General features: G+C 44.6%; 4 protein-coding genes and 1 long non-coding RNA gene across 7 annotated transcripts; 2 read left to right on the forward strand and 3 right to left on the reverse strand.

Moving 5' to 3' along the window:
• Positions 1-12,280: 12,280 nt before the first annotated feature.
• Positions 12,281-15,397, forward strand: LOC125512572 (Transducin/WD40 repeat-like superfamily protein). Its single transcript, XM_048677666.2, has 5 exons — positions 12,281-12,510; positions 13,065-13,316; positions 13,569-13,712; positions 13,823-14,548; positions 15,019-15,397. The coding sequence occupies exons 1-5, from the start codon at positions 12,397-12,399 to the stop codon at positions 15,247-15,249; spliced, it is 1,467 nt and encodes a 488-aa protein (XP_048533623.1). The 5' UTR covers positions 12,281-12,396; the 3' UTR covers positions 15,250-15,397.
• Positions 15,398-16,052: 655 nt separating this feature from the next.
• LOC125512580 (uncharacterized) lies at positions 16,053-21,118 on the reverse strand. Of its 2 annotated transcripts, XM_048677673.2 has the most exons (14): positions 20,823-21,117; positions 19,308-19,419; positions 19,093-19,205; positions 18,844-18,966; positions 18,566-18,771; positions 17,970-18,045; positions 17,678-17,764; positions 17,486-17,566; positions 17,353-17,385; positions 17,216-17,269; positions 17,077-17,118; positions 16,886-16,964; positions 16,661-16,731; positions 16,053-16,496 (listed from the first exon to the last, which is right to left on the reverse strand). In XM_048677673.2, the coding sequence occupies exons 1-14, from the start codon at positions 20,988-20,990 to the stop codon at positions 16,434-16,436; spliced, it is 1,308 nt and encodes a 435-aa protein (XP_048533630.1). In that variant the 5' UTR covers positions 20,991-21,117; the 3' UTR covers positions 16,053-16,433. The 2 variants fall into 2 exon arrangements, with proteins under 2 accessions (XP_048533630.1, XP_087377824.1); XM_087521698.1 differs by having other exon boundaries at positions 18,844-19,205; positions 20,823-21,118.
• Positions 21,119-22,340: 1,222 nt separating this feature from the next.
• On the reverse strand, positions 22,341-24,720 carry LOC125533684 (uncharacterized). Its single transcript, XM_048697055.2, has 2 exons — positions 23,373-24,720; positions 22,341-22,712 (listed from the first exon to the last, which is right to left on the reverse strand). The coding sequence occupies exons 1-2, from the start codon at positions 24,594-24,596 to the stop codon at positions 22,695-22,697; spliced, it is 1,242 nt and encodes a 413-aa protein (XP_048553012.1). The 5' UTR covers positions 24,597-24,720; the 3' UTR covers positions 22,341-22,694.
• Positions 24,721-24,908: 188 nt separating this feature from the next.
• On the forward strand, positions 24,909-37,727 carry LOC125533694 (uncharacterized). Of its 2 annotated transcripts, none has more exons than XR_007294337.2 (6): positions 24,909-25,560; positions 26,029-26,127; positions 27,036-27,203; positions 35,726-35,809; positions 36,140-36,314; positions 37,301-37,727. It is a non-coding gene; the product is annotated as an uncharacterized LOC125533694 (long non-coding RNA). The 2 variants fall into 2 exon arrangements; XR_007294336.2 differs by having other exon boundaries at positions 24,911-25,560; positions 26,990-27,203.
• Positions 37,728-43,554: 5,827 nt separating this feature from the next.
• On the reverse strand, positions 43,555-45,058 carry LOC125533703 (uncharacterized). The gene has a single exon (XM_048697073.2). The coding sequence runs from the start codon at positions 45,017-45,019 to the stop codon at positions 43,823-43,825; it is 1,197 nt and encodes a 398-aa protein (XP_048553030.1). The 5' UTR covers positions 45,020-45,058; the 3' UTR covers positions 43,555-43,822.
• Positions 45,059-71,738: the final 26,680 nt, after the last annotated feature.

Below are 71,738 nucleotides of genomic sequence, written 5' to 3' on the forward strand. Positions count from 1 at the left end.
GGATCTGGATACCCATGATGGCTCCCACATGTTCCACGATGATCTCATCGGATGAACCACGATGTCAAGGACTTAATCAATCCCGTATACAATTCCCTTTGTCTATCGGTATGTTACTTGCCCGAGATTCGATCGTCGGTATCCAATACCTAGTTCAATCTCGTTACCGGCAAGTCTCTTTACTCGTTCCGTAACACATCATCCCGTGATCAACTCCTTGGTCACATTGCGCATATGATGATGTCCTACCGAGTGGGCCCAGAGATACCTCTCCGTTTACACGGAGTGACAAATCCCAGTCTCGATTCGTGCCAACCCAACAGACACTTTCGGAGATACCTGTAATGCACCTTTATAGTCACCCAGTTACGTTGTGACGTTTGATACACCCAAAGTATTCCTACGGTATCCGGGAGTTGCACAATCTCATGGTCTAAGGAAATGATACTTGACATTAGAAAAGCTTTAGCATACGAACTACACGATCTTTGTGCTAGGCTTAGGATTGGGTCTTGTCCATCACATCATTCTCCTAATGATGTGATCCCGTTATCAACGACATCCAATGTCCATGGTTAGGAAACCGTAACCATCTATTGATCAACGAGCTAGTCAACTAGAGGCTTACTAGGGACATGGTGTTGTCTATGTATCCACACATGTATCTGAGTTTCCTATCAATACAATTATAGCATGGATAATAAACGATTATCATGAACAAGGAAATATAATAATAACTAATTTATTATTGCCTCTAGGGCATATTTCCAACAAACTTACCATCTACTCTCTTCTTCTGCTGCAAGATGGAGGTTACCAGAAGCGTAGTCTTCGAAAGGACTAGCTATCCCCCTCTTATTTCGGCATTCTGCAGTCCAGTCCACATATGATACGCGTATTCCATTTGATACCAATGCATACATATGTAGTGTAGCTCCTTGCTTGTGAGTACTTTGGATGAGTACTCATGGTTGCTTTACTCCCCCTTTTCCCCCTTCCTATACCCGATTGCCGCGACCAGACGTTGGAGCCCAGGAGCCAGACGCCACCGTCGATGACTACTACTACTACTCGGGAGGTGCCTACTACTATGTGCAGCCCACTGACGACGACCAGGAGTAGATTAGGAGGATCCCAGGCAGGAGGCCCGCGCCTCTTTCGATCTGTATCCTAGTTTGTGCTAGCCTTCTTAAGGCAAACTTGTTTAACTTATGTTTGTACTCAGATATTGTTGCTTCCGCTGTCTCGTCTATGATCGAGCTCTTGTATTCGAGCCCTCGAGGCCCCTGTCTTGTAATATGATGCTTGTATGACTTATTTTATTTGTAGAGTTGTGTTTTGATATCTTCCCGTGAGTTCCTGATCTTGATCGTACACATTTGCGTGTATGATTAGTGTACGGTCAAATCGGGGGCGTCACAAGTTGGTATCAGAGCCGACTGCCTGTAGGAATTCCCCCTTCCACACTCCTTGGCCGAAGTTGAGTCTAGTCGATGAAAATTGTTTTACTAACTTGGCTGTGCGGCCCCTGGGCCCACGTCGCCATTGGGTGGTATTAGGATCTTTTATTCCTCGACCTTTACTCTGGGATTCTGAACTCTCTTCTATTCGGGTTTAATGAGTTTACTAAAATCTAACTTTAGGTTCTCGAAAATACTTCCTCCCGGAGAGCCCCTTCAGGCCAGATGATCGCCTGTTGCACCAGAAGATTCTGAAGACACTCTCTGATGCTTTCCCGAGACCCTTGTGCCCTTCGTCGTTGCAATTCCATACCACCGATAATCCCTATGGAAAGCTACATACACTTGTCGTCCATAACTTCATTCCCAGTTGATCTTGTTATTACAAGATACCTCGGAAATTCTCTCTATTGTTTCGAGAATACTTTGTACCTACTGCCTTGCAGTTCATTATCCACATATACACCCCTACGGATAATTTCTCACACTTAACGAGTATCCGCCCATCCCTAGTTGTTCATGTGTTTCACTAAGTTCTTCAAAATAATATTCGATCTTCCGAAAATCCTTAGCAGCTTATTGCTTTTGAAATTCTTGCTTGCTTGCATTATGGTTAATCCCATAAGTATAGTAATCCTATTGGCATCCCTTGTCACCATCATTTTTCAGTCCATTGATTCAATAAGTTGTGAATGTTCACAATCATCAGTCGAATCCTAAGATTATCCTTTCGGCTCACACGTCATTTGGATATGAGCTGGATCTAGACCAATCAAATTGCCAGCGATTGAACCCCTAAGCCTACTCAACATATTCATCCTTAATCAGAGCGTTTGCTTCTGATCCCTTGAATTGGAAATCATAATTCCTTTACATTTGAGCTTTGAATAGTCAGTTGTTCCTATACCCCATTGCCTTTGCATTGCTTCTTCTTCTGATTGTGTGCCGATGCTCACATCAGCTACGTTGTGGACCGTCAGATCCTTTGTTGAATTATCAATCCAACAATGTCCTTTATATACAAAAACCTCGAGAAGTTATTTCCCTAATACATAATGCCATTGGTAAATTCTATTCTCTGATATGGCCAACGACGCTCTGCTTTCGAGCTTGAGTTATTTACTTATGAACTTTGTAGTATATGTTCCTAAGATACCCGATGGGTTGGACCAATGCCTTCCCTAATCTGTGCAAACCCGAGAGTTTTCACGGGTCATATTCTCCTGGTGATTTATCAGATAAAATTTCAACACCACATCTCCATCGAAAATGAGGAGTGAATGAAAGGTTATGCATTGAAGAAGTGGGAGTCGGCCTTGAGCCTTGTGTTCATGCCCATGGACACGATGTAGATCTTATCATTTATGCTTCTCTTAAATTAATTACTCCCTTGGTATAATTTCTTATATCTAGGATCTGGCCTTTTACAATCGTGGTTCCGACCATGTTCTCCTTTAAATACCATTTCTCGTGCAAGTTTAAGCACTTGTCTTCTGCAAAGCAATACCCTAGTCCAACCTCTACTTTGATCTGTCGTCGAGAATTACCCCGGGTATCTCGAGGATATCATGCCATTGCACTACATCTTATGAACTTTTGATGGAGTACTACCTTACCATGTCTTTGTCACTTCAAGGGTTCTGGGTTGTTTGTCAATCGAGAACACCGATAAGTGAATCAGTTTCGCACTTTGATTCAATAACTTTAAGTAATTATCGTTTCTTACGAGTTTAATAATCCTTCGAATCATTCCTAGCCTGATCGCCTACACCATTATCTTGCCAAATTTTAACTGGGCTACCTGGTTCTTCTTCCCGGGGCACATTTTTCGGTGATGGGCTAAGCTTACGTCGATCTTCCTCGTCATATCATTTCGCCTTGAACAACAAGCTTGATTTAAAGTTTGTGTCATACTCATGGTTCCGATAACCTTTCGCTTCATCATTTCTTTGACTTAATGTCATCGTCGATCGAGTACATCTTCATGAAATCTCTTGACAAATTGTCGTGATCATCATCAACATTTTGAGCTCTTCCAAGATATCAATCAAATTCATGATGGGAAATGCCATCCTTGCCCCTCGATGATTGTGTTATCATCAATAACATTCTTGCCTTCCCCCAACACAAACTTATACATGCTATGGATGCAACTTGCAATCCATCTCGTATTATGCTCTACCTTGAAGTATCACCATCTTTTATGTCAAGAATGTCGTGAGAATTTCACCACCTCTTAAGAATTCTTGATACATGTGTTACCTTTTGCCATATCCGTTCATTCCTTGGTCTCCGTGTTATTTCTAACCGGAAAACCGACAATCGAACTATGATGTGCGACTTCAAAACTTCTAGCAACCCTATTGCTTCGACGTTAATGGTCGATATTTCATTCTTAGACCATTGGTTATCGAACCACCATTCTAACAGCAATCATGCTACTTAAGCCCATATTTTGGGTGCACCTTTCAACCAATGTTTAACTGTGTATGTTTTCCTCGAGCATACATCATTATATCATTGATCTGACTAATGTTATCTCCTTGTTCACATAATTGTGGAAACCCATCTTTCGGAAGTCTCGATGAATTGTCGCTGAGTTCATCAGCTACCACCTTATCCCTTCATTGATTTAATGATGAGCTGTTATTTCGAAACTCGCTTCCATAGTAAATTTCCCGAGAATCTTACAATGTCGTCTCGTCAATTTGTTTTGCACCTTTTCTTCTCAGGCATCCTGAGTCTGAGGTATCCTAACACTGATCAGATCTGAATCTTGGTCAGATATGATGGTTGGAACATTTTCCCAAGAGTTATAGCATTGGTCTATATAAGACTCGATAAGATGATGTCATGCCTAGCACACATGGCCGGAGGACCTATTGTTATAGTTATAGTTTCCTTTTTGGCAAGGTTAGTCATTCTTCCGTGAGGAAATTGTAAGGCTTATTCTATAAGTTGTTCCTAATGGATCCTTTTTATTTCCAAAGTCCAATCTTCGCCCGTTGACCATGTCAATGCTATCTCGAAGCATGTCTATGGTACTCCAATTTTCAACAAGAACATTTGAAGCCCAATGTTAAATGTTTCCTGTTCAATTATCCAAATATCGTTGTATGGGTAATGTCCTTAAAATTCTCTCCCCTTACCTAAAGGGTTTTCTACATTATATCCTGTCATGGATATCGTGCTCTGCTTGTCCTTGGGAAGGATATACTCTTGAAATATGTGTTTAAACACATTTTCCTTTCCATTGTTCTGTTTAATCTGATAACCATATTTTCCTTTCTGTTGTTTGGTTTAACCTTTCTTGTGATCTATATGATCTAAGCAGTAATAATTCACTGCTTATGTAAACACCTCGGTGTACAACTCTGTCAGTAAGACCGTGTTACTATTGTTGATGACATTCTGGTAGCCATCGATGGACGAGAACTTTGCCTAACGGTCCGCCTCGTTCAATGAGCAGGAAAATGGTTCTCTTCGTCCCTCGCCCTTGGTACCAACGATGCAGTCAACATAACTGACCAGTTATTCTCTGACATGCCTTGCTATCATCACCGTGCCAGATGTCAACGCCCTTCCTACTTTTAATCCACATGGTGGGCCCATAACCCACAGTTCCACAGGATCAAAACCTGGCTCTCATGTACACCCCCTGTTCCCAAAGTTATTCCTCGCGCGTGGCCTCGTGTGTAATTCACGAGCCACCTTCCGATGAGATCATCAAATCTGGTATCAGACGCAATACTTATTCCCATTGCTCTGAACCCCTTTCACACTTCGTTTCAGACAACGAACGATCGCCTATGCGCTTGAAACTTCTATTTTGCACCTTCTTACTTTGCTCTCGATATTGTCTTAAATTTCAATTCGAGAGTTACTTTCCGCCACCTTCCTCGTTGTTGTCTACCAGATAGTCTACCCTGTAGAGGTCCATTCTTTCGGTATACCCCCTTATTCTTTCATTAGTATGATGAAGACTCCGGAGGAAGGATGGCCACTTCATCATGATGACCTGGAGCAGAGAAATGAAGACATCACCAAAAGGGATCAACTACTTCGGGAAGAGCAACCAAGACCGAGAAGACTCGATAGATTTTTGTAACCAGAACTTCCCCCTTACTTCACCTCTTAAATCTCGGGACGAGATTTCTTGTAGTAGAGGAGAATTGTGACGCCCTGATAATTAGGCTACAGTAATCCCTCGTTAATGATGCCACGTCGCCGCAGTTACTGTTGATAATCCCACGTTAGTTCAAAAACCAATTCAAATTCAAAATTGAATAAAAGGCAAACATCAAAATTTTCAAAACTTTAAAACTAAAATGTTCCAATGGTGTCAGGTAAATCATTGTTAATTGTGGTGGAGAAACCAAACTTTGATAAAGTGTTTAAAGGCTCTAAAATAAATGAAACACTAGCTTAAACAAATAAATAAATGCCTTTTATAATGTATAAAATATTAAACTATTTTAGTTAGGTGTGAACTTTTTGTGGCAGTGGTAAAACCAGTCACACTAATTTAGGTGCTTTTGTATATATTTTGTAAAACAAAATTAAATGATCATAAAGATAAAACAATAAAGCAAAATTAAAAAAAATAAAAAGGAAAAAAAGAAAACAACGTCACCCCCCCCCCCCGACTGGGCCTTGGCCCAGTTGGCCGTGTGGCCGAGTGGCCTGCCGGCCCACCCCCGCACCCCCTGGCCTACTAGCCCCCCACCAGTAACCGTAACCCCCTCTCGGTCCACTCCTCCCCCACCCGCATGATCTCCTCGCTCCTCCGCCCCCCCACGAACGGATCTGGATCGAGGGCAACCGTCGCCCGATCCCGTCGCCCCCGACCCGAGCCGCCATGACGCCGCCGGACTTCGCCGGATCGCTTCCCCGGCCTCAACCGCCCCGACCCCATCATCCCTGGTGCCCGCGCCTCGCCCTGCGCCCCGCCGCCGCCCTGGCTCCGCAGGGCGCCGTGCTCGAGCCCCGCACTGCCCGGCGACCCTGATGCGGTGGACGAGCCGCCCGCCGGTGACGACCCCCCTCCCTCGCGCCCGTGCCACGGCCTCCTTCTCACCGGACCTCGCCATCGCCCTTCGCCTCGTCCTCCTCGTCTCCTCCTCGCCGACGACGCATCCCCGTCCTCCTTCCCAAAGGCTTCACCGCGCCTTGACGCCCCCTTCCCTCCAACGGATGGTGAGGACCCCGGTCCTCCTTCCCCCGCCTAGTGCCTTACCGCGGCGGCCCTCGCCTCTGCCGCCCCTGTGCGTCGCCCGCCGCCCGCGTCGACTGCGCGCGTGACGGCGCTCCCGCCTTTGCTCGCCCCTCCTCGTGAATGCGCCCGCCACCCCCGCGCTCGGCTACGCCGCATGCTGACGGCCGCACCCTGCCATCCTCGCCGCACGCGCTGCGAGGCCGAGCCCCGACGCTGCTCCACTCGACGCCGACGCCTCTGCAGCCTACCTCCGACAACCCCACGGCCATCCTCCGGAGCGCCTCGTCGCATTGCGTCTGCCGAACCCACCCATAGATCCAGCCGTCGCCGAAGATGGCCGGCAGGCGAGCACCTCCGCTATCTGTTCGCATCGCCGGCGTTCGAGCCACCAGGTGTGGCACCGACGCGTGGGCCCATGCTGCGTATTAGTTTGGGCCTAAACTTGTTTAGTGCTAAATCATAACCTTAAGCACTCACCGACCTCTGGGCCTGCTAGTTAACAAATTTAACTAAAACTATTAAAAAACCTGTTAACATGTGTACCTATAACACATGGGTCCCACTGGCCCCTTTGACCAGTCAAACCGCTGACTGTGATAACCCAGTCAATGACTTGCGGGTCCCACAAACACTGTTCACTATTTGACCAAGTCAACAGTCAATGCTGAGTCAGCAGTTGACCAGGCCCACTGTCTGCCTCACTAGGACATCCCTGGGTACACTTCTCTATGTATCCATGGCAATTAAGTATTTATTATTTTTCGAATTAAATTAAATCCAGAAATTAGAAAATCATTCAAAATTTTGGAAATTAATATAAAATAATCCGTAGCTCGGTTGAAAATACCTTGTACATGAAAGTTGCTCAGAACAACGAGGCGAATCCGGATACGCAGTTCGTTCGTCCGCCACACTTCCCTAGCATAGCAAACATGCAACAATCCCCCTCCGTTTCATCTGTCCGAAAATGTCAAACACCGAGAATACTTTCCCGGATGTTTTTCCCACTTCACCAGTATCACCTATTACTGCGTTAGGTCACCTCTAGACCGCGCATTGCCATGTTACGCTTTGTGATGCTTTGATTGCTCTATTATTTATTGTGTTCCCCCTCCGTTACTTCTTTTCGATAGACCCTGAGACTGCCGGCGACCCCCAGTTCGACTACGGTGTTGACGACTCCTCTCTCTTGCCAGAGCAACCAGGCAAGCCCCCCCTTTGATCACCAGATATCGCCTATTCTTCTCTCTACTGCTTGTATTAGAGTAGTGTAGCATGTTACTGCTTTCCGTTATCCTATCCTGATGCATAGCCTGTCCTTGCTACTACTGTTGATACCTTTACCTGCAATCCTAAATACTTAGTATAGGATGCTAGTGTTCCATCAGTGGCCCTACACTCTTGTCTGTCTGCCATGCTATACTACTGGGCCGTGATCACTTCGGGAGGTGATCACGGGCATATACTATATACTTTACACTGTTACATTACCTGTGGTACTGTTCGGAGTTGGGGGCTGAAGGGGCAGGTGGCTCCATCCCGGTAGAGGTGGGCCTGGGTTCCCGACGGCCCCCGACTGTTACTTTGTGGCAGAGCGACAGGGCAGGTTGAGACCACCTAGGAGAGAGGTGGGCCTGGCCCTGGTCGGCGTTCGCGGATACTTAACACGTTTAACAAGATCTTGGTATTTGATCTGAGTCTGGCCACTGGCCTATACGCACTAACCATCTACGCGAGGACAGTTATGGGCACTCGACGTCATATGGTATCAGCCGAAGCCTTCGTGACATCAGTGACTGAGCGGCACGCGCTGGATTAGAACGTAAGCCTACTCTTGTATTAAGGGGGCTAGTTCTGCTTCCGGCCGCCCTTGCAACATGCAGGTGTGCAATGGGCGATGGGCCCAGACCCCTGCGCCATAGGATTTAGACCGGCGTGCTGACCTCTCTGTTGTGCCTAGGTAGGGCTGCGACATGTTGATCTTCCGAGGCCGTGCATGACCCAGGAAAGTGTGTCCGGCCAAATGGGATCGAGCATGTTGGGTTATGTGGTGCACCCCTGCAGGGAAGTTAATCTATTCGAATAGCCGTGATCTTCGGTAACATGACAACTTGGAGTTGTACCTTGACCTTATGACAACTAGAACCGGTTACGTAATAAAACACACCCTTCCAAGTGCCAGATACAACCCGGTGGTCGCTCTCTAACAGGGCGACGAGGAGAGGATCATCGGTTAGGATTATGCTATGTGATGTTACTTGGTGAACTTACCATCTACTCTCTTCTTCTGCTGCAAGATGGAGGTTACCAGAAGCGTAGTCTTCGAAAGGACTAGCTATCTCCCTCTTATTCCGGCATTCTGCAGTCCAATCCACATATGATACGCTTATTCCATTTGATAGCAATGCATACATATGTAGTGTAGCTCCTTGCGTGCGAGTACTTTGGATGAGTACTCACGGTTTCTTTACTCCCCCTTTTCCCCCCTTCCTATACCCGATTGCTGCGACCAGACGTTGGAGCCTAGGAGCCAGACGCCACCGTCGACGACGACGACTACTACTCGGGAGGTGCCTACTACTACGTGCAGCCCGCTGACGACGACCAGGAGTAGATTAGGAGGATCCCAGGAAGGAGGCCCGCGCCTCTTTCGATCTGTATCCTAGTTTGTGCTAGCCTTTTTAAGCCAAACTTGTTTAACTTATGTCTGTACTCAGATATTGTTGCTTCCGCTGTCTCGTCTATGATCGAGCTCTTGTATTCGAGCCCTCGAGGCCCCTGGCTTGTAATATGATGCTTGTATGACTTATTTTATTTGTAGAGTTGTGTTGTGATATCTTCCCGTGAGTCCCTGATCTTGATCGTGCACATTTGCGTGTATGATTAGTGTACAGTCGAATCGGTGGCGTCACACGGCCGACGCATCTACAAATCCGGGCGGACGCAGCCGCATTGCCCCCCCAATGGACAAAAAGCGAAAAAATGAACGTCCGTTTGGGGTCGTGCGTTGGAGTTGGCCTAACCATTGCAAACATGGTACTTCACAACAATTCCAAACAAGGCCACTTAACAGTGTACTTAAGTGGTCAACATTGTAAAACGATCCAAGCCTCTCACCGAGGAGCAAATTAAGGGGACCCAACCCTAGCTGTCGCCACCAGAACTTTCCTACTTGGCGCTACCTCGATCTCCCTTATATTTCTCGACCAGTGGCCTCACCGGTGACAAGAGGAGTGGGGAACCATCCATCTTGTTTTCTGTTTCTTAGGTTTTTGCTTCCCTGGCGACATCAGGTGGAGGCCGTGATGGAGTGCTGAAATAAGGTCTCTTCGGTCTCTCCCTGCCTCGACGATGTTCGACCCAACGTCAATGAAGGCCTGTGAGAGTTTGTGTCCCTAAATCTATTGGTTCCCTTCTGATCTTGGTAGATGGTGTGTCTTTCAAGGAGAGCTATTGACTGATTATTGGTGTGATGACTTTGACATCTTCTTCCATATTGTTCTATGGCATGGTCAGCTTTCTTCAACCTCTGATCTAGTGCTGATGGATAGCAAGCATGTTCTGCATGAGGTGATGCTCCAGCTCTGTTGCTTCAATGATTTATAGATTTTGTCTCAAGTGACGAGTGACTATTGCGTCTTCAAAGCCTGGTATGGAGAGAGCGTTTGCAGGTGTTACTTTTCTTTATTGTTGGTCAGTGCAATTTTTAATCTTCGAACGATGGCATGCAATCAAGGAAGAAGAAGACTTGTATGACTTAATTTTTGTTTTTCTTGATTTAAGATACCCTTTGGGTGTCTTTACTTTAAAAAATATAATGTACTTGAAAGACTTTCAAACACCTACTCCTCACCCCCTACTGATGATGGTATGTAGGAAGAGGACCAGTCCTGCATGTCCATGGTGGAGCCTGGCGATGATCTTGTCTCTATAGCGTAAATGTCAAAGAGATCTTTCCACCCATTTACAATGAGGTGTGCATCTTCTGGCGACGTCGAGTAGGCAGATGATATGTCCGTCTTGTCGTATACAATGCTCTCATGTCACCAACTACGTTTAGCTTGCATTTGCTCGGGGTACCACATGTCCTGAGAGCTGCAGTTGCAAAACATAATTGGTAATAACATATAAGTATATTTATAGTAAGCACTCTATTAAATGGCCAGTGCTAGCCGTAAGCCGGCTGATTCAATGCGGGGATCAGCCGCCTCGCCAGCCGCCCGATTGGCCTGCTCAGGACCGTTAGATACTTAAAGATGAAAATCCCAAGTCGTCCTTCTGTTTTCACACCTCACGGGTGCACGCACGCGTTCGCATCTTCATCCTCACAACGTCATGCTCACAGCTCACTATACCAATCTGACCACCTTCAGGGCTCGTCAAGAAGCCATCTCATGTTCATTGTGCCGCGCATCCCACGCAACTAGCTGCTATTGCAGGCTCGCAGCAACCTCACTTGGCCTCCCATGCCGCAATGCAACATAACCCGCATCGTCAGTCGTTGGAAGCACCGTCCTTGCATCAGGCCATGGTCACGTACCAGGTGCTTGCAGCGGACATCAGTGCAAGGCTACGATCAGTGTTGGTCTGACGGCGGCTTGACTACTTCAATGATGTTGTGACACCATGGTTCGACGGCCACGATAATCGGCGTGCTTCAATTGGTCGTGGTGTGCTTCAATGGTGACATTGATGGTGCAATGGCTGGCTGCTTCGATGATGCTGCAAACTCGTGCTTCGACAGCTGTGGAGACGACGTGCTTCGACGATCGCAGCGACACTGCGACGGAGGTCCGACTGTTTCAATGATGTTACGACGCCGTGCTTCGATGACCATGGCGACGCTGCGACGAAGGCTCGGCTGCTTCGATGATGCTGCCACGTCATGCTTCATGACCATGGCAACGCTGACATGGCGGCTTGGCTGCTTCGACGCTGCGATGGAGGCCCGGTTGCTTTAATGATGTTCTGGCGGCGTGCTTCACGGCCACGACAATGTTGCGACGACGACACGACTGCTTCGAGGACCATGGCGTGTGCCATGACGATGGGTTGTCTTCTTCAATGATGTTGCAATGACAAATGCTTCGATGGCCACGGCGTTGGCGTTGTCAAAGACGCTACTCCAAGCATTGCTATAGGGGGGTGTTTTGCACGTGTTGCATGGGAGAAGATGAGTGTGATGTGCTCGGAAGGGAAGGACAAGTGGCAGTGTCAGGTGCATTGAACCAGCAACGATAGTATGATGTACTCCTATGTAATTCAGCTTTCATCATGTGAAGCTTCACGCGAGCGGCTAACATCAGTACTACCATGGCTACGCAGTCTTTGACGACGCCACACGATTTGCTACGCGCCACACGATTCCGAGGATCGGACGACGCTGGACGCGACCGAATATGCCAAGAAATCATACGGATGTTTTAAAGTGTTTTCCTTATTAAATTTACAAATAATACATATGAACAATAAGACATTGGATACAACACATATAGTGCATTCGATGGCGCGTGGCCCACGCAGTATCTGACACGTGTGCCTGCGGCGCAAAGGATCCGCTCTCCGCGACACGTGTGCCTGTGTACAGCGGTTAACCTCTGGTAGCATCCACCAATCTGTTCGCCGTGTGTCTCTCCCCCTCTCTTCTCTCTTGCTCGCCCGCTCGCGTTCACCACGAAGCCCAATCGCAGCACTCTGCCTCGTCGCTCGGAGCACCGCGCCATGCGCCACCCGTGGAAGCACCCCACCGCGCGCCACGGCGCCGCCGAGCTCTGCTTCCGCGAGGTCGGCGACCTCCTCCCCCGCCGCTTCGCTCGCCGCGCCGCCGCCTCCGAGGTTCCCCTCCCTCCCCCATCCACTCTCCGCTTCCCTCCCCCCAATCGTGCTTCGATCGATCCATCAGGGGTGCGGATCAGCATAGGCACTAGCCAGCCATGTGCCATCGGCCAGCTGCGGATCGTGCTGCGCAGTGTTCGGGCCGTGGTCTTCTTGCCGTTTTAACTGAGATTTAGTGTTGGGTGAGATTGGACCACTGCTGATGTTAGCACACGCAAATTGGCTTCTCGAATTGGTGCTTGGGGATCACAGTCATGTAGGAGCATTATTTTGGCCATTGATTGCTCCTTACATTGGGCTATATGACATGGGTTGTGATGATCGGGGAATGAGTTAATAATGGTATTTTAATACTATGTGACAGAATCTTCTAAATGCAGAGCGGTATCTTGACCTCGTGATTTGGCAATCAAAAGGATCTGATTGAATAGCTTGATCTGAATCCTGAGCCGCTCATTAGCTTCTTCCTTATAAAGTACTAGCAAATAGACTGAATGTGTAATGTGTGCATTTATTTTATGCGGTTACTTGCTGATGTAAGTGCTGTCATACAGGATCTTGTAATGCGCCTCCAGATTCATAGGAAGCTCAACAAGCACACAGGATGCGTGAACACGGTGGGCTTCAATGCCGCTGGTGACACCCTCATATCTGGGTCAGATGATCAGAGGGTAATGCTGTGGGATTGGGACACTGGTGCAGTTAAAATGCAGTTCCATTCGGGCCATGGCGATAATGTATTCCAAGCACGGTTCATGCCTTACACGAATGATCGCACCATTGTCACCTGCGCTGCTGATGGCGAGGTAGATGTGTTAATTTCTCTTTCATATACTCCCTCTGTTCCTAAATGTAAGTCTTTTTACAGATTCCAACAAGGGACTACATACGGAACAAAATGAGTGAATCTACACTCTAAAATATGTCTATATACATCCGTATGTTGTAGTCCATTGAAATCTCTAAAAAGACTCATATTTAGGAACGGAGGGAGTACTTCACATGATGTTCAGATGGTGATAGTAAGTTCAGAGGTTACAATCTGTTAATTCAATCAGGTGAGAGTTGCCAAGATCCAGGATGGCCGGGATGTGCTTACTTCATTGCTTGGTGACCATGATGGAAGGGCTCACAAGTTGGCTTTAGAGCCTGGAAGCCCTTATATTTTCTATAGTTGTGGCGAAGATGGTCATGTCCAACATGTAAGGTCCCAATCCCCAAAACATGCCCTTTCTCACTCACATGTGTGCACATGCAACATTTTATCTTTGTATCTGACTGCTTGTAGTTAACCATTTTCACTTCTGTGCAGTTTGATTTGAGGACAGATACAGCCACAGAGTTATTCATTTGCAGAAAGTTTGTGGCTAAATCAGGATACTCCTCTCATGTCCATCTTAATGCAATCACAATTGATCCACGGAATCCAAATCTTCTTGCAGTTGCGGGAAACAATTCTTATGCTCGTGTCTACGACATCCGTAAATGCAAGTCGGGTGGATCATCTGATTTCGCTCAGCCATCTGACTGTTATTGTCCACCACATCTTATTGGCAATAAGAATGTTGGAATAACAGGGTTAGCATTCTCTCACCAGAGTGAGTTGCTTGTATCTTACAATGATGAGAATATTTACCTCTTCCCTAAAAATGGAGGGCTGGGACCCGACCCAAAATCATCCGTCAAAATTGGAGGCGGTGAAGGGTCCAACTCAACAGTGTTTGCATCTGGTGAAGATGTTGATCGACCTGCGCCTCAGGTTTATGTTGGGCATCGCAATTGTGAGACTGTGAAGGGTGTGACTTTTATTGGGCCAAATCATGAATATGTTGCCAGTGGGTCAGACTGTGGTCGGTTGTTTATTTGGAGGAAGAGAGATGGGAAATTTTTACGGGCAATGGAGGGTGATGAATGCATAGTCAATTGTATTGAGCCCCATCCTCATGCTATGACAATTGCAAGCAGTGGAATTGATAATGATGTGAAGCTATGGACTCCCTCCGCCGTTGAACGAGCACGAGTTGTTAATGTTGAGGAGGTAAATCTCCTGGCATTTTATACGGCTCTTATCGTCTCAACTTCTAGTGGCCTATTATTTTCTATCCTACATGTAACATTAACTTCATAATTTATAATAAACAAATTCAAGAGCTGACTGATAATTAGTTCTTTACCAAGAAAGAAACATTTTGTTTAATCTGTAGAAAGAATTTACAAGACTATATATTCATTCCTCTTGAAAATTCAGCACCCTTCTTTAGCCTTTGAGATGTAAATTCTAGGGTAAATTTGATATATGCCACCACAAACTTTCTAGTTTTGAAATATGCCATTACTATTCTTTGATTTTGAAGTATGTCACTATATCAAAGTTCACAGGCTTTGAAATATGCCAGACAACAATTTACCTTTTCATTCTCATTCGTCTTGGGAAGAAATTTAATTTGTTGGTGTAGATTTTAAGTTGGAACCTTTTGCTTTTATCTTATCATCACATGTATGTTCCAGTTGAAGCCCCGAAAGAGGAAAGCAAAGCTCTGGCAATTTGCCTTGCCGGAGGAATTGGTCTGGCATGTGCTGGCATCACGACGTAGGCAACCAGCAGCTGGAGAAGATTCATCTGAGGATCTTGAAGACAACACAGAATTGCTTAGTCTTGTACTGCGAGCTGCAAACAGAGATAACTTGTCTGATGAGAGTGATGAGGATGAAAAAACCTCGGATGGCTCTGGAGAATAGAGGCCAATGATCAATTGTCCTTGGGGGATATTGCAAAATTGTGTATATACGATAATAATTACTCCATTTTCATGGATGATAATAGTATTAGTGTGCCTATGTAACTTGTGATTCTCATCTATGTTACAGATTTGTGTGTTTCCGAAAAGGGTATTTTGTTGAGAAATTTGAAATGTGGATATAGCGTGCGAGTATCTTCTGAAAATGTGCAACCGAGCAGCTTTGGCGGCACTACTTTTTTAACAGAAAGAAGCAAATACTTCGCAATTAGATTTTTTTTTTTAGAAAATTGCACCTGTGTTCTTCAATGTCGCGCACTTGCACGAGTAACCTTGTTTGGTTTGTTTCCACTTTGCTTGCTAAGCATTTGTTTGATTCATATCCGTTGCGTGTTAAGCTATAATGGTCTGATGAAGAGGATGTTGAAAATTGATATTGATATAAGTTCATCTGTGTTATTTGGTCCAATTTGGAATAATTGCTAGATGTATAATTTGAAGTTGTTTGTTTCTTTCGAACTTACTTAATATTTCACTGTGATCACCTTGGGTTTACAGAATTGGATGTTAATGGAGCTGTGGAGAAGAAAAAAGACAAGAAATCCTGCACTAACAGGTCAGTGACCCACATAACTTTATTCCTCTAATTTGAATGTTATGTTTGTTAGGACATAACGTGTGACAGAAAAATTAATGTTAAACATTTAGTACCATCAATATGCATTCCGTGCAAAAGGTCTGTTTTTTGCACAACGATTGTGCTAACTATGCATACTTGGTTTACTCCAGCCTTACACTCGCAACTAATTAGCTATGTCGAATCAACCTTGTACTTGTAGTGTCAGTTATTGAGTGGTACAATTTACAAACTGAAACCTGTGGATCTGCTTCTACTTTTGATACTTTACACCACTATTTGCTGCCCTATTGTCAACTGCACGGAATGGAACAGCTACCTTTAATTGACCTTGTACTTGTAGTGTCAGTTACCGAATACAATTTAGAAACACAACCTGTGGATCTGCTTCTACTTTTGATAGTTTACACCACTATTTGCTGTCCCTATTTGTCTACTGCAGAGGATGGAACAGCTACCTTAATTGACCACGGCTATTGATACTGAGTAAGAGTATTAGCATTATAGGCATCTACCATCTGTACATCGACATGTATTCAGTAGTTCTTCTATCTGGTATCTGGCTGAACCTCTGCTGGCCTCATATTAATGCTCATTGTGAGTGCCACCAACTGCAAGAATGTACAATAGAAAATAGAAGTCAATATCAACTACTTAGAAGTTCATATATATAAATCAAGAAATATATACTAAACAAAAAGTGTGCAGTAAGGTTTAAATTCCAGAGCACAATATTTTAACCATATTCATAGCAATGTTCAATTAGGGAGCCTACCATAGCAAATCCAGCACAAGCCAGGCTGAAACCTTTGAAGTTGAAAGGTGCCGTCTCTGATAGGAACCATGCTGTCAAACCAATGGGAAAAAACGTTATAGCTAATGACATCTTTGGCTAAGCTCGTGGGCAGTGGCATAGGGATGAAAGAAGTAAGAAGGACATACAAGACATAATCTGTTGTGAGTTTAGATGTGCTAAGCAAAGATAATGACAGATGCTTACCTGTGAGCGGAGTAAAAACTAGAGGAGATATGACACTTGCAGTTGAGCTGATTCCTGTAATACAGCCTTGAACCATTCCCTAAAATAAAAATTGGAAAAGAGAAACTGATTCACAAAAGGTATCTAATATCTTAGTGGAAATAAGCAGCTTCATTTAGTCATGGATTAAATTAATACATTTAGATTAGTACCTGCTCAGAAGGCCCTACTTTTTTTGATACAATGCTCCTTATCTGTTAAAGAATATAGTCAATAAAGATAAACTATTGACATGGTTACATGAACAGAAAATAAAAGCAAAAGAGGCAATCGCTGATAGATATTACTCACACAAGGGCCGACCAAAATGCTTAGAATCACACAGCTTGCAGCAAGATAAGGAACCTTCAACAAAACATGAAATTTAGCACGACTAATACCAAAAAATAGCCATCATTCACAATACCACCATTTGATCAGTTGCATACCCAGAATGACCATGCAATGCTGTATAGGAATCCCTGCAAGATACATGCTAGATCAAATCACATTGGCAAGTTGTTCTTGCAGGAGAATTATATAAGAAAAAATAACAGGACTATGCCATAACAATGCCCTTACATGCACGCAGCTCCCTGTAAGTGCCACGACAAGTAGCTTCTGCTCACCCAGCCTCGGCGCTAAGAGAGGCATCACGGTCAGCTGCATAGATCATAAATCGTAAACTGCTTTTGCCGCACCAAGTGAAATCAAGTACATAATCGATCATAAATTGAAGACGTAGTAGGTAAATATTGCTAAATGAACTCATACCTGTGAGAAACTTCCTGTAATGCCAATAATAAGCAACAAATTAGCGTACTGGTTCTTGGTATAGTGGAATTGGGCCTTCAGGAAATACTGCATTTGTAATTGTATCACAAAAGACAAAACAGTTAGAAGCTAATTTGTTGATATCCATGAAGTGTAGTTGAAAACATGCAAGAGATAGATTGTTCATGCTCTCAGCTTATCGAGTTCTTCAAAGAGGAACGTTCGTGTAGAATTTACAACATTGCAGTTTACGTGTATGCTGAAAAGTATGTTGGTGGATAAAATGGAGTACCAGTAATGCAGTTTGCAGGCCTGTTTCGCCAAGGCCGTGGAAAAATGTGACGACCGCTGCTCTCGTGAAAGTTGAGCTGCAAGTGGTTTGCAGGCATTCAGCAGGTAATCCGAGGTTAATATCTTGGTACATTTTCTTTTCTAAGAATATTGATAGGAGGAACTAAGCTATCCTTTTTCTTCACAGAAGAGTACTCCCTCCGTTCCGAATTACTCGTCGTAGAAATGAATGTATCTAGATGTATTTTAGTTCTAGATACATCCATTTCTGCGACGAGTAATTTGGAACGGAGGGAGTATATATCAGTGTATTTTTCACTGATAGGTCTGTGGCTTCCACAGCAAGATAATGCACATCATCATGTTGGATGAAAGCTAAAGAAACTCAATTCATTGCTAATCCGTTACACACCAAGCGGAAGGAGTTGGTGATGACAGAACTGATGAACTGGGAGTCTTATAGCCTGTTTAACAGAAAGAGAAACCCTGTTCGCTTACTTGAGCTGTCAAAGGTTAGTACAGTTTCTACTCTCTCCGTTGAGCCAATGAGCAGGCTAATTTTGCAATCTTTCAAGCTGAGAAAGGCATGCATGTCACCTGCTGGTAAGAAGGGTGGCCATCTCCGACAGCGACGGCACCTTCCGGAGAGGCGGGAGCCTCGGCGACGCCTCCTCGGGGCTAGAGGAGGGAGGGAAGAGCAGGCGCGAGGCCTCCTCGTCACGCAGCAGCGAGGCTCCGCGGTCCGTCTCCTGGACGAAGGCCCTCAGGTATACCGCCGCAGCAACCGACGCCAACGTCGCCACCTGCAGAGCACAACAGATGAAGAAACAACCTATGTGCCGGATGCAAACGCACGAGGCGCGCACTTAACATACCTGGAATGTAGAGGACACGGAGAGGAAGCGGGCCGCGATGGTGCCGCCTACGAAGCCGGCGGTGCAGACGCCGGAGAACACCCCGAAGGCCGCCGCTCGCCGCCCCTCCGGCACCTTGTCGGCCTGCACGCCACGCAGAGAAAGAGCAACCCGTGCATTGCATTGCATTGCATCCAGCTGAGCTCCAGCCATCCATGGAAATATTGGAAAAACTTGAAAGTTGGCGAGAGAGGGGATGGAGCTGGTTACCACGTAGGCGAGGGAGAGGCACATCATGGCGCCCTCGGAGACCATCGCCGTCAGCGTCTTGGCGACGTAGAAGGCGTAGAAGTACGGCCTCGTCTGGTTAAAAGCCATGATGGCTAGCCGACACGAAAGGAAACCAAAAGGTGATCAGTAGTAATTCCACCTGCAACCTGTGGCTGTGGCTGTGGCTGACGTGAAAGATTAACTCGTGAGTTTACCCAGTGGAACGATGGACAAGGTCGCCGGGAGAGCGAGCAGCGCCTTGCGGCCGTATCTATCGGAGAGGTTGCCGATGACCGGCGTCACCACGAGCGCCCCCAGCCCGGTGATCTGCATCAGGTGAGAATGAATTGTCACGGGCTCACCCTCACAGTGTCGCTTGTACCACTGCCTTTAGCACGCTGGCTTCTGCTTGTCCCGTGGCGCTCACTCACATATTCTGCTGCTGCTAGAGCGACCCGTCATCGGTGCAAGTTAACGTCATAAAAAAAAGGATAAGGGGCACGCGTCGCTGATGGACACTATTACCACATAGCACGACACAGTCTAGCAAGTTGTCTGGTGCTGGCAACTGCGGAGTGCGGGCCACAGTAGCCACTCACATTTTCAGTGCCGTCACACGCACCACATTCGCAAGTTGTGCGACCTGCAGCCCCGTGTCTCGTTTTCTCCCTCCGCTTTCGGGGCAAAGCCTTCACGAAGACGAAAAATGAGAAAAAAGGGCTAAAGAATGAGGTCTGCTTGGGGTTAGTTTCCCTGTCTATTTATTTATGAGATGACACTGGTAGTAGTCACTAGTCAGTACCAACGACTTTTCTTGTGTCTCAACTCTCAACCATACTAGTACCACTACTACTTGGGAAGCAATGCTCCTAGCTTTTGACCATACTACTACTACCACTACATGGGAAGAGATGCAAGATCTACTAACAAAAGTGTATCGTCGGGTTCCCTCAAGAAAAGGAGGGCGTGGTCGGTGCGAGCGCGCGACATTTACGACGGTTGGCCGCGGACAAAAGCGAGATCTCGCGGGTGCGTAGTCGTATCGCCGTGTGACGCACCGGCCACACCGATCGATCGCACCCAAGACGACTGCTGCTAGCTCAAAGTCAGGGCGACCGCCCGACGCGACGGCGAGGGACCCGTCACCGTTCGCCGGGTCGACGGACGGACGGTGCGCATATGACGAGAGCAAACTTGTTGTTACATTCAATGGCTCACGGAAATTCTAGGCCGGTTTTCCCAGGAACCGGGGAGGTTTCCTGAGTTCCAGACGGTGGGCAGAAGCGACTATTCCACACACACGGGAGATGGGACTGTGGTGGAGGCTAGCTTCATCTGATGGTGGAGGCTTGCCAGAAGCAAAGGCAGGAAGCGTGCGCAGTGGGGCTTCCGCTTCCACTCTCCTCTCCCTGCCCCTTCATGCCATCCCCGTGTGGCCCTGGCCGCGCTCCTTCCTACAGTCTCACCGGCCTCACGTACTGCTCAAGCGATCACAGGAAGAAGAAGCTAACGAGTATAGCAAACATGCAGGATACGGCCACACCACATTGATCCGATATTTTTCCTAGAAAAAGGGAGGTACCGGCCAAGCAGCAGCCCGGCGCCTGGCAAGCACGCGGCTGGATCACCTGGACTCGGCCGAAGCCTGGCTCAAAAAGCTGCGTGCACGCGTACACGAAGAACCAAGAAACGGACGCGGAGAGGTGCACGCATGGGATGGGGGCACGTACGGCTTGCTGCAGGCCGGTGAGGTAGATGGCGAGGGAGCACTGGTCTTGGCCGGGGCAGAGCGCCGCCATGGTCACGTCGGTGATCACCGGCGCCACCATGAAGGCGCCCACGCAGAAGAGGAAGGCGAACACCAGCAGGTGCCCCAGATCCGCCGCGGCCTCCTTCATCTTCACTTTTACCAGTCGACGATGAACCCCTCTCCCTCTTCCCCTCCTATTTTTTTCTTTCTGTTTGAGCACTCTTGCTCTCCTATATGTGTGCTGCGTGACGTGCCTTTGGGCCTTTCCCCCCACTCACACTCCTCCCTCTTTATATGCTCCTCCTGGCCGGCTACATGACAGGACATGCACAAAGTACTTACTGTTAACTTGCTAGATAATTAACTGTAATTAAGCACCAGTGACTTCTCGGGCCTTACAAAGACCGACGTGGTTAAACCGACAAGGCAGGAAAAGAAGCAAAGGCGGAGCAATTTATTTCTGATCAACACAGATATATGGAGCATATTGGAATATGATTTCCTTCAAGTTTAGTCTAAAGAAATTGTGACAAAGTGGAGAAGCTGGTAAAGCATGTAGTACGTAACAAGATGAAAGGCGGTTTGGTTGGCTGTGAAGGAAAGAGATGTGTCTGGTGCCTCCGCTTTCGCTTTCATACGCTTCAATGGTACACAGAGAAAACTCTTGACTCTTTTCGTTTTACATGACCACCAAAGTCCTAAAACGCTACAAATATATGTTCCTCCAGCAAAAAGCACGCACCCACAGCGTGTTGGGTTCAGGAGAATTAGAGACGGGGAATGGGAGTTGAGGGGTAAGGAGATTAAAAATCCACTGTTTGATTAGAGGGAATGGGAGTTTAAGTGGGAAGGGGACTGGGAGTTGAGAAAACCAATTCCCACCGATTTCTTCCCAGGGGGTATCCTGTTAATTCGTGAGCAGAGTTCTATCCCACGTCAATTCTCATCATATGCCAAACAAGGGAATGGGAGTAAAAATCTACTTCCCATACCTAATCCCTTCATAAACAACCTTGGGCAAACTCCCATTCCTTGCCCAAATGTTTACCAAACAGGCTGCCAGTTGATGCAACTCCAGTTATCGCGCGGATCGTTCATTACTGCATCCAAGATCTTTGCGGGTTTTAAAAAAATACTACTCCTTCCGTCCGGAAATACTTGTCATCAAAATGGATACAAGGAGATGTATCTAGATGTATTTTAGATTTAGATACTCTTTTTAGCCATTGTGATGACAAGTATTTTCGGATGAAGGGAGCACTTCTAAGAGATAATTAATACTCCCTCCGTCTCAAAATAAGTGTAGCTGATCTAGTACTCCCTTTATAAAGAAATATAAAAGTGTTTAGATTAGTGGTCTAAACGCTGTTATATTTTTCTACGGAGGAAGTACAAAGTTAGTCCAACTTTATACCAAATCAACGACGCTTATTTTGGGAAGGAGGGAGTATTATCCTTATTTATCCTTATGAAACGCAACAGATATCTACTACTCCAGTGAAAAATTGAGCAGCGGCATGGCATAACTTCATCTCAGATCTTTGGAAGTTTTTTTTTAAAGTATATTGATACTTCTAATAGAAGATAATTAATTCCACTTCTGGCCCAAGTCTAGCATGTTGTAGCCATAACTTGCAATTCCACTTCTAGCCCAGTCAAGCTATGATGCATGAAAGAACTTGGAACAGACTTTCTTCTTCTACGCCTCAGGGAGCATATGAATGGTGCAGCGCAGCAACGAGTACATGTTGCTTCAGTAGTTTCATCAAGCTATGTGGCATCAAAGAACTTGTACAGATGTTCCTTTTTCTGTGTGCGTATGAATGATGCAGCGCACTGAGCACATGTCGCTTCAGTAGTTTCTGGTGGGCTGCAAAAATAAATAAAAATAAAAAAATCATGCAATCAGCTACCCCGGATAAGCTGGTTTTGCAGAATTCTAAAAACAAGATTAACATGGAATTTAACTTTCTTCTGGCAATCCATATGACAGCACTAGTTATAAGTTACCACCCTGCATGCTTTTTTGCTTTATCATCACAAGTCAAAATCTGGATCGCTTCTAGAGATTGTTATGCCCGCATGTACAATGTACCAGTCCCAATATCCCAACTGCCAATCATAGAGAGGATGAATTTCTAACTGCGCGTACTTATAAAAGTAATGGAACACAAACTCTAGCAAATTAATTAATTTCATTCATGTCAATTTTACGTTTGATGTATAATCAGGGTCAGCATGCCGCTTAATATTTATACGATAAACCATTTAATAGTACATGAATACATATTATGAGAGGAAGGTAAATAATGATAGTCTTTCGAAGCTCACTAGAAACAAACAATTTATAAATGTTGCTGATCCCTATTGAATACTTTCCGATGCATGGAAGTAAGCTCAAATTTGTTTCTAGTTTTCATAAATATACTACCATGTCAGCTCTCCATGAGATATAAGGGTGCAATAAAAGTAGGAAATGTTGTATTTCTGCAGAAGACAACCTGTCAAGGACCTTGATTCAAGGACTCACCTCGTTGAGCAGCAGAGAAGGAGGCCACGCCATGATGTAGGGATACAAACTTTCAGGGTAAATGATGGTGCAGAGCTTATTCAGCTTTGCTGTTTCTAGGCAGAAGGACAGGAACAAACCAGGGAAATCGCGATCCGGCTCACAGCAAGTAGACAAGTACACAAAGCCATTGACGATCGCCAGAACCTTCAGCGCGATATGATCATTGTCGAAACAGTGATCGTGCGCATGGATGTCCTGCTCTAACGGAAATGTCTTGTGCTGTGTCCATCTCTCGACACCATCATCGTCGGTTCTCCGGAACCAAACAACAAGTGTGAGCTTGACAGTGCTGATGATGCAGAGCCTCCCGTCCTTGGTCTCGCCAGCCGTGAACGCTCCTTGCCCTTCGATGTGCGGAGGCAGGTCGATTCGGGAGAACTGCACTGTCGAGGTGTTCAGCACGCGGGCAAGGGCTCGGCTCCCGTCTGTCCAATAGATACACCCATTCACCAGCGTCCCGTTGCCAGAGCACTTCTCGTTGTCGTCCCCAGGCTGCAAGGCAGGCTGCATGGCTGCGGCCTCCAGAAACGGGAAGATCTGCCACTCCCCGGTCTCTGATGAGAGGACGGCGGCTTGCGCCCCGCAAGCTTCGTGGCAGACGCAGATGACGCGGAACGGGCCTCGGTCTTCGTCGGAGGGGAGGACGTGGTACTCGACGTACATGTCTTCGCAGATCTCGCCGGGCGGCCTGGGGAAGAGATCCAGGGCTCGTGCGAGGGGGTCGTAGACGGCCATGTGCCCGGTGCTGTAGCTGACGAGGACGACGCGCCCGTCGTGGCAGCCCTGGATTACCCACTCGGGGGCGACGCCGTCGATCTCGTCGGGGAGGCGGGTGAGGAGGAAATCGCCGCCGCGGACGGCTGCGGCAAGGTCCGGGTCGGAGTGCAGGCGGAGCGGGCGGAAAGCGGGCGTGTCGGACTCGAAGACGTCGAGGAACACGCCGAGGAGCGGGGCCGAGTGGAGCTCACGGAAGCGGCGGCGGAAGGCGGGGGATGAGCGGACGGCGCCGAGAGAGGCCCGGCTGGTGAGGGCGGCGCGGACGAGGGTGGGGAGGGACGGCAGGCGGAGGAATATCTCCCGCAGCAGGTCGTCGCCGAGGGCGCATATGGTGGTCGGAGCGGCCGCTGGGGATTTCTGCTTCTTCGGAAGCGGCGGCGGCGGTGGCGACGGCTCGCATGCCATGGCGCGCGACACAGCAAAAGTGAAGGACGGCTGTGATCTCGTTTCAAGCCAGAAGCTAGGAGAGCGAGGGCCGTGGGCCCAGGAAAGCCCGTCGAAACGCGAGTGACCGGGTCATGGGCCCAGTTGCTACAAAGGATTAGTCGAGTAGAATGCTTGTCAATCCTAAAAAAAACTAAATTCTAAAAAGTGCAGCTGCACTTTTTAGAGTTTCCGAGCACACACCCTTCCGCGCCGTTCGATCGAAATCGCGGCCTCAGGTGCTGGGCGGTCGGGCCGAAACACTTACCCGGTCTCTCTCCCCCGTGCAACCTGCGGCCGTTCCCCACGAGGCCACGACCCACTCCTCTGCCACGAACTCACCTTCTCCCTCCCCCTGCGCACACCTTCCTCCACGGCCGGCCAGATCTGCTGCATTCACCTCCATTGACCTGGCCCTCGCGTTGGCCCGTCTCCATCGAGCCAAATCCTACGCCGGAGCTCCTCCTTCCTCGGCCTTCTTCTCCGCCAAACCGGCAGCGAAGCACCCCGCCAGAGCAGACGCGTTCCCCAGCCCCGGACCGGCGGCGACGCGACCCCGCGCCCTGCTTCTCCCTCTCGGCGTCATCCTGCACCCTGCAGCGTCGATCCCTTGCCAGGTCTTGGCATCCCGTGACTAGGAGTTCGATTCCTGTTGGATCCAGGCCCTTCGCGTCCAACAACGACAACAAAAGAAGGCAGCAGCTGCTCCGGCCGCCCCCGCAGATTCCAACCGGAGACGGCCCCCTCTACTCATGCGCCCCTCGAAGATCCCCTACAGTTCAACTCCCTGGCCGCGAAGTACAGGGAGGATTCTCTCAAAGCCTTGCCTCAAACTCTCCGTCCAAAGCCATGACTGCAGGGGTCATGTGGACGACGGCGAGAAGCACGGCGAGGTGGATGCGGCGTAGTACCTCACTAGATTCCCCTCGTGCTCTTCGTCCACAGGGTGAGCCATTCTGAACCAGTTTTTGGATTTGCCAAAGCGCGCGTGTTGAGTTGCACTGGGCGTGAGCGCGACTTGCACGGAGATGTGGTGCGTGCTAGAGTTTGTAGTATGAGTGCTTGCCAGATTCTTTCCCACAGAACATGTCTTTTTTTGTTCTACAAAACTTGCTTAGCTATTTATTTGTAGTTGCCTCAAATGTTCGTCAATTTTGCCATCTCATTGAGGTGCTACAAAAACTTGATGGAAATTTTGATTACACAGGACTTGGAAATTGTGGTGCACGCCAATGTGCTCATGGAGATAGAACTAGCCTAGTTACCTATCTGTAACTTGCCTAATGTTTTTTGTATCTGCCCAAAGCTTGCCAAATGATTTTGTTAGTTGGTTGCCTGATAAGTCTGAACTAGCAAGTAAAATACTGAAATGTCGTCCGCTTGGATGGTTAAACTGTTGGTTTTTGACTGCTAGATCAATTCACCGAAGCAACATCAGCAACAATATGTGCAAGCAAACAAGCAAGCAGGCAAGCTGGTTGATTGATGAACAGTAGCTGCAGCCTCTTCATAGGTAACCTTCGATCAAGCCATCGATTCGATCTGAACATAACTAGCTCTCGACGGACGGAATTCACGTGAGCTTGTGAAAGAAAACCGTTTCACGTGCTGGAGTATACGAGCTAGCACTCTAAAACCCAACATAAACATTTTTGTTGATTATGGTATCCATATCAGCCTAACTATTTGCTTGCCTAATGATTTTGTTAGTTGGTTGCCTTTGCATGATATGTCTATCTGCCTAGTTAAACATTTCTATTAAATATGGTATCCATACAGCTAGACTGAAACTTGTATAGGAACACATTAATTCAATAATCAAAAAGGCCTGCTTGGATGGTTTATACAATTACAGCTCCGTCAGTTCTAAACTTCTAATACTACAAGATATGTGTACAAGTAGAAGCACATCAGTGCTTGCTGAATAATGCCGCCAAAATCACATTGATTTTACAAAGGATTAGCACATAGCATTACTGTTATGCTATTTTTAGTACACATAAAAGTAAACTCTCTTAGGGGAAAGCAACACTGCATCTGAATGAAAGATTCTCTGTCTTTCAGTGGTCATTGATGCCGCACACAAGATGTAGTTAACAACAGGATATTGCTTTGATATGTGCACTGATAGTTCCATCTGTTTGATCAATTCATCAATTCTCCTCCCTCAGTTGGAGCTGCTTACAATTCCCCTGTATATCATTAAGCAAATAAAAGTAAGAAGCTGCGGACTGTACTTTAGACCAATAAAGTTAGCAGCAAAAGACATGCTTTCTTTTAGTCAATCTATAACCTTTTTGGCATTGAGTTCTAGTAAAAAAAGCATGCTTTCTTCTAGTCAATGATTTCTACACTAACTAGCCTAATAATGACAGAAAGTTGCCTATAATATTTTTTTGGCATATGATTTACGGCAACTAGCAAGCGGAGGGGATGAGAGAGGTGTCGGAGTACCAGCGACCAGCAAGAGAAACAAGAGGAAGAGCCAAGGAGACAACACCATCCGTGCGCCACGACCATCTAGCGGGTGGAGCTAGATCCGGGAAAGCATTGTCTCGAGTGGTCGAGAAACTGGTCCGTAAATCACCGGTAAGTATCTCAAAATCGCCCTCTAAGCATGTGTTTTTCTACTCACGTCTACAATTCTATGTGATAGAGGCGGAGTAGGGAGGTTGAAGAGGGGTGTAAGGGGTCCCATGTTTATGGGTGAATTGATGATTTTGAGCTCGGGGGTGTGATGTCTACTACACAACCTTCTTCTTGTAGACGTTGTTGGGCCTCCAAGTGCAGAGGTTTGTAAGACAGTAGCAAATTTCCCTCAAGTGGATGACCTAAGGTTTATCAATCCATAGGAGGCGTATGATGAAGATAGTCTCTCTCAAGCAACCCTGCAACCAAATAACAAAAAGTCTCTTGTGTCCCCAACACACCCAATACAATGGTAAATTGTATAGGTGCACTAGTCCGGTGAAGAGATGGTGATACAAGTGGTATATGGATGGTAGATAAAAGTTTTTGTAATTTGAAAATATAAAAACAGCAAGGTAACCAATGATAAAAGTGCGTACAAACGGTATTGCAATGCGTTGAAACAAGGCCTAGGGTTCATACTTTCACTAGTGCAAATTCCCTCAACAATAATAACATAATTGGATCACATAACTATCCCTCAACAGGCAACAAAGAGTCACTCCAAAGTCACTAATAGAGGAGAACAAACAAAGAGATTATGGTAGGGTACGAAACCACCTCAAAGTTATCCTTTCTGATCAATCTATTCAAGAGTCCGTAGTAAAATAACACGAAGCTATTCTTTCCGTTCAATCTATCATAGAGTTCATACTAGAATAACACCTTAAGACACAAATCAACCAAAACCCTAATGTCACGTAGATACTCCAATGTCACCTCAAGTATCCGTGGGTATGATTATACGATATGCATCACACAATCTCAGATTCATCTATTCAAACCAACACAAAGTACTTCAAAGAGTGCCCCAAAGTTTTTATCGGAGAGTCAAGACGAAAACGTGTGCCAACCCCTATGCATAGGTTCCCAAGGTCACGGAACCCGCAAGTTGATCACCAAAACATACATCAAGTGGATCAATAGAATACCCCATTGTCACCACGGGTATCCCATGCAATACATACATCAAGTGTTCTCAAATCCTTAAAGACTCAATCCGATAAGATAAGTTCAAAGGGAAAACTCAATCCATTACAAAAGAGTAGAGGGGGGAGAAATATCATAAGATCCAACTATAATAGCAAAGCTCATGATACATTAATATCGTACCACCTCAAGAACACGAGAGAGAGAGAGAGATCAAACACATAGCTACTGGTACATACCCTCAGCCTCGAGGGAGAACTACTCCCTCCTCGTCATGCAAAGCACCGGGATGATGAAGATGGCCACCGGAGAGGGATTGCCCCCTCCGGCAGGGTGCCGGAACGGGTCTAGATTGGTTTTCGGTGGCTACGGAGGCTTCTGGCGGCGGAACTCCCGATTTATTGTGCTCCCCGAAGCTTTTAGGGTATATGGGTATATATAGGAGGAAGAAGTACGTCGGTGGACCTCCGGGCTGTCCACGAGGCAGGGGGGTGGGCGCGCCCCCCACCCTCGTGGGCAGCCCGGGACTCTCCTGGTCCAACTTCGATACTCCGTGGGCTTCTTCTGGTCCAAAAATAAGTTCCGTGAAGTTTTAGATCAATTGGACTTCGTTTGATTTTCCTTTTCTACGACACTCTAAAACAAGAGAAAAAAAAGAAACTGGCACTGGGCTCTAGGTTAATAGGTTAGTCCCAAAAATCATATAAAATAGCATATAAATGCATATAAAACATCCAAGGTTGATAATATAATAGCATGGAACAATCAAAAATTATAGATACGTTGGAGACGTATCAGCATCCCCAAGCTTAATTCCTGCTCGTCCTCGAGTAGGTAAATGATAAAAACAGAATTTTTGATGTGGAATGCTACCTAACATATTTATCCATGTAGTTCTGTTTATTATGGCAAGAATATCCAGATCCATAAGATTCAAGACAAAAGTTTAATATTGACATAAAAACAATAATACTTCAAGCATACTTACTAAGCAATCATGTCTTCTCAAAATATCATGGCCAAAGAAAGATATCCCTACAAAATCATATAGTTTGGCTATACTCCATCTTCACCACACAAAGTATTTAAATCATGCACAACTCCGATGACAAGCCAAGCAATTGTTTCATACTTTTGATGTTCTCAAACCTTTTCAATTTTCACGCAATACATGAGCGTGAGCCATGGATATAGCACTATAGGTGGAATAGAATGGTGGTTGTGGAGAAGACAAAAAGGAGAAGATAGTCTCACATCAACTAGGCATATCAACAGGCTATGGAGATGCCCATTAATAGATATCAATGTGAGTGAGTAGGGATTGCCATGCAACGGATGCACTAGAGCTATAAGTGTATGAAAGCTCAACAAAAGAAACTAGTGGGTGTGCATCCAATTCGCTTGCTCACGAAGACCTAGGGCATTTTGAAGAAGTCCATCATTGGAATATACAAGCCAAGTTCTATAATGAAAAATTCTCACTAGTATATGAAAGTGACAACATAGGAGACTCTCTGTCATGAAGATCATGGTGCTACTTTGAAGCACAAGTGTAGTAAGAGGATAGTAGCATTGCCCTTTCTCTCTTTTTCTCTCATTTTTTTGGGCCTTCTCTTTTTTATGGCCTCTTTTTTTTATTTGGGCTTCTTTGGCCTCTTTTTTTCGTCCAGAGTCTCATCCCGACTTGTGGGGGAATCATAGTCTCCATCATCCTTTCCTCACTGGGACAATGCTCTAATAATGATGATCATCACACTTTTATTTACTTACAACTCAAGAATTACAACTCGATACTTAGAACAAAATATGACTCTATATGAATGCCTCCGGCGGTGTACCGGGATGTGCAATGACTGATGAGTGACATGTATGAAAGAATTATGAACGGTGGCTTTGCCACAAATATGATGTCAACTACATGATCATGCAAAGCAATATGACAATGATGGAGCGTGTCATAATAAATGGAACGGTGGTAAGTTGCATGGCAATATATCTTGGAATGGCTATGGAAATGCCATAATAGGTAGGTATGGTGGCTGTTTTGAGGAAGCTATATGGTGGTTTTATGGTACCGGCAAAAGTTGCGTGGTATTAGAGAGGCTAACAATGGTGGAAGGGTGAGAGTGCGTATAACCCATGGACTCAACATTAGTCATAAAGAGCTCACATACTTATTGCAAAAATCTATTAGTTATCGAAACAAAGTACTACACGCATGCTCCTAGGGGGATAGATTGGTAGGAAAAGACCATCGCTCGTCCCCAACCGCCACTCTTAAGGAAGACAATTAATAAATAAATCATGATCCGACTTCGTCACATAACGGTTCACCATACGTGCATGCTACGGGAATCACAAACTTCAACACAAGTATTTCTCAAATTCACAACTACTCAACTATCATGACTCTAATATCACCGTCTCCATATCTCAAAACAATCATCAAGTATAAAACTTTTCATAGTATTCAATGCACTCTATATGAAAGTTTTTATTATATCCCTCTTGGATGCCCATCATATTAGGACTAGTTTCATAACCAAAGCAAACTACCATGTTGTTGTAAAGACTCTCAAAATAATATAAGTGAAGCACGAGAGTTCATCTAATTCTTAAAAATAAAAACACCACCGTGCTCTAAAAAGATATAAGTGAAGCACTAGAGCAAACGACAAACTACTCCGAAAGATATAAGCGAAGACCAATGAGTAGTCGAATAATCAAGCAACTATATGAAGACTCTCTAACATTTAAGAATTTCATATCTTGGTATTTTATTAAAATAGCAAGCAAAACAAAAGTAGATAAAATGACGCTTCAAGCAAAACACATATCATGTGGCGAATAAAAATATAGCTCCAAGTAAAGTTACCGATGAACGAAGACGAAAGAGGGGATGCCTTCCAGGGCATACCCAAGCTTAGGCTCTTGGTTGTCCTTGAATATTAACTTGGGGTGCCTTTGGAATCCCTAAGCTTAGGCTCTTGCCACTCCTTATTCCATAGTCCATCAAATCTTTACCCAAAACTTGAAAACTTCACAACACAAAACTTAACAGAAAACTCGTAAGCTCCGTTAGCGAAAGAAAACAAAACACCACTTGAAGATACTGTAATGAACTCATTATTTATTTATATTGGTGTTAAACCTAATTTATTCCAACTTCTCTATGGTTTATAAACTCTTTTACCAGCCATAGATCAATCAAAATAAGTAAACAACACACGAAAAACAGAATCTGTCAAAAATAGAATACTCTGTAGTATTCTGTAGCTAATGAAAACTTCTGGAACCCCAAAAATTCTAAAATAAATTTCTGGACGTGAGGAATTCATATATTAATCATCTGCAAAAAGAATTAACTAAGTAGCACTCTTCAATAAAAAATGGCAGCAAATCTCGTGAGCGCTAAAGTTTCTGTTTTTTTACAGCATGATCGCAAAGACTTTTCCCAAGTCTTCCCAAAGGTTCTACTTGGCACAAACACTAATTAAAACATAAAAAACACAATTATAACAGAGGATAGATGAATTATTTATTAATAAACAGGAACAAAAGGCAAGGAACAAAAATAAAATTGGGTTGTCTCCCAATAAGCGCTATCGTTTAACGCCCCTAGCTAGGCATGATGATTTCAATGATGCTCACATAAAAGATAAGAACTGTAACATAAAGAGAGAATCATGAATAATATGACTAGCAAATTTAAGTCTAACCCACTTCTTATGCATAGGGATTTTGTGAGCAAACAACTTGTGGGAACAAGAATCAACTTGCATAGGAAGGTAAAACAAGCATAACTTCAAAACTTTAAGCACATAGAGAGGAAACTTGATATTATTGCAATTCCTACAAGCATATATTCCTCCCTCATAATAATTTTTAGTAGCATCATGAATGAATTCAAAAATATAACCAGCACCTAAAGCATTCTTTTCATGATCTACAAGCATAGAAATTTTATTACTCTCCACACAAGCAAAATTCTTCTCATGAATAATAGTGGGAGCAAACTCAACAAAATAATTATCATGTGAGGCATAATCCAATTGAAAACTAAAATCATGATGACAAGTTTCATGGATATCATTATTCTTTATAGCATACATGTCATCACAATAATCATCATAGATAGCAACTTTGTTCTCATAATCAATTGGAACCTCTTCCAAGATAGTGGAATCATCACCAAATAAAGTCATGACCTCTCCAAATCTACTTTCATCAATATAATCATCATAAATAGGAGGCATGCTTTCATCATAATAAATTTGCTCATCAAAACTTGGGGGACAAAAAATATCATCTTCATCAAACATAGCTTCCCCAAGCTTGTGGCTTTGCATATCATTAGCATCATGGATATTCAAGAAATTCATACTAACAACATTGCAATCATGCTCATCATTCAAGTATTTAGTGCCAAACATTCTAATGCATTCTTCTTCTAACACTTTGGCACAATTTTCCTTCCCATCATACTCACGAAAGATATTAAAAAGATGAAGCGTATGAGGTAAACTCAATTCCATTTTCTATAGTTTTATTTTATAAACTAAACTAGTGCTAAAATAAGAAATAAAAAGATTCGATTGCAATATCTAAAGATATACCTTCAAGCGCTAACCTCCCCGGCAACGGCGCCAGAAAAGAGCTTGATGTCTACTACACAACCTTCTTCTTGTAGACGTTGTTGGGCCTCCAAGTGCGGAGGTTTGTAGGAAAGTAGCAAATTTCCCTCAAGTGGATGACCTAAGATTTATCAATCCGTTGGAGGCGTAGGATGAAGATGGTCTCTCTCTCAAGCAACCCCGCAACCAAATAACAAAAAGTCTCTTGTGTCCCCAACAACCCAATACAATGGTAAATTGTATAGGTGCACTAGTTCGATGAAGAGATGGTGATACAAGTGGTATATGGATGGTAGATAAATGTTTTTGTAATCTGAAAATATAAAAACAGCAAGGTAACCAATGATAAAAGTGAGCACAAACGGTATTGCAATGCGTTGAAATAAGGCCTAGGGTTCATACTTTCACTAGTGCAAATTCCCTCAACAATAATAACATAATTGATCACTTAACTATCCCTCAACATGCAACAAAGAGTCACTCCAAAGTCACTAATAGCGGAGAACAAACGAAGAGATTATGGTAGGGTACGAAACCACCTCAAAGTTATCCTTTCTGATCAATCTATTCAAGAGTCCGTAGTAAAATAATACGAAGCTATTCTTTCCGTTCAATCTATCATAGAGTTCGTACTAGAATAACACCTTAAGACACAAATCAACCAAAACCCTAATGTCACCTAGATACTCCAATGTCACCTCAAGTATCCGTGGGTATGATTATACGATATGCATCACACAATCTCAGATTCGTCTATTCAAACCAACACAAAGTACTTCAAAGAGTGCCTCAAAGTTTCTACCGGAGAGTCAAGACGAAAACGTGTGCCAACCCCTATTCATAGGTTACTAAGGTCACGGAACCCGCAAGTTGATTACCAAAACATACATCAAGTGGATCAATAGAATACCCCATTGTCACCACGGGTATCCCACGCAAGACATACATCAAGTGTTCTCAAATCCTTAAAGACTTAATCCGATAAGATAACTTCAAAGGAAAAACTCAATCCATTACAAGAGAGTAGAGGGGGGAGAAACATCATAAGATCCAACTATAATAGCAAAGCTCGCGATACATCAAGATCATACCACCTCAAGAACACGAGAGAGAGAGAGAGAGATCAAACACATAGCTACTGGTACATACCCTCAGCCTCGAGGGAGAACTACTCCCTCCTCGTGATGTAGAGCACCGGGATGATGAAGATGGCCACCAGAGAGGGATTGCCCCTTCTGGCAGGGTGCCGAAACGGGTCTAGATTGGTTTTTGGTGGCTACGGAGGCTTCTGGCGGCGGAACTCCCGATCTATTGTGCTCCCCGAAGTTTTTAGGGTATATGGGTATATATAGGAGGAAGAAGTACATCGGTGGACCTCCGGGCTGTCCACGAGGCGGGGGGCGCGCCCAGGGGGTGGGCGCGCCCCCCACCCTCGTGGGCAGCCCGGGATTCTCTTGGTCCAACTCCGATACTCCGTGGGCTTCTTCTGGTCCAAAAATAAGTTCCATGAAGTTTCAGGTCAATTGGACTCCGTTTGATTTTCCATTTATGCGATACTCTAAAATAAAGAAAAAATAGAAACTGGCAGTGGGCTCTAGGTTAATAGGTTAGTCCCAAAAATCATATAAAATAGCATATAAATGCATATAAAACATCCAAGGTTGATAATATAATAGCATGGAACAATAAAAAATTATAGATACGTTGGAGACGTATCAGGGGTTTACGACTTGGGGATGTGGGGGCTGGAATCATCTATGATTTCCGTCGAAAGTTTTAAAAACATGCCCAACGCATGCTACTTAGTTGCTAGAGATGATGCCATAAGTTGCCCAAAGACCCGCTCCCGAGATGGGGGCCTGGAATCGTTGATGATTTGAACCAAAAGTGTCCAAAACATGCCCAACGCATGGCAGATTGCTAGGTAGTTGTGTTAAAGATGACGACATAAGTTTCCCATAGATCTTCTCCTGATATACGGGGGCCGGAATCGTCTATGACTTGAGCCAAAAGTATCCAAAACTTGCCCAAACGCATGATAGTTGGTTGCTAGAGATGCTGACGTAAGTTGCCCAAAGATTTGCTCACGAGATGCGAGCGCTAGAATCTTCTATGATTTGAGCCAAAAGTGTCTAAATCTTGCCCAACACATGACAATTAGTTGCTAGAGATGCTGCCGTGAGTTTCCTAAAGATCTGCTGCCCAAATGCGGGGGCTGAAATCGTCAATGATTTGAGGCAAAAGTGTCCAAAACTTGCCCAACGCATGATAGGTAGTTGCTAGAGATGCTGGCGTGAGTTGCCCAAATATCCGCTCCTGAGTGCGCCGGAATCGTCTATGATTTGAGCCAAAAGTGTATAAAACTTCCCTAACACATGATAGTTAGTTGCTAGAGATGCTGATGTGAGTTGCCCAAAGATCCGCTGTCAAGATGCAGGGGCTTATCGTCAATGATTTGAGCCGAGAACTTGCCCAATGCATGATAGTTAGTTGCTATAGATGATGACATGAATTGCCCAAATATCCGCTCCCAAGAGCGCTGGGTTTTTTTTTTGCCGAAAACTTGACCAACACATGATAGTTAGTTTGGTAGAGTGGCTGGCGTGAGTTGCCCAAAGATATTTTTTAGTGAAAAACTGGTTTTATTTGCACAAAAGTATTATTTCCAATAAGATAAGTTGTCTACATATAAATAGTACTCCCTCTGTAAACTAATATAAGAGCGTTTAGAATACTAAAGTAGTGATCTAAACGCTCTTATATTAGTTTACGGAGGGAGTACTTGCTAAATCACCTAAGTTTCATAAATATGGGTTCGTAGATATTCTTGCGTAAAGAAAGTGTTTGTTTTGTTTGCAGGGCCTCACTAAATTCTAAAACAGTGTCAAGGCAACATGGTTTTATGCACACGCCCACGCAAGAAGCTTCAAAATCCACTTCGAGGTAAGCTCGCAAAAGGCTATCCAACTTCTTTGTTTCGGCAAAAAAATGAGGAGTTGCCTCAAACACACAAGAGTTGCTTACTGCCAACAGTGGTTTGGCTTAAATAAACCCTAGAACTTGCCTGCTCTTTTTTTCTCAACACATTCCTAGTACAAAAGGAAAAGCCTCAAGGGGTTTCTCCGGATTGCATGTACAACAACCAGTAGTTGGAGAAAGAAAAACGAAACAGTTTTCATGTACTCACAAGACTAGCTTTTCATCAATACTTGATTTGCTTAAAAGTTCGCTATAGTTGCTCACTAATTCTTTTTTACCGTTTTCTTGCAATAGGTGTAGTATAAATCAAATATTATCTACTCATGCTTGAAGAAACAAGGGGAAAACAATGGAAAAAGTGTTGCAATTAGGATGACCAAGGCAAGGAAAAATCAAACCTTCTCTTTCTTTTCCTCCTCTGCACCCTGGTTCATTTTTAGCAAGCAAGATTTTTGCTACACACTTCAAGGTAAACTTCACACAGCCCCCAATAGCTTGCTCTATTCCCTGATTCGATATGTGGGCTGGTTAGTTAAATATTGCACGAGCAAAATATGGATCAATTTTGCCTGAATTTTTATATGCAAGTTTTGATTAGAAGAAACCCATATAAAGGTGCAAACATTTTTATCTGTATTTTTTCTTCTTGGGGTTTTGAGCATGGGTGGCCAATAAATCAATCTCTTTTTTCACCTGCATACACACCATCTCCCAGGAGATACTTGTCCAAAATCCAAAGCAAAAGCTAAAACCAGAACTTCAAGAGGGTTATGTTTCTTTTCTTCACACAACCAAATAAACATGAGTTGCCCCTAAACCATTCCCTACTTGCCCAAACATTATAGAAACTTGCCTAGATATGTGAACAGCTAGAAGCACAACCAATACATCAGCTGCAGTTATAGCAAAGCCCCAGACAGATACATTGCCCAAAATCCAGGAGCAAAATTTCACAACGAGACACATCAGCTACTGTTGCAATTGCGCAACCTGTACAAGGAGATATTTGCCCCAAAAATTCACTAGTAACAGCCAAACCCTGTAACTTTCAAGACCTCATTTTTCCTTAATGTATTTTTCTACCACACAAGAAGCATGAATTGCCTGCATTTTTTCCACCCTGATTGCTTACACATATACCCGACTTACCCAAAAGCTTCAACAAGCTTGAAGATCAACCCAAAAACAACAGCCTCACGCAACCTACAACACTCTGCATATACTTGCAAAAAATCCAAGCATAAACTAGAATAGTACTTTTCAAGAGAGGGTTTTCCTGTGTTTTTAGCACGAGTTGCGTGGAAATCATTCAAGACTTGCCTGCACATCATACCAACTTGCCCAAAAAACACATTATTTTGCATGCATAATGTCTCGATAGTTCTTTTTTGCAGTTCCACAAACATTAACTACCAGGTTGTATATTCCTTCACTGATAAACCCTTTTTTCCACAGAGTTTTGTAAAACAGGAGGCGTCTGAGAGGGCACATCAAGATGGAAGCTCACCTTTTAGGTCCATGGCCATCAAAACGAGGGGCAGCAGTTGTGGCAATGGAGGAGAGGACAGATGGAGAAGGGGAGGTCAAGCGGGGGTGTTTGGGGAGGTAGCGACTGGGAAGGAGGGAAGGAGGGTTTGGTGCGTCGGCGCTAATGTCGAGAACGGAGCAGCAGTTGCTATCATGACAGATTCTCCCCTGGGGGCCATGGGCGTGAGGCGGCCGTTTGTTTCCTTTTTTGGTTTGCCAGCTGGATCCGGGGAGAGGCCCACTACTAATTTTGGGGTGTGTGCCCTGGGCCGCTAGCCAGCCGTTGCTGGCTAATCACGTCCAAAAAAAGTAGAATGCTTGTCTTGCCTAAAAAAGAGTAAAATGCTTGCCTATATATATAGTGTTACTATTCATCACCCAGTGTGCAGAATAAGTTATTCTTCACCCGAGGTAATCTTACGATCATTTCATAGTTAAATTACGTTTGGAATTCAAATAGTTACATTTCTATTGATTCACTACGTAAAATTTGACATAAGAAAATTAAAATATAGGTCATAAGACAAGAAAATTTGCAGTTTATATGTATTTTAGACTATGTTTTTACGTTTGTAATTTTACATAATATAAAGTATTTTTACGGCGATTATATATTTTCTTACGGGCTCTTTTTGCGTCAAAAATAAGACAAAACTTACGAAACACAAAATTACGGTGCATTGATGGTAAAATAGAGGGGGTAAAGAATAACTATTCCTCACCCAGGGTGACGAATAGCGCGACCATATATACATATATATATATATATATATAGGTAAAACTGTGTCTACCATAGCTTGTCATAGAACTAGTTAAGTGTCCCTAAACTTTTAACGGTTCAAAAGTTATCAAAAAATATGAAATAAATATGGGAGCATCTCTCTAATGTAATAAGATGATCCAACGGAGGGATTGTCAAAATATGCATCTATGTGTCCTCGGCAAAAATAATAAGCATTTCAGCTCACTGCGACATAAATATATACTGAACTATTTGTTTTTTTGTCCAGGACACATACAGTCGTATTTTTTTAATCCCTCCATTGGATCATGTTATATTATAGATGTGTTGGTTCAGTATTTTTTTCAGAATTTTTGAGAACTTTTGCACCGTTGAAACCCTTAACTAGTTCTGTGGCAAGCACTTGTAGAAAATCCTACTCCTATATATATATATATATATATATATATATATATATATATATATATATATATATATATATATTGTAGGTGGCCTGCACCCTCCTCTTGCATATCAGTGGAAGGACCTCGTTAAGGCGGTGAACTCCTGGCCCTTGTCTAATGAACCTGATCAGGTTGTTTGGGCCTTGGGAAAAAAGAAACGATTCTCGACCAAATCAGTTTACACCTATTTAGAAAGACACCTGGCAGGATGTGATTATAGGTGGATTTGGAAAGCCAAGATCCCCTTTAAAATTCAAATTTTTCTATGGCAGCTTTTTCAAGACGCTATCCTGACTAGAGAAGTAGTGAAGAAGCGGAATTGGGCTGGTAATCCCAGGTGCTCATTTTGCAAAGAGGTTGAAACTTCGCAACATCTCTTTTTCACATGCCATGTTGCTCGTGTAGCCTGGAGGACGGTTGGGTGTGTACTGGGCACGGATCTATGCCCGAACAACATTTGGCAATACTTTTCCTGGTGCTATGTTTTCCTCTGTGATGGGGCTAGGTTCTATACCTTTGGCTTGGCAGCGGTTTGCTGGGCGATTTGGAGCTGCCGTAACCAAGCCACGTTCGAGCAGAAAAAACTTAAGACTTTGTTTAATGTGATATATTTTGCTTGTGGTTTTTTTTGACATACTGGGCAGGTTTGATGGCTGGCGAGGACCGTGAAGGCATGGAGCGGGGAGCCAAGATGCTCAGGGCTAATGCTTCGACGATGATGCGAATCTGTGCGGCTCTAGCAGAAGCAGCTGTGGAGTGAGGGCGCTTTGACAGGGTTGTGGTGTGGGGGTGCTTCTCTTCCTCCCGGATGGTTTTGGTGTTATATTACTGCTGGTCTTTGCTCCTGCGTGAGCGTCTATCTGCTCAATATGTGAGCCTTTTGGGGTCGTTAGCTGTTGTTGGCTTCCTTTATGTAGGGTCAAAACTGTTTTAGTTTGATAGGTGTAGCTTGATCTTTGGTGTCACTGGGTTTTCGTCCCACAGTGGGCTGCTCGATGATGAGTGTTCGCGGTGGGTTTCCCAGTGGTGCTTTGAACTCACTCTCCCCTTTCTAGCCTCCTTAAGTCAGTCGGTATCCTGGGTGGTTTTGGTGACACTGAACTTTGTATATTTTCGTTATGATAAGTAGTGGAAAGGGGTTAAGAATGCTTGTCTAAAAAAAGATACACATGTAGAATGCCACTCTACGTAGAAGTACTTGTTGACATTTCAAAAAAAAAATGCAAATGAAACATGAGTTCTCGCTTGACAGATTAGAAATCTCGTCTTCTTGGGGGAGGGGGCACCAAAGCAAAGCTCAGCTTTTCTTGAATCTTCATAAACACTATCATTAGCAATACGAAGCAATAAGCTTGTGCGGCAGGGCAGCTGCATCTTGAATTTTCACAAACACTATCATGAGCAATATGAATCAGTAAGCTTGTGCGGCAGGGCAGCTGACTCACGGCAGTACTTTGGATCCATATATGAGGCTAGCTATGAGTGGCAGAATAAAGTGATATTTCTCACAGAGATGGCACAAAGAATAATCAAGGCAATATAGCTCAAGCTCGATGTATGTATCTTCCCAATATCACCGAATGCAATGTGTGTGAAAGTGTCTGCACTTTTTTTTATGTATGAAAGTGTTTGTACTTGATTAGTCCATGAAATTGAGTTTTCTATGCCTGAAGTTAATCTCAAAAGGCTGTGAGTTCCTGCATTTTATTGGAGAAGAAGAGAGCTACCCGATTAATTAGAGAAAAGTGGGGAAAACCAGATACAAAGGGAGCAAACTCCTCATTGGCCGACCTAGCGGTGGAAACTTGAAACAAAAATGCACAACTCCAACATGCCCAACCATCAACTGTTGTCATCGAAGGAGAACCGCTCCACATTGCGACCTCCTAGTGCCCTCCAGCAATCAAGCGATGCAGCATGACCCATCCAATGAGGGGTGAAAGAATCCCGACTAGCTTCAAGGGAGCACGGAAGACGCCAAGCCAGAAGCACCACACCATCACATCGCAAAACACCGTGTCGGTGGAAGGGAAGAGAAAACCACAGTTATGGGAAGAGCTGACTATGTTTGAATTATAGTTTGAAAAGAAGAAAATGTCCAACCGAGGAACGCCACAATCTTTGTGGTGGTGAAAATAATTGGTCATATATTTCATAGTGCATATCTTTGGTTATGCAGCAATGTGATCAAACATTTCTGCTGAGAAATCACAAATATCAGAGTGCATACAGCACTTCCAGTACACAGGGAGGAGTCCGGAGACCTGGGCTTGTTTATCAACGAAACCGAAGTCCACATGTAGCATACGGTGTCAGCAGTGCGATAACACGGTAGTTTCAAAAACCAAAATAACAGAACATGCCATCAATCGTGCACTGATAGCAGAGGGGGTGTTGACTTATTGTTCTATACTAAATGAGTAAATCTAACAAGGATTGCATCTACAGAATCAAAAGACATCAGTAAAAACCGTAGGATAAAGTTATAGGAACGAACAAGATAAACTACGATCCTTCTCACGGCAAGTGGACAAGTGCACAAATCCATCAATAATTGTCAGTCTTCAATGCAAAATGATCCACTACCAGCACTGAACACTGAATATTCACATGATTAACTGGCCCAAAACAGTGGAAATGTCTTGTCCAGCATTCATCTCCACAAATCGTCATCGCCAGGTCTCCCCAAACCCCGACATCAAGCATGAGTTGAAAAACACAAACGTTACAGAGCTTCTCACCCTTCCGGGTGCAGCAGCAGCTGCGAAAGCCTATTTCGAGAGGTGCAGCGGCAGCTCAATTTTGAGATAATTACAACATTCAGAGTGCAGTCTATCAATAGTCTACAACACACGGGGAACATTAGAAAAAGACGAGTACCATTGACCTGAAAGATCAATCAACTATGGTCAACCATGTGATGAGTTCTACAAGTTCTTGAAATTAGGCCAAGATAAAAGTGGCATACAGCAAAACCGTTCAGCTTTTAGCAGAGCAGGCACTGCGGTTGGCATGAAAACTATAGCGTTGCATGTAATTGGATGCAAAATGGGGAATTAGCGCTCTAATTAGGAATCCCACTGTCACAACATTCTACATGAACTCCATCTATACAGCATAACGCAGTTGCATACCAAGTGATTCAAGGTCTGGAGGCAGCGGTATCTTCAGGAGGTGGGCAGCAGAGTCCTTGGGGTTGATTGGGTAACAGTAGCTTGAGAAAATTTCAAGTGTGTGTTTCAAGCTGCAATATCAGTCCTCGTGGAGCATGGCGTGCTTAGAAGACGCTTAAACTCGCCCTTGATCATCAGAACCGCAAGCCTGGACCTGCTCCAAATAGCTAGGCCGACACAATATTTCCAAATGACCAGTTACGAGTTATTTACCCAAAACCACCACACTTGTGGCTAGGATAACAACTTAGTACCACATTTAAACCAGGGCACAAAAAACCACCGGTTATGTGCCTAATGCGTAACACCAAGCACTGATTGTCTGATAAGCTCACGAAAACAGTGAAACTGACAAGTTGGCCGCACTGGTCGGGCTGACATGGCGACGACAAAAAACTTTGACCGAGTGATGTGGCAAATGAGACGTGGGTCCCACCTGTCAATGACTAGAGGGTCATCTTCTTCACAACATTCTATCTATGGGCATTCCGTCGAGCACCTTCCCTGCGTTCATCCTGTGGTAACTGAACACATCGCGGCACGCCGTGGCACGGGGAATGCGAGGGGGGCTCACCTTGAGCACGTATGCGTGCTTGGACGCGGTGAGGTAGCACTGGAGCAACGTCCTCGTCAGCGGCAACGGCCGACGGAGCATGGTGAGGCGGGGAAGACGGCTTGGTGACCCATAGCTTGTCGAAGCTGGCGGCGGAGGCATTAGGAGGACGTATCGAAGCCTAGGGACTAGATGCGAGGCGCGGAGATTCATCGGAGCGGGATATCAAGGCGCGGTGGTGTGTGGTCGGAGGTGGAGAAGACGACCGCAGCGCCGCCGATTCTGGACGTCCGGGTCCAAGTACTCCGATAGGATTGCTCGAGGAGGCATTCCAGAGCTCCCAGACAAGGTGCTAGGGCTTGGGGTGGTCTCTGGCCACGAGACTGATGGCCGACGACGACCGCAGATCGGGGAGGAGATGACGCCGTGGGGTGCGGACGCCGGCGGCCGTTGCAGACGACAGCGGGCTCCTGGGCGCCAGATCCGAGGTGGCGGGGTCGCGAGCGCCACATCCGGAGCGGGCCGCGGCCGGCAAGCAAGCGGCTCGAGTGGTGCTGCTCGGGGCAAGGCACGCATCACCAAAGCCCTGGACGAGAGGAGGAGGTTGATGTTCGGGGAAGAGCGGCTCGTCAGGCGCCGACTACCGACGGGGATGGCCGTGGTGGCCGACCATGCGGTGGAGGCAGCATGGGTCCGGCCTGAGTGTGGCCACCGGCGGCGTCTTCTGTGTGGCTGATTAGAGAGGGAGAGAAAGATAGAGATGAGGAAGGAGGTGTGTGAGTATGACAGATGGGACCTACGTCCACCTCAACGAATTGTCCAGATTGACATGCCACGTCGTCCCGACGGGCGGACCCCACCTGTCGGTTCCGCTGTTTCCACGATCAAATTTGAGCATCAGTGCTCCGCGTTACACATTAGGCACAAAACCGGTGGTTTTTTGTGCCCTGGTTCAATTGTGGTACCAAGTCGTTACCCTAGCTCCAAGTGTGGTGGTTTTGGGTAAATAACTCACCAGTTACACTGATAGGATCCAACTAGGATCCAACTATGTATACTTGAGCAAAATAATGCAAAATAAAATCTAGCTTCATTTATGCCAATTATAAACTGATCTTGCAAGTTGTATCTTTGCCTAATTCTATTGATACAGTGAAGGTTACAAATACATAGTTAGGTCAACACGTTGCTTAACATTTACATTATTAGCATTCTACAAAGGACAGAGAGCCAATTGAAGATGTTTTTTCATGTATATGCACACAAGAGAATTTAAGAATCTAGCTAAAAAGTAACCGAGAACCATCTGAGTTCCCATTTGGCATTAAGGAAACATTGTTAATCCCCATAGAATACTTCTTCCAAGCATAGAAGTAAGCTTCAGCTACTTTCTAGTTACAAAAGCAATATCATGTCAGCTACAATGACATATGATTGGGTTACACAAATGACCAACAATTCCCAACAACAATGGGGCATCTTGGTTTTACTCTAGCGAGAAAGTAACATTCTCTGGTCCAGTTTTCTTCTTCGGCCTAGTCAAGCCTCTTCAGATTGAGGGCTCACCTTATTGCATACCAATGAAGGAGGGAACCCCATGATGTAGGGATAGGAATGGTAAGAGTGAGTGACAGGGCACAGCTTATTCAGCTTTTCTGTTTCAAAGCAGTAGGACATGAACAAGCAAGAATCCTGATTCATCTCAGAAAAAGTAGAAAAATACACAAAGCCACTGATAATCGCCACAATATTGAGAGCAACATCACCACCCAAACCGTCCTGCAGCGAAATTGTTTTGTCCAGGATCCATCTATCAACACCGTCATCGTCGGGTCTCCAGATCCAAACAACAAGCGTGAGCTTAACTGCGCAGACCAAACAGACCTTCCCATCCTTGGTCTCACCAGGCTTAAATTCCCCTTGCCCTTCCATGTGCAGCGGCGGATTGATTTCCGAGAATTGCAGTGTGGCAGTGTTCAGCACACGGATATTGGATCCGCTTGCAAATGTCCAATAAACAGACCCATTCACCATTGTACCACCCAAACCATCGTCCGGCGGGCTGGCATCCTCCGAAAACGGGAAAACCTGCCACTCCCTGGTATCTGATGAGAACAAGGCAGCTTGCGCCCCCCGCCTTTCATGAGCGACAGAGACGATGCGGTACTGCCTGTGGCATTCAGAGGCGAGCATGTGGAACTCAACGTACATGTCGCTGCAGACCTCCTCCGGTGGCACGGCGAAGAGATCCAGAGCCCGTGTGAGGGGATCGTAGACGGCCATTTTCTTGATTTGCCAGTTGACGAGAATGACATATCCATCGCGGCAGTCTTCTATTGTCCACTCCGGATCGGAGTCGTTATCGTCTTCAGGGAGTAGGGTAAAAAAGACATCGGCGCCGCGGATGGCGGCGGCGTGGTCCACGTCGGAGCGGCGGCGGGTGGGCGCAAAGGCTGGCAAGGCGGGGTCGTGGATGTTGAGGAAGATTCCTAGGAGCTGGGGTGGGTGGAGGTCGCGGAACCGGCGGCGGAATGCAGGCGACGAGCGGACGGCGCGGAGGAAGGGACTGCAGGTGAGGGAGGCGCGGACGAGGCTCGGGAGGGAGGGGAGGCAGAGGAATACCTCGCGCAGAAGGTCGTCGCCGAGGGCGCATATGGTGGTGGGAGCGGGTGGCGGGGATTTCTTCTTCTTCGGCGGCGGCGGCGGCGGCGGCGGCAAGGATTGCTGAGAGGCCATGTCGCGCACTGGAAATGAGTGAAGGAGGCGGCGGCGCTCCGTTTTATTTCAACACCTAGGAAAGCAAGGGCCAAAAAATAGAGGACGGGGGCCGTAAGCCCATTAAGGGCATCTCCAGCCGTTGGCCTTTCAGGGACGCCTAAAATCGCTGTCAAGGGTGAGCCGGCGTAAAAATTAGGCCTGAGGCGAGTTGGTCCTTAGTCGTCGACCTCAGAGCCGCCCCAAGCACGTTTTAAAATAAAAGAAGTTCGGCGAAGTTCGGCTTAAACACGATAAAATTCGGCCAAATACCATAAATTTCGGCCAAACACGTAAAATTCGGCATATTTCGGTGAAGTTCGCGGATTTTCATTACATAGCACATATACATAAACTAATCTAAAGGAAAAACTGACTGAAGTCGCCGCCGTCATCGTCATCGTCGTCGTCGGTCTTCTCCTCCTTGACGCGGGCGCCCCTGCTGGACCCCTGCCCGGCGTCGCCATGGCGGACTGGTGGCGGCGCATCGTCGTCGTCGTCGTCACTGTCGCAGATGACGACGACTCCGCCTTCGTCGCGGCCGCGTCGACGCTCCGTGAAGCGAAGCAGGGCGGCGCACTGGCGCTCCTTCGCCTTCTCCAGGCGCTCCTTCTCCATCGCTATGGAGTCCCTGCGCGCCCATTCCAGGGCCGCGTCGTCGTCGTCGAGCTCCGTCGTCACCGGCGCGGCCGGCTCCTTCTTCACCGGCGCGAGCCCCGGCTCCGTCTTCACCGGCGCGAGCCCCAGCTCCGTTTTTGGCTTGACGAAGCGCGGAGGAGGAGCCGACGAGTAGGCGCGCCGGCCGCCCTCGTTGATGACGATGCCGGCGCTGCGAGTGCACCGGCCGAGCGGCGTCTCCGCCGCGGGCTCGGCCTTGACGCCGAGCAAGGCCGGAGTGCCGGAGGAGTGCGATGAAGATCGGGAGGAGGAAGAAGAGGAGGAGGACCCGAATCTCCTTGGCGCCCATGGCCCGGCGCGTCGGTGCTGCGCCGGGGCGGCCGCCCTCGCTGGGTACGCCAACGGCGGGTCGTTGCCGCCCTCGAGGTACGTCAGCACGCCCTCGAGTGTGCGGCCGGGGACGCCCCACCACAGGTGGCGCCCCTCGTTGTTCTGCCGGCCACCAACCACCGGCGCGCCGTTGATGGACGCCAAGCGCTGCTGCTGGCGGCGCTCGAAATACGCCGCCCAAGCCGCGTGGTTGTCGGCGGCGTACTTGCGGAGGGAGAGTTGGGCGTCGGTGAGGGAGGCGCGCACGACCTCGACTTCCTCGGCGAAGTACTTCGGCTTCGCCACGGCATCGGGCAACGGGGGAATGGGCACTCCCCCAGCGCTGCGCCTCCACCCCGTCGGCCCGGCGCGCATGTCCGGCGGCGCCGGGATATTCGCCTGGAACAGGAGCCAGGACTCCTGTTCGCGGAGCGAACGGCGGCCGGAGCCGTTGGCCGCCGCCTCGTCTCCGGGGAAGCGTTCCGCCATGGCGACGGGCTCGGGAGAGGTAGAGAGATAGAGGGAGGGGCTGGGCGGCAGCGCTCGGGAGAGGTAGGGAGAGGAAGGAGCTGGGCGGCGGCGGGGGGCGGGGCTGGTGTGGGCACAGGCGAGTGCAGGCCACCGGCTATATAGCCGCGCCGCACCCGTGTGTACGCGTGCGAGGGAGGGGAGGCGTCGGCGCGTCGTCCCGTGACGCGCCGCCCGTGAGGAATCAATGGCAAGGCTGACCGATGGCAGCCTTGGCATTGATTCCCCGCGGGAACCGAGGCCGCTGGGGGAAGACGAGGCGCCGTGTCGCTGACGCGGCGGGCCCGCGGCTGTTTCGCGCCAAAACAGTTCGCCCTGACGCCCCCGGGCGCCCCCCAGCGCGCCGGGTTCGGCCTGGGTCCGCCGACGCTGTTTTCGGCCCAGGCCGGCGAAAATCGGGCTCCTGGGGCGCGACTGGGCCGTTTTTTTTACGCCGGCGCGAAAAAATCGCCTGGGAAGGCCTTCCTGGGGGCGCGGCTGGAGATGCCCTAAGCCCATAACCGCATAGGCGTGACTGGTTCGGGGATAAGAGCATCAGAGCCGACCCTCAAAAAAAATCTAGAGCCATGTCGCGCACTGGAAATGAGTAAGAGCATCTCTAGGAGAGCCCTTATATCACCCCGACCGGAAAAACAGTTTATGGTTTGACGCGGAAAAAGTTATTCGAACAAAAACCGTAAACGCGTCTGACCCTTCAAAAAAATTGAGGGGCGCAGTAAATTGCCCCCTTCGACCCCCGAAAACCCAGGTTTTCCCCCGCCTCGTCGGTGCCTTGTATTTCGTGAAAGCGGTTTGGGAGGGGGGGGACATTCCTGAAGGAAATATGCCCTAGAGGCAATAATAAAGTTATTATTTATTTCCTTATTTCATGATGAATGTTTATTATTCATGCTAGAATTGTATTAACCGGAAACATAATACATGTGTGAATACATAGACAAACAGAGTGTCACTAGTATGCCTCTACTTGACTAGCTCCTTAATCAAAGATGGTTATGTTTCCTAACCATGAACAAAGTGTTGTTATTTGATTAACGAGGTCACATCATTAGTTGAATCATCTGATTGACATGACCCATTCCATTAGCTTAGCACCCGATCGTTTAGTATGTTGCTATTGCTTTCTTCATGACTTATACATGTTCCTATGACTATGAGATTATGCAACTCCCGTTTGCCGGAGGAACACTTTGGGTGCTACCAAACGTCACAACGTAACTGGGTGATTATAAAGGAGCATTACAGGTGTCTCCAAAGGGAGATGTTGGGTTGGCGTATTTCGAGATTAGGATTTGTCACTCCGATTGTCGGAGAGGTATCTCTGGGCCCTCTCGGTAATGCACATCACATAAGCCTTGCAAGCATTACAACTAATATGTTAGTTGTGAGATGATGTATTACGGAACGAGTAAAGAGACTTGCCGGTAACGAGATTGAACTAGGTATTGGATAACGACGATTGAATCTCGGGCAAGTAGCATACCGATGACAAAGGGAACAACGTATGTTGTTATGCGGTCTGACCAATAAAGATCTTCATAGAATATGTAGGAGCCAATATGGGCATCCAGGTCCCGCTATTGGTTATTGACCGGAGACGTGTCTCGGTCATGTCTACATTGTTCTCGAACCCGTAGGGTCCGCACGCTTAAGGTTACGATGATAGTTATGTTATGAGTTTTATGCATTTTGATGTACCGAATGTTGTTTGGAGTCCGAGATGAGATCACGGACATGACGAGGAACTCCAGAATGGTCCGGAGATAAAGTTTGATATGTATGATAATAGTGTTTGGTCACCGGAAGGGTTCCGGAAATCACCGGAAGGGGTTCCGGATGTTTCCCGAAATGTTTGGGTACGAGAACACTTTATTTGGGCCAAAGGGGAAAGCCCACAAGGTTTTTGGAAAGCGTAAAAGGAAGTTTTGCGGAGTCCAGGGGCCAGACGCCGGGATCCCTGGCGTCTGGCCCTGGCGTCCGAGAAGGACTCTTGCCTATCGGGTGAAACCGACTTTGTGAAGGCTTTAACTCCAAGTTTCGACCCCAGGGCTCAAGATATAAATAGAGGGGCAGGGCTAGCACCAAGGATAGATCAAGAAACACAAGTTGATCCACGTGATCTATTCCTTAGCCGTGTGCGGTGCCCCCAGCCACCATAGTCCTCGATAATACTGTAGCGGAGTTTAGGCGAAGCCCTGCTGCTGTAGTGCATCAAGATCGTCACCACGCCGTCGTGCTGACGGAACTCTTCCCCGACACTTTGCTGGATCGGAGTCCGGGGATCGTCATCGAGCTGAACGTGTGCTCGAACTCGGAGGTGCCGTAGTTTCGGTGCTTGATCGGTTGGATTGTGAAGACGTACGACTACTTCCTCTACGTTGCGTCAACGCTTCCGCAGTCGGTCTGCGTGGGTACGTAGACAACACTCTCCCCTCTCGTTGCTATGCATCACATGATCTTGCGTGTGCGTAGGAATTTTTTTGAAATTACTACGTTCCCCAACAGTGGCATCAGAGCCTAGGTTATTTATGTTGATGTTATATGCACGAGTAGAACACAAGTGAGTTGTGGGCGATATAAGTCATACTGCCTACCAGCATGTCATACTTTGGTTCGGCGGTATTGTTAGATGAAGCGGCCCAGACCGACATTACGCGTACGCTTACGCGAGACCGGTTCTCCCGACGTGCTTTGCACATAGGTGGCTTGTGGGTGACAGTTTCTCTAACTTTAGTTGAACCGAGTATGGCTATGCCCGGTCCTTGCGAAGGTTAAAAGGAGTCTATTTGACAAACTATCGTTGTGGTTTTGATGCGTAGGTGAGATTGGTTCTTGCTTAAGCCCGTAGCAGCCACGTAAAACTTACAACAACAAAGTAGAGGACATCTAACTTGTTTTTGCAGGGCATGTTGTGATGTGATATGGTCAAAACGTGATGAGATATAAGTTGTTGTATGAGATGATCATGTTTTGTTAAAGTTATCGGCAACTGGCAAAAGCCTTATGGTTGTCTCTATATTGCATAAGATGCAAGCGCCAAATAATTGCTTTACTTTATCGCTATGCGATAGCAATAGTTGCAAGAGCAATAGTTGGCGAGACGACCGTGTGACGACACATTGATATAGATCAAGATGATGGAGATCATGGTGTCTTGCCGGTGACGATAGAGATCATGACAGTACTTTGGAGATGGAGATCAAAGGCGCAAGATGATGATGGCCATATCATGTCACATATTTTGATTGCATATGATGTTTATCTTTTATACATCTTATTTTGCTTAGTTTGACGGTAGCATTTTAAGATGGTCTCTCACTAATTATCAAGAAGTGTTCTCCCTGAGTATGCACCGTTGCCAAAGTTTGTCGTGCCCAGACACCACGTGATGATCGGGTGTGATAAGCTCTACGTCCATCTACAACGGGTGCAAGCCAGTTTTGCACACGCGGAATACTCAGGTTAAACTTGACGAGCCTAGCATATGCAGATATGGCCTCGGAACACGGAGACCGAAAGGTCGAGCGTGAATCATATAGTAGATATGATCAGCATAGTGATGTTCACCATTGAAAACTACTCCATCTCACGTGATGATCGGTTATGGTTTAGTTGATATGGATCACGTAATCACTTAGAAGATTAGAGGGATGTCTATCTAAGTGGGAGTTCTTAAGTAATATGATTAATTGAACTTAAATTTATCATGAACTTAGTCCTGGTAGTATTTTGCAAATTATGTTGTAGATCAATAGCTTGCGTTGTTGCTTTCATATGTTTATTTTGATATGTTCCTAGAGAAAAATTGTGTTGAAAGATGTTAGTAGCAATGATGCGGATTGGATCCGTGATCTGAGGTTTATCCTCATTGCTGCACAGAAGAATTATGTCCTTGATGCACCGCTAGGTGACAGACCTATTGCAGGAGCAGATGCAGACGTTATGAACATTTGGCTAGCTCAATATGATGACTACTTGATAGTTTAGTGCACCATGCTTAACGGCTTAGAATCGGGACTTCAAAGACGTTTTGAACGTCATGGACCATATGAGATGTTCCAGGAATTGAAGTTAATATTTCAAGCAAATACCCGAGTTGAGAGATATGAAGTCTCCAACAAGTTCTATAGCTAAAAGATGGAGGAGAATCGCTCAACTAGTGAGCATGTGCTCAGATTGTCTGGGTACTACAATCGCTTGAATCAAGTGGGAGTTAATCTTCCAGATAAAATAGTGATTGACAGAATTCTCTAGTCACCATCACCAAGTTAGTAGAACTTTGTGATGAACTATAATATGCAAGGGATGACTAAAGTGATTCCCAAGCTCTTCGTGATGTTGAAATTGACGAAGGTAGAAATCAAGAAAGAGCATCAAGTGTTGATGGTAGACAAGACCACTAGTTTCAATAAAAGGGCAAAGGGAAGAAGGGGAACTTCAAGAAGAACGGCAAGAAAGTTGCTGCTCAAGTGAAGAAGCCCAAGTCTGGTCCTAAGCCTGAGACTAAGTGTTTCTACTGCAAAGGGACTGGTCACTGGAAGCGGAACTACCCCAAGTGATTGGCAGATAAGAAGGATGGCAAAGTGAACATAAGTATATTTGATATACATGTCATTGATGTGTACTTTACTAGTGTTTATAGCGACCCCTCAGTATTTGATACTAGTTTAGTTGCTAAGATTAGTAACTCGAAACGGGAGTTGCAGAATAAACAAAGACTAGTTAAGGGTAAAGTGACGACGTGTGTTGGAAGTGGTTCCAAGATTGATATGATCATCATCGCACACTCCCTATACTTTCGGGATTAGTGTTGAATCTGAATAAGTGTTATTTGGTGTTTGCGTTAAGCATGAATATGATTTGATCATGTTTATTGTGATACGGTTATTCATTTAAGTAAGAGAATAAATTGTTGTTCTGTTTACATGAATAAAACCTTATATGGTTACACACCCAATGAAAATAGTTCGTTGGATCTCGATCGTAGTGATACACATAATCATAATATTGAAACCAAAAGATGCAAAGTTAATAATGATAGTGCAACTTATTTGTAGCACTGCTGTTTAGGTCATATTGGTGTAAAGCGCATGAAGAAACTCCATGCTGATGGGATTTTGGAATCACTTGATTATGAATCACTTGATGCTTGCGAACCATGCCTCTTGGGCAAGATGACTAAGACTCCGTTCTCCGGAGCGAGCAACTGACTTATTGGAAATAATACATACTGATGTATGCGGTCCGATGAGTGTTAAAGCTCACGGCAAGTATCGTTATTTTCTGAACTTCACAGATGATTTGAGCATATATGGGTATATCTACTTGATGAAACATAAGTCTGAAACATTTGAAAAGTTCAAAGAATTTCAGAGTGAAGTGGAAAATCATCGTGACAAGAAAATAAAAGTTTCTACGATCTGATCGTAGAGAAGAGTATTTGAGTTACGAGTTTGGCCCTCAGTTAAAAACAATGTGAAATAGTTTCACTACTCATGCCACCTGGAACACCACAATGTAATGGTGTGTCCGAACGTCATAACCGTACTTTATTGGATATAGTGCAATCTATGATGTCTCTTACCGATCTACCACTATTGTTTTGGGGTTATGCATTAGAGACAACTGCATTCACGTTAAATAGGGCACCATCTAAATCCGTTGAGACGACACCATGTGAACTATGGTTTGGCAAGAAACCTAAGCTGTCATTTCTTAAAGTTTGGGACTGCGATGATTATGTGAAAAAAGTTTCAACATGATAAGCTCGAACCCAAATCGGAGAAGTAAATCTTCATAGGATATCCAAAGGAAACTATTGGATACACCTTCTATCACAGATCCGAAAGCAAGACTTTTGTTGCTAAATTCGGAGTTTTTCTAGAGAAGGAGTTTCTCTCGAAAGAAGTGAGTGGGAGGAAAGTAGAACTTGATGAGGTAACTGTACCTGCTCCCTTATTGGAAAGTAGTTCATCACAGAAATCTGTTCCTGTGACTACTACACCAATTAGTGAGGAAGCTAATGATGATGATCATGTAACTTCAGATCAAGTTACTACCAAATCTCGTAGGTAAACCAGAGTGAGATCCGCACCAGAGTGGTACGATAATCCTGTTCTGGAAGTCATGCTACTAGATCATGATGAACCTACGAACTATGAAGAAGCGATGGTGAGCCCAGATTCCGCAAAGTGGCTTGAAGCCATGAAATCTGAGATATGATCCATGTATGAGAACAAAGTATGGACTTTGGTTGACTTGCCCGATGATCGGCAAGCCATAGAAAATAAATGGATCTTTAAGAGGAAGACGGACGCTGATAGTAGTGTTACTATCTACAAAGCTAGAATTGTCGCAAAAGGTTTTTGACAAGTTCAAGGTGTTGACTACAATGAGATTTTCTCACTCGTATCTATGCTTAAGTCTGTCCGAATCATGTTAGCAATTGCCGCATTTTATGAAATCTGGCAAATGGATAAACAAAACTGCATTCCTTAATGGATTTACTAAAGAAGAGTTGTATACGATGCAACTAGAAGGTTTTGTCGATCCTAAAGGTGTTAACTAAATATGCAAGCTCCAGCGATCCATCTATGGACTGGTGCAAGAATCTCGGAGTTGGAATATACGCTTTGATAAGTTGATCAAAGCATATAGTTTTATACAGACTTGCGGTGAAGCCTGTATTTACAAGAAAGTGAGTGGGAGCACTACATCATTTCTGATAAGTATATGTGTTTGACATATTGTTGATCGGAAATAATGTAGAATTATTCTGTAAAGGATAAAAGGAGTGTTTGAAAGGATTTTTTCAAAGAAAGACTTCGGTGAAGCTGCTTACATATTGAGCTTCAAGATCTATAGAGATAGGTCAAGACGCTTGATAAGTTTTTTCAATGAGTACATACCTTGACAAGATTTTAAAGTAGTTCAAAATGGAACAGTCAAAGAAAAAGTTTCTTGCCTGTGTTACAAGGTGTGAAGTTGAGTAAGACTCAAAGCCCGACCACGGCAGAAGATAGAAAGAGAATGAAAGTCATTCCCTATGCCTTGGCCATAGGTTCTATAAAGTATGTCATGCTGTATACCAGATCTATTGTATCCCCTGCACTGATTTGGCAAAGGAGTACAATAGTGATCTAGGAGTAGATCACTGGACAGCGGTCAAAATTATCCTTAGTGGAATAAGGATATATTTCTCAATTATGGAGGTGACAAAAAGGTTCGTCGTAAAAAGTTACGTCGATGCAAGTTTTGACACAGATCTGGATGACTCTAAGTCTCGATCTAGATACATATTGAAAGTGGGAGCAATAAGCTAGAGTAGCTCCGTGCAGAGCATTGTTGACATAGAAATTCGCAAAATACTTACGGATCTGAATGTGGCAGACACGTTGACTAAAATTATCTCACAAGCAAAACATGATCACACCTTAGTACTCTTTGCGTGTTAATCACATAGCGATGTGAACTAGATTACCGAATCTAGTAAACCCTTTGGGTGTTGGTCACATGACGATGTGAACTATGGGTGTTAATCACATGATGATGTGAACTATCGATGTTAATCACATGGTGATGTGATCTAGATTATTGACTCTAGTGCAAGTGGGAGACTGAAGGAAATATGCCCTGGAGGCAATAATAAAGTTATTATTTATTTCCTTATTTCATGATGAATGTTTATTATTCATGCTAGAATTGTATTAACCGGAAACATAATACATGTGTGAATACATAGACAACCAGAGTGTCACTAGTATGCCTCTACTTGACTAGCTCGTTAATCAAAGATGGTTATGTTTCCTAACCATGAACAAAGTGTTGTTATTTGATTAACGAGGTCACATCATTAGTTGAATGATCTGATTGACATGACCCATTCCATTAGCTTAGCACCCGATCGTTTAGTATGTTGCTATTGCTTTCTTCATGACTTATACATGTTCCTATGACTATGAGATTATGCAACTCCCGTTTGCCGGAGGAACACTTTGGGTGCTACCAAACGTCACAACGTAACTGGGTGATTATAAAGGAGCATTACAGGTGTCTCCAAAGGGAGATGTTGGGTTGGCGTATTTCGAGATTAGGATTTGTCACTCCGATTGTCGGAGAGGTATCTCTGGGCCCTCTCGGTAATGCACATCACATAAGCCTTGCAAGCATTACAACTAATATGTTAGTTGTGAGATGATGTATTACGGAACGAGTAAAGAGACTTGCCGGTAACGAGATTGAACTAGGTATTGGATAACGACGATTGAATCTCGGGCAAGTAACATACCGATGACAAAGGGAACAACGTATGTTGTTATGCGGTCTGACCGATAAAGATCTTCGTAGAATATGTAGGAGCCAATATGGGCATCCAGGTCCCGCTATTGGTTATTGACCGGAGACGTGTCTCGGTCATGTCTACATTGTTCTTGAACCCGTAGGGTCCGCACGCTTAAGGTTACGATGACAGTTATGTTATGAGTTTTATGCATTTTGATGTACCGAATGTTATTCGGAGTCCGAGATGAGATCACGGACATGACGAGGAACTCCAGAATGGTCCGGAGATAAAGTTTGATATATATGATAATAGTGTTTGGTCACCGGAAGGGTTCCGGAAATCACCGGAAGGGGTTCCGGATGTTTCCCGAAATGTTTGGGTACGAGAACACTTTATTTGGGCCAAAGGGGAAAGCCCACAAGGTTTTTGGAAAGCGCAAAAGGAAGTTTTGCGGAGTCCAGGGGCCAGACGCCAGGGTCCCTGGCGTCTGGGTCCAGACGCCGGGATCCCTGGTGTCTGGCCCTGGAGTTCGAGAAGGACTCTTGCCTATCGGGTGAAACCGACTTTGTGAAGGCTTTAACTCCAAGTTTCGACCCCAGGGCTCAAGATATAAATAGAGGGGCAGGGCTAGCACCAAAGATAGATCAAGAAACACAAGTTGATCCACGTGATCTATTCCTTAGCCGTGTGCGGTGCCCCCAGCCACCATAGTCCTCGATAATACTGTAGCAGAGTTTAGGCGAAGCCCTGCTGCTGTAGTGCATCAAGATCGTCACCACGCCGTCGTGCTGACGGAACTCTTCCCCGACACTTTGCTGGATCGGAGTCCGGGGATCGTCATCGAGCTGAACATGTGCTCGAACTCGGAGGTGCCGTAGTTTCGGTGCTTGATCGGTTGGATCGTGAAGACGTACGACTACTTCCTCTACGTTGCGTCAACGCTTCCGCAGTCGGTCTGTGTGGGTATGTAGACAACACTCTCCCCTCTCGTTGCTATGCATCACATGATCTTGCGTGTGCGTAGGAAATTTTTTGAAATTACTATGTTCCCCAACAATTCCAGCGCGCGCGTTCCCCACATCCTCTCCCGCAGCCACCCGCCACCATCGCGCCTGCCCGCTGCCTGCGTTTCCGGCCATTTCCGCCTGCGGAATCGCGCTGCCGAGCCGCACTACACCTGGGACCACTCACCAGCGCCCCGGGTCCTCTAAGCCGCCCAGGGTAGACCGCCGCTGAGTCACCGCCCGCCCAGGATTCTCCAAGCCGTCGAGTCGTCGTCGATGAGCCCCTTTTCTGCCCCCTCGACCGCACATGTTGAAATTTCGTTGATGCGAGCTCGGATGCGGTTTTGTAGATGGATTTGAGTCCATGCGAGCAGTTTTTGCTAGAGGATTCGTCCTCGTTCGATGACTTGGACATGGAGTCCATGCTCTAGCGCCATCGGCAGCAGATGGTGGTGGCGGTCCTAGCCGTGAAGGAGGTCGAGGATCGAAACCGCAAGAGACGATGAGGATCAACCGTCAGACATCTTTGCATCCCTCACAACTGTCATCTCGGGAATATGAAGTTGATGCAAGACTACTTCGCGGGCAATCCTACCTATCTGCCTCACCTCTTCCGGAGAAGGTATCGGATGCGCCGATCCCTCTTCGTAAAAATTGTGCAAGCTTGCGAGGGCAATTCTTGTTTTTTACTCAAAGGAGAAACGCCACGGGCTTGTTGGGTTTTAGCGCATATCAAAAAATCACGGCAGCTATGCGGGTGACTGCATATGGCATTCCGGCTTACTATGCCGACGGGTATCTTTGCATTGGCGAATATACTACAATTAAGTCAGTGCGTAGGTTCGCCAAAATGATCATCCACGTCTTTGGTCATGTCTATCTTTGTGCACCCAACAAGGAAGACACTAAAAAGTTGATGACAACAAATGAGAAGTGAGGTTGGCCCGACATGCTAGGAAGTGTTGATTGCATGCATTGGACTTTGAAAAACTGCCCGAAGACATGGCATAGACAATATTGTGGCAAGTCTCGCGATGCAACAATTGTACTAGAGGTCGTAGCATCCGAGGATTTATGGATTTGGCATTGTTTTTTTTGTATGTCGGGTATTCTCAATGATATCAATGCGTTGCAACGGTTTCATTTGTTTGCTAGACTTGCTAGTGGTGATGCTCATACTTGCAACTTCACGGTGAATGGGCATGAGTACACAAAGGGGTACTATCTTGCAGATGGTATTTACCCTTCTTGGTGTACATTTGTCAAGAGCATCAAAAAGCCCAAACCTAGGAATCATATTGAATTTGCAAAGTGTAACGCCCCATATGTAACTTGCCATATTTGTATTCCAACTCTTGCCATTTTCGGCACTAAGTTATGATGTTTCCTCGTTGGTGGGTTTTGTCTTTGTCATGCATATCATATCATGTCATCATGTGCATCACATTTGCATACGTGTTCGTCTCATGCATCCGAGCATTTTCACCGTTGTCTGTTTTGCATTCCGGCGCTCCTATGTCCTCCGGCGTCCCCTTTTGCCTCTTTTCGTGTGCGGGTGTTAAACGTTCTCGGATTGGACCGAGACTTGCCAAGCGGCCTTGGGTTAATACCGGTAGACCGTCTGTCAAGTTTCATGCCATTTGAACTTCGTTTGATACTCCAACGGTTAACCGAGGAGCCGTAAAGGCCTCGTGTGTATTGCAGCCCAACACCTCTTCAAAGTGGCCCAAAACCCACCAAAACCCCCTCCATCATCTAGGTTGTTCGATCACGATCGCGTGGCCGAAAACCGTGCTCAATTTGGAGCCTCCTAGCTCCCTCTATGTATAAATAGGCATCTCCCCCGAAATTCCGAATCAACCCTAACCCTAGCCCTGCTCCCTCCGCGTGGCCGGACGTGTTCGGGCGCCGCCGGACAGAAATCGCGCCCGCCGCCGCCACGTGTCGATCGCCGGTTCGCTCGCGCCTGTGCCCATTTCGCCGGCCCGCAGAGCCCGCAGAAGGCCCCCAAGGCCCAAGTCGGCCACCGCCACCCGCTGCCCGCGCGTGCCTCCGCCGCCTCCGCCTCGCCGGCGCAGCTCCGCCGCCCTGCGCCAGCGACCTTCTCTGGCCGCGCCGCCCCATCAACTCCGCCGCCTCGTCCTCCTCGCCGCCGCCGGATCCCGCGCCGACCCCGCGGCCCCGCGCCCCTCGCCGGCAAGCCCCGGCCGGCCTCTCCCTCCTACTCCGGCGAGCTCCCCATCCACCTCGGTTCGCGTGCGCGCTCGATCTAGATCCGCCGCTACAGTAAACCCTAGGTTGACTTTTGTCTCAGTTTTTAGTATTTTTAGCATATTTCATCATGCCATAACTTTGCACCCGTGGCTCCGTTTTGGGCGTGTAACATATCAAATTGTTCGTCTGGATGAGCACTTCATTTCATTCCATTGCACCATGTTCATTTGAGTTCATTTTGATGCCCTAAATGCTGTTGCAAGAGTGCTATGTAATGTTAGTTTCAGATTCTTATCCGATTATGGACATTTGTCATTTTTGCCATGTTAAATGTGTACCTCCTATGATCTTGAGCCCTACATGTGTTTTGTTGTATGCCATGCCATCTTTACAGGGGTGTATGCCATGTATTTTTGTGATCATTGTGGTGACTAGCACAAGCATGCAAAGTAGCTCTCGTGATGTTGCTGATTTCAGGGACTTAGAATTCTTCTAAGTCTTTTCCCTGATAATATTTTTATGACATGTATTCTTGTTGCTACAGAGTGGTCCATGCCTCTTTTGATCATGTTCAATAAGATGATTTTGAGATATTGTTATTCTCTATCTATCCATGTCTTTGTTTGCAATTATGGAGCATCCTAGCATGACTCAATCTTGCTCTACTTTTGCTATAAAATGTTCCTGGCAGATTGTTTACGTGTTAAGCAATTTTGCCGAGGTTGTTGTAGTTTATCCTTGCATGCTATGAGAGTGTTCTTCTCATGGTTAGCTTATTTATCATGTCTTCTTGCTGGGTGTATGCTTAGTTTGCCATGCAATGCCTTGTGGTGAGTGCATTGAGCTCGTAAACATGCCTACGTAATTCTGTTTTGCCATGTTCCAGTTTTCTGCTAAGTCTGAATCTATTAACTAAACTTGCTATGTTTACATGGTTTCCATTGTATTTTCTGATCCCTTTTGGCTTATGGTCAGTAAGGGACTTTTGTTATATGCCTTGTGTAGTTTCATGCCATGCCTTGCTTTGCCATGATATGTTCCTGTAGCATGTTGTTATCTTGCTCTAAATATTGCTTCCTGATGTTAAATCCTGGCATGTTGTTATTTTCACTAAGTCTGTGAACCTGATATCTTTTGCACTTTTGCCATGCTTGTTTGAACCTGCTATTGTGTGATTTAGCCGTAGCTCCGTGTTCATCTTTTGTTAAGCATCTTGAGTGGATCACTGCCATGTGCTTTGTTGTTATTTTAGAGTGTAGTAGCTTGTTGTTCTTGATGCATCTAGATGGCCTCGCGCTGTTAATCGCAGATCGGTGCCATATTTGTTTTGTTGTCATTTGCAAACCGTGCATCCGATTCTGGTGATCTTTATATCGATTTCAACCGAAATCAACTCATCTTTCCAGTGGCACTCTTGGTTTTCCAAGTTGAGGCATGTTTCAATCTTTTCCTTCTAGAGCATGCATATGCAATGCATATCACATCCCGCATATCATGCCATGTTCTGCATCATGTTGCTTGCGCATTGCACCGTGGTTGATTGTGTCTCCCTTTGCTTGTGTCTTGTGCTACCTCTTGAGCTTGCGTTGGATTTCCCCGAAGAGGAAGGGATGATGCAATAGAGTAGCGTAAGTATTTCCCTCAGTTTTTGAGAACCATGGTATCAATCCAGTAGGAGGCCACGCTCAAGTCCCTCGTACCTGCACAAAACGATAGCTACTCGCAACCAACGCGATTAGGGGTTGCCAATCCCTTCACGGTCACTTATGAGAGTGAGATCTGATAGATATAATATTTTTTTGGTATTTTTGGTATAAAGATGCAAAGTAAAAAGTAAAGGCAAAGTAAAAAAGCAAAGCAAGATTGAAGTGATGGAGATTAATATGATGAGAATAGACCCGGGGGCCATAGGTTTCACTAGTGGCTTCTCTCAAGAGCATAACTATTCTACGGTGGGTGAACAAATTACTGTTGATCAATTGACAGAATTGAGCATAGTTATGAGAATATCTAGGCATGATCATGTATATAGGCATCACGTCCGTGACAAGTAGACCAAAACGATTCTGCATCTACTACTATTACTCCACTCATCGACCGCTATCCAACATGCATCTCGAGTATTAAGTTAAAAACAGAGTAACGCCTTAAGCAAGATGACATGATGTAGAGAGATAAATTCATGCAATATGAAATAAACCCCATCTTGTTATCCTCGATGGCAACGATGCAATACGTGCCTTGCTGCCCCTTCTTTCACTGGGAAAGGACACCGCAAGATCGAACCCAAAGCTAAGCACTTCTCCCCTGGCAAGAACTACCAATCTAGTTGGCCAAACCAAACGGATAATTCAAAGAGACTTGCAAAGATAACCAATCATACATAAAAGAATTCAGAGAAGATTCAAATATTATTCATAGATAGACTTGATCATAAACCCACAATTCATCGGTCTCAACAAACACACCACAAAAAGAAGAAGATTACATCGAATAGATCTCCACGAGAGAGGGGGAGAACTTTGTATTGAGATCCAAAAAGATAGAAGAAGCCATCTAGCTACTAACTATGGACCCGAAGGTCTGAGGTAAACTACTCACACTTCATCGGAGAGGCTATGATGATGTAGAAGCCCTCCGTGATGACGGCCCTCTCCGGCGTAGCTCCGGAACAAGCCCCAAGATGCGATCTCGTGGATACAGAAAGTTGCGGCGGTGGAATTAGGTTTTTGGCTCCTCTTCTGATCGTTTGGGGGTACGTAGGTATATATAGGAGGAAGGAGTACTAATGTCTACTACACAACCTTCTTCTTGTAGACGTTGTTGGGCCTCCAAGTGCAGAGGTTTGTAGGACAGTAGCAAATTTTCCTCAAGTGGATGACCTAAGGTTTATCAATCCGTAGGAGGTGTAGGATGAAGATGGTCTCTCTCAAGCAACCCTGCAACCAAATAACAAAGAGTCTCTTGTGTCCCCAACACACCCAATACAATGGTAAATTGTATAGGTGCACTAGTTCGGCGAAGAGATGGTGATACAAGTGGTATATGGATAGTAGATAATAGTTTTTGTAATCTGAAAATATAAAAACAGCAAGGTAACTAATGATAAAAGTGAGCGTAAACGGTATTGCAATGATAGGAAATAAGGCCTAGGGTTCATACTTTCACTAGTGTAAGTTCCCTCAACAATGATAACATAATTGGATCACATAACTATCCCTTAACATGCAACAAATTGTCACTCCAAAGTCACTAATAGCGAAGAACGAACGAAGAGATTATGGTAGGGTACGAAACCACCTCAAAGTTATTCTTTCCAATCAATCCGTTGGGCTATTCCTATAAGTGTCACAAACAGCCCTAGAGTTCGTAGTAGAATAACACCTTAAGACACAAATCAACCAAAACCCTAATGTCACCTAGATACTCCAATGTCACCTCAAGTATCCGTGGGTATGATTATACGATACGCGTCACACAATCTCAGATTCATCTATTCAACCAACACAAAGGACCTCAAAGATTGCCCCAAAGTTTCTACCGGAGAATCACAACGAAAACGTGTGCCAACCCCAATGCATAGGTTCCCAAGGTCACGGAACCCGCAAGTTGATCACCAAACCACACATCACGTGGATCATAGAATACCCCATTGTCACCACAGGTATCCCACGCAAGACATACATCAAGTGTTCTCAAATCTTTAAAGACTCAATCCGATAAGATAACTCCAAAGGGGAAACTCAATTCATTACAAGAGAGTAGAGGGGGGAGAAAACATCATAGGATCCAACTATAATAGCAAAGCTCGCGATACATCAAGATCGTATCATCTCAAGAACACGAGAGAGAGAGAGATCAAACACATAGCTACTGGTACATACCCTCAGCCCCGAGGGAGAACTACTCCCTCCTCGTCATGGAGAGCACCGGGATGATGAAGATGGCCACCGGAGAAGGATTGCCCCCTCCGGCAGGGTGCCGGAACGGGTCTAGATTGGTTTTCGGTGGCTACGGAGGCTTCTGGCGGCGGAACTCCCGATCTATTGTGCTCACGGATGTTTTTAGGGTATATGGAGATATATAGGCGGAAGAAGTACGTTAGGGGGGCCACGAGGGTGGAGGGCGCGCCCCCTGCGTCGTGACCTCCTCATAGGTTCCCGGACGTGCACTCCAAGTCTTCTGGGCTTCTTTCCTTCCAAAAATGAGTTCCGTGAAGTTTCAGGTCAATTGGACTCTGTTTGATTTTCCTTTTCTTCGAAACCCTAAAACAGGGTAAAAACAGAAACTGGCACTGGGCTTTGGGTTAATAGGTTAGTCCCAAAAATGATATAAAAGTGTATAATAAAGCCCATAAACATTCAAAACAGTAGATAATATAGCATGGAGCAATCAAAAATTATAGATATGTTGGAGACGTATCAGCATCCCCAAGCTTAATTCCTGCTCGTCCTCGAGTAGGTAAATGATAAAAACAGAATTTTTTATGCGGAGTGCTACTTGGCATAATTTCAATGTGATTCTTCTTAATTGTGGTATGAATATTCAGATCCGAAAGATTCAAGACAAAAGTTCATATTGACATAAAAATGATAATACTTCAAGCATACTAACTAAGCAATTATGTCTTCTCAAAATAACATGGCCAAAGAAAGTTCATCCCTACAAAATCATATAGTTTAGTCATGTTTCATTTTCGTCACACAAGAATGCTCTCATCATGCACAACCCCGATGACAAGTCAAGCAATTGTTTCATACTTTAGTAATCTCAAACTTATAAACTTTCACGCAATATATGAGCGTGAGCCATGGACATAGCACTATGGGTGGAATAGAATATGATGATGGGGGTTATGTGGAGAAGACAAAAAGGAGAAAGTCTCACATCAACGAGGCTAATCAATGGGCTATGGAGATGCCCATCGATTGATGTTAATGCAAGGAGTAGGGATTGACATGCAACGGATGCACTAGAGCTATAAATGTATGAAAGCTGAACAAAAGAAACTAAGTGGGTGTGCATCCAACTTGCTTGCTCACGAAGACCTAGGGCACTTGAGGAGGCCCATTGTTGGAATATACAAGCCAAGTTCTATAATGAAAATTCCCACTAGTATATGAAAGTGATAACTCAAGAGACTCTCTATATGAAGAACATGGTTCTACTTTGAAGCACAAGTGTGGAAAAAAGGATAGTAGCATTGCCCCTTTTTATTTACTTTCTCTCTTTTTGGGCCTTCTTTTTTTTGGCCTTTCTCTTTTTTTGGGACAATGCTCTATTGAATGATGATCATCACACTTCTATTTATTTACAACTCAATGATTATAACTCGATACTAGAACAAAGTATGACTCTATATGGATGCCTCCGGCGGTGTACCGGGATATGCAATGAATCAAGAGTGACAAGTATGAAAAAATTATGAATGGTGGCTTTGCCACAAATACTATGTCAACTACATGATCATGCTAAGCAATATGACAATGATGAATGTGTCATGATAAACTGGATGGTGGAAAGTTGCATGGCAATATATCTCGGAATGGCTATGGAAATGCCATAATAGGTAGGTATGGTGGCTGTTTTGAGGAAGATATAAGGAGGTTTATGTGTGAAAGAGCGTATCATATCACGGGGTTTGGATGCACCTAGGACGTTTGCACCAACTCTCGATGTGAGAAAGGGCAATGCACGGTACCGTAGAGGCTAGCAATGATGGAAGGGTGAGAGTGCGTATAATCCGACTCAACATTAGTCATAAAGAACTCATATACTTATTGCAAAAATCTACAAGCCATCAAAAACCAAAGTATTACGCGCATGCTCCTAGGGGGATATATTGGTAGGAAAAGACCATCGCTCGTCCCCGACCGCCACTCATAAGGAGGACAATCAAATAACACCTCATGTTTCAAATTTGTTGCATAACGTTTACCATACGTGCATGCTACGGGACTTGCAAACCTCAACACAAGTATTTCTCAATTTCACAACTACTCAACTAGCACGACTCTGATATTATTACCTCCATATCTCAAAACAATCATCAAGTATCAAACTTCTCTTAGTATTCAATACACTCATAAGAGAATTTTATTAATCTTGAATACCTAGCATATTAGGATTATTTAAGCAAATTACCATGCTATTTAAGACTCTCAAAATAATATAAGTGAAGCATGAGAGTTCATCTATTTCTATAATACCACCACCGTGCTCTAAAAATATATAAGTGAAGCACTAGAGCAAATGACAAACTACTCCTAAAGATTTAAGTGAAGATCAATGAGTAGTCGAATAATTATGCAACTATGTGAAGACTCTCTAACATTTAATAATTTCATATCTTGGTATTCTATTCAAACAGAAAGCAAAGCAAAATAAAATGACATTCTAAGAATGGCAAACATCATGTGAAGAAGCAAAAACTTAGGATCAACCGATACTACCCGATAGTTGTTGAAGAAGAAAGGTGGGATGCCAACCGGGCATCCCCAAGCTTAGACGCTTGAGAATTCTTGAAATATTATCTTGGGGTGCCTTGGGCATCCCCAATCTTGAGATTTTGTGTCTCCTTAATTCCTCTCATATCACGGTCTCCCTAAATCTCAAAAGCTTCATCCACACAAAACTCAACCAGGACTCGTGAGATAAGTTAGTATAAACCATTGCCAAAACCTTATAATACTCTACTGTAGAAAATCACTAAAATTATTATTAAACATTTCATACTAAATTCCTCTGCATATTTAATAGTCCCATCCTCAAATAGAATCATTAAATAAGCAAACATATGCAAACAATGCAAACATAACAGCAATCTGCTTAAACAGGATAGTCTGTAAAGAATGCTGCAACATCCATACTTCCATAGCTCCAAAAATTATGAAAGAAAATTTTCACTGTATTAAATTTATCAGAGCTTAATATGCAAAAGGTTTCAACATTTTATCACATTCTGACTTTTCTAGGGAATTATTGCAACAGCGGTAAACTTTCTGTTTTCAAACAGCAACATGTGGACTTCTAAAATAGACTTAGTAAAGGCTATCAATGCTACTTTTATTGAAATAAAAGATGCAAAACATTGTTCTAAATAACAGCAAGCAAATTCTAACAAAATAAATTGACGCTCCAAGCAAAACACATATCATGTGGCGAATAAAAATATAGCTCCAAGTAAAGTTACCGATGAACGAAGACGAAAGAGGGGATGCCTTCCGGGGCATCCCCAAGCTTAGGCTCTTGGCTATCCTTGAATATTACCTTGGGGTGACTTGGGAATCCCAAACTTAGGATCTTGGCACTCCTTATTCCATAGTCCATCGAATCCTTACCCAAAACTTGAAAACTTCACAACACAAAACTTAACAGAAAACTTGTAAGCTTCGTTAGTATAAGAAAATAAATCACCACTTCAAGGTACTGTAATGAACTCATTATTTATTTATATTGGTGTTAAACCTACTGTATTCCAACTTCTCTTTGGTTTATAAATTCTTTTACTAGCCATAGATTCATTAAAATAAGCAAACAACACATGAAAAACAGAATCTGTCAAAAACAGAACAGTCTGTAGTAATCTGGATCAAACGTATACTTCTGGAACTCATAAAATTCTGAAAAACATTGCTGGACCTGAGGAATTTATCTATTAATCATCTTCAAAAATAATTAACTCAATATCACTCTCCAATAAAAACTGGCAGCAATCTTCGTGAGCGCTAAAGTTTCTGTTTTTTACATCATGATCAAAAAGACTCTCCCCAAGTCATCCCAAAGGTTCTACTTGGCAAAAACACTAATTAAAAGCATAAAACCACATCTAAACAGAGGCTAGATGAATTATTTATTACTAAACAGGAACAAAAAGCATGGAATAAAAATAAAATTGGGTTGCCTCCCAACAAGCGCTATCGTTTGACGCCCCTAGCTAGGCATGATGATTTCAATGATGCTCACATAAGGGATAAGAATTGTAAAATAAAGAGATCATCATGAAGAATATGACTAGCACATTTAAGTCTAACCCTCTTCCTATGAATAGGGATTTTGTGAGCAAACAACTCGTGGGAACAATAATCAACTAGCATAGGGAAGCAAAACAAGCATAACTTCATAACTCATAATAATTTTTAGGCATATATTCCTCCCTCATAATAATTTTCAGTAGCATCATGAATGAATTCAACAATATAACCAGAACCTAAAGCATTCTTTTCATGATCTACAAGCATAGAAAATTTACTACTCTCCACATAAGCAAATTTCTTCTCATGAAAAGTAGTGGGAGTAAACTCAACAAAATAACTATCATGTGAGGCATAATCCAATTGAAAGTTAAAATCATGAAGACAAGTTTCATGGATATCATTAATCTTTATAGCATACAAGTCATCACAATAATCATCATAAATAGGGGGCATGCTCTCATCATAATAAATTTGCTCATCAAAACTTGGGGGACAAAAAATATCATCTTCATCAAACATAGCTTCCCCAAGCTTGTGGCTTTGCATATCATTAGCATCATGGATATTCAAGGAATTTATACTAACGACATTGCAATCATGCTCATCATTCGAAGATTTAGTTCCAAACATTTTATATATTTCTTCTTCTAACATTTGAGCACAATTATCCTTTCCATCATACTCACGAAAGATATTAAAAAGATGAAGCGTATGAGGCAAATTTAATTCCATTTTTTGTAATTTTCTTTTATAAACGTGATAAAACAAGAAACTAAAAGACTCGATTGAAAGATCTAAAGATATACCTTCAAGTGCTAACCTCCCCGGCAACGGCGCCAGAAAAGAGCTTGATGTCTACTACACAACCTTCTTCTTGTAGACGTTGTTGGGCCTCCAAGTGCAGAGGTTTGTAGGACAGTAGAAAATTTCCCTCAAGTGGATGACCTAAGGTTTATCAATCCGTAGGAGGCATAGGATGAAGATGGTCTCTCTCAAGCAACCCTTCAACCAAATAACAAAGATTCTCTTGTGTCCCCAACACACCCAATACAATGGTAAATTGTATAGGTGCACTAGTTCGGCGAAGAGATGGTGATACAAGTGGTATATGGATAGTAGATAATAGTTTTTGTAATATGAAAATATAAAAACAGCAAGGTAACTGATGATAAAAATGAGCGTAAATGGTATTGCAATGATAGGAAATAAGGCCTAGGGTTCATACTTTCACTAGTGTAAGTTCCCGCAACAATGATAACATAATTGGATCACATAACTATCCCTCAACATGCAACAAAGAGTCACTCCAAGGTCACTAATAATGGAGAACGAATGAAGAGATTATGGTAGGGTATGAAACCACCTCAAAGTTATTCTTTCCAATCAATCTGTTGGGCTATTCCTATAAGTGTCACAAACATCCCTAGAGTTCGTACTAGAATAACACCTTAAGACACAAATCAACCAAAAACCTAATGTCACCTAGATACTCCAATGTCACCTCAAGTATCCGTGGGTATGATTATACGAATGCGTCACACAATCTCAGATTCATCTATTCAACCAACACAAAGGACCTCAAAGAGTGCCCCAAAGTTTCTACCGGAGAATCACGACGAAAACGTGTGCCAACCCCAATGCATAGGTTCCCAAGGTCACGGAACCCGCAAGTTGATCACCAAAACATACATCAAGTGGATCATAGAATACCCCATTGTCACCACAGGTATCCCACGCAAGACATACATCAAGTGTTCTCAAATCTTTAAAGACTCAATCCGATAAGATAACTCCAAAGGGGAAACTCAATTCATTACAAGAGAGTAGAGGGGGGGAGAAAACATCATAGGATCCAACTATAATAGCAAAGCTCGCGATACATCAAGATCGTATCATCTCAAGAACACGAGAGAGAGAGAGAGATCAAACACATAGCTACTGGTACATACCCTCAGCCCCGAGGGAGAACTACTCCCTCCTCATCATGGAGAGCACCGGGATGATGAAGATGGCCACCGGAGAAGGATTGCCCCCTCCGGCAGGGTGCCGGAACGGGTCTAGATTGGTTTTCGGTGGCTACGGAGGCTTCTGGCGGCGGAACTCTCGATCTATTGTGCTCACGGATGTTTTTAGGGTATATGGAGATATATAGGCGGAAGAAGTACGTCAGGGGGGCCACGAGGGGCTCACGAGGGTGGAGGGCGCGCCCAGGGGGTGGGCGCGCCCCCTGCCTCGTGACCTCCTCGTAGGTTCCCCGACGTGCATTCCAAGTCTTCTGGGCTTCTTTCCTTCCAAAAATGAGTTCCGTGAAGTTTCAGGTCAATTGGACTCTGTTTGATTTTCCTTTTCTTCGAAACCCTAAAACAGGGTAAACACAGAAACTGGCACAGGGCTCTGGGTTAATAGGTTACTCCCAAAAATGATATAAAAGTGTATAATAAAGCCCATAAACATTCAAAACAATAGATCATAAAGCATGGAGCAATCAAAAATTATAGATACGTTGGAGACGTATCAAGTACGTCGGTGGAGCACCGAGGGGCCCACGAGGCAGGGGGCGCGCCCTAGGGGGGGGCGCCCCCCACCCTCGTGACCGCCTCTCTGATGCCTTGGCGTAGGGTCCAAGTCTCCTGGATCACGTTCGGTGAGAAAATCACATTCGCGAAGGTTTTATTCCGTTTGGACTCCGTTTGATATTCTGTTTCTTCGAAATACTGAAATAGGCAAAAAATAGCAATTCTGGGCTGGGCCTCCGGTTAATAGGTTAGTCCCAAAAATAATATAAAAGTGGAAAATAAAGCCCAATATAGTCCAAAATAGTAGATAATATAGCATGGAGCAATCAAAAATTATAGATACGTTGGAGACGTATCAGGCATCCCCAAGCTTAATTCCAGCTCGTCCTCGAGTAGGTAAATGATAAAAAGAGAATTTTTGATGCGGAGTGCTACTTGGCATAATTTCAATGCAAATATTCTTAATTGTGATATGAATATTCAGATTCGAAAGATTCAAGACAAAAGTTTATACTGACATAAAAATAATAATATTTCAAGCATACTAACAAAGCAATTATGTCTTCTCAAAATATCATGTCCAAAGAAAGTTATCCCTACAAAATCATATAGTCTGGCTATGCTCTATCTTCACCACACAAAGTATTTAAATCATGCACAACCCCGATGACAAGCCAAGCAATTGTTTCATACTCTAACTTTTTCAAAACTTTTTCAATCTTTACACAATACATGAGCGTGAGCCATGGATATAGCACTATAGGTGGAATAGAATGGTGGTTGTGGAGAATACAAAAAGGAGAAGATAGTCTCACATCAACTAGGCGTATCAACGGGCTATGGAGATGCCCATCAATAGATATCAATGTGAGTGAGTAGGGATTGCCATGCAACGGATGCACTAGAGCTATAAGTATATGAAAGCTCAAAAAGAAACTAAGTGGATGTGCATCCAAATTGCTTGCTCATGAAGACCTAGGGCAATTTGAGGAAGCCCATCATTGGAATATACAAGCCAAGTTCTATAATGAAAGATTCCTACTAGTATATGAAAGTGATAACATGAGAGACTCTCTACTATGAAGATCATGGTGCTACTTTGAAGCACAAGTGTGGTAAAAGGATAGTAACATTGTCCCTTCTCTATTTTTCTCTCATTTTTTTATTTGGGCCTTTTCTCTTTTTTTATGGCCTCTTTTTTTTCTCTTTTTTGGGCTTCTTTGGCCTCTTTTATTTTTTGTCCGGAGTCTCGTCCCGACTTGTGGGGGAATCATAGTCTCCATCATCCTTTCCTCACTTGGGACAATGCTCTAATAATGATGATCATCATACTTTTATTTTTCTTACAACTCAACAATTACAACTCGATACTTAGAACAAAATATGACTCTATATGAACGCCTCCGGCGATGTACCAGGATATGCAATATGACAATGATGGAGTGTGTCATAATAAACGGAACGGTGGAAAGTTGCATGGCAATATATCTTGGAATGGCTATGGAAATGCCATAATAGGTAGGTATGGTGGCTGTTTTGAGGAAGGTATATGGTAGGTGTATGATACCGGCGAAAGGTGCACGGTATTAGAGAGGCTAGCAAAGGTGGAAGGGTGAGAGTGCGTATAATCCATGGACTCAACATTAGTCATAAAGAACTCATATACATATTGCAAAAATCTAGAAGTTATCAAAGCAAAGTATTACGCGCATGCTCCTAGGGGGATAGATTGGTAGGAAAAGACCATCGCTCGTCCTCGACCGCCACTCATAAGGAAGACAATCAATAAGTAAATCATGCTCCGACTTCATCACATAACGGTTCACCATACGTGCATGCTACGGGAATCACAAACTTTAACACAAGTATTCTTTAAATTCACAACTACTCAACTAGAATGACTCTAATATTAGCACCTCCATATCTCAAAACAATTATCATGCTTCAATCTTTTCTTAGTATTCAACACACTCAAAAGAAAGTTTCACAAATCTTGAATACCAAGCATATTACTATTAAGCAAATTACCATGCTATTAAGAGACTCTCAAAATAATTTAAGTAAAGCATGAGAGATCAATAGTTTCTTTAAAACAAATCCACCACCATGCTCTAAAAGATCTAAGTGAAGCACATAGAGCAAAATTATAATGATCAAAAGATATAAGTGAAGCACACAGAGCAAAACTACTTAGCTCAAAAAGATATAAGTGAAGCACATAGAGCAAAACTACATAGCTCAATAGATATAAGTGAAGCACATAGAGTATTCTATCAAATTTTAATTCATGTATGGATCTCTCAAAAGGTGTGTACAGCAAGGATGATTGTGGCATACTAAAACACAAAGACACAAATAATACAAGACGCTCCAAGCAAAACACATATCATGTTGGTGAATAAAAATATAGCTCCAAGTAAATTACCGATGGAAGTGGACGAAAGAGGGGATGCCTTCCGGGGCATCCCCAAGCTTTGACTTTTTGGTGTCCTTGGATTATCTTGGGGGTGCCATGGTAATCCCCAATCTTAGGCTCTTTCCACTCCTTGTTCCATAATCCATCAAAAGAATTCACCCAAAACTTGAAAACTTCACAACACAAAACTTAAAATAGAAAACTTGTGAGCTCCGTTAGCGAAAGAAAACAAAAAACCACGTCAAGGTACTGTAATGAACTCATTCTTTATTTATATTGGTTTTAAACCTACTGTATTCCAACTTATCTATGGATTATAAACTATTTTACTAACCATAGATTCATCAAAATAAGCAAACAACACACGAAAAACAGAATCTGTCAAAAACAGAACAGTCTGTAGTAATCTGTAGCTAGCGCAAGATCTGGAACCCCAAAAATTCTAAAATAAATTGCTGGACGTGAGGAATTTATCTATTAATCATATTCAAAAATAATTAACTAAATATCACTCTTCAATAAAAATTACAGCAGTTCTCGTGAGCGCTAAAGTTTCTGTTTTTTACAGAAAGTTCAACAAGACTTTCCCCAAGTCTTCCCAACGGTTCTACTTGGCACAAACACTAATTAAACACAAAAAACACAAACAAAACAGAGGTAAATAAATTATTTATTACTTAACAGGAGCAAAAAGCAAGGAATAAAAATAAAATTGGGTTGCCTCCCAACAAGCGCTATCGTTTAACGCCCCTAGCTAGGCATAAAAGCGAGGATCGATC

The sequence above is a fragment of the Triticum urartu genome, chromosome 1A (assembly GCF_056163025.1).
Source record: "Triticum urartu cultivar PI428250 chromosome 1A, HENAU_Tu73, whole genome shotgun sequence".
In the NCBI taxonomy this organism is placed as follows: Eukaryota; Viridiplantae; Streptophyta; class Magnoliopsida; order Poales; family Poaceae; genus Triticum; species Triticum urartu.

Bases quoted from the DNA above. Each gene is read 5' to 3' on its own strand.
- LOC125512580 (XM_087521698.1), bottom strand. From the start codon at position 20,990: ATGAAGGAGGCCGCGGCGGATCTGGGGCACCTGCTGGTGTTCGCCTTC. The intron at 19,420-20,822 runs GTACGTGCCCCC...CACCTGATGCAG, and splicing joins TCACCGGCCTGCAGCAAGCC to ATCACCGGGCTGGGGGCGCT. The intron at 17,765-17,969 runs GTACTCCATTTT...TTACAAATGCAG, and splicing joins GCCTGCAAACTGCATTACTG to TATTTCCTGAAGGCCCAATT.
- LOC125533684 (XM_048697055.2), bottom strand. From the start codon at position 24,596: ATGGCATGCGAGCCGTCGCCACCGCCGCCGCCGCTTCCGAAGAAGCAG.
- LOC125512572 (XM_048677666.2), top strand. From the start codon at position 12,397: ATGCGCCACCCGTGGAAGCACCCCACCGCGCGCCACGGCGCCGCCGAG. The intron at 12,511-13,064 runs GTTCCCCTCCCT...GCTGTCATACAG, and splicing joins GCCGCGCCGCCGCCTCCGAG to GATCTTGTAATGCGCCTCCA. The intron at 13,317-13,568 runs GTAGATGTGTTA...TAATTCAATCAG, and splicing joins CCTGCGCTGCTGATGGCGAG to GTGAGAGTTGCCAAGATCCA.
- LOC125533703 (XM_048697073.2), bottom strand. From the start codon at position 45,019: ATGGCCTCTCAGCAATCCTTGCCGCCGCCGCCGCCGCCGCCGCCGAAG.